Source organism: Coregonus lavaretus (genome assembly GCF_964263955.1).
Source record: "Coregonus lavaretus genome assembly, chromosome: 7".
NCBI classification, from domain to species: Eukaryota; Metazoa; Chordata; class Actinopteri; order Salmoniformes; family Salmonidae; genus Coregonus; species Coregonus lavaretus.
In genome coordinates, this window is record NC_139994.1 from 12,350,574 (window position 1) to 12,418,270 (window position 67,697).

The window sequence follows — 67,697 nt, forward strand, 5'->3', positions numbered from 1 at the left end:
GGGATCAATAGGTAGGCAGACTGTACAAATCAAAGACCCCATGAAGGATGAAGGGATCAATAGGTAGGCAGCCTGTCCTAATCAAAGCCATTGGCGTGTATGTGAGTTCAAAGACAATGATTCAAATACAAACGCCCAATTTTGAGTAGGGCGTAATTCAGAGTCCATTGGCGGCTCATTGTGACATGAGACCACCGTCCGGGGGGACGCACAGCCCAACTGCGCACCTCCCCAAGATTCCCAACCAGCACAGATCCGCGTTCGCATCTTCTATTCATTTGAATGGGGTGGCGGTTGGAGAAATTGCTGGAGCCGCGCTAAAAATTCCAGTAGTATGAAAGCCAACGGTCGATCGGTCCATCTCCAAGGCTTTCCTTGTTCTTGTTTCACGCTGTTTGCGGTAGATGCACTTGATACAGCTGCACTGTGCGCCGTGTAGTCGAAGTGTTCCCATTTTGAACCATTCCTTGCGTCTGAAAGTACAAACTATGCTTACCCGGCAGGCCCGGCGAGAAAATCAAGTGCCTATAGGCCAATCCGATAGCTCAGTTCACTGTGTCTGCGGCTTCCACAAGCCCACAGTGAAGTTGTTAGTCGACTCTACTGTGTGAGATTTCAAAACTTTAAAAACCATGACTAGAGAGACTGTCAATGAATACAGTAAATAGCTGCTGTTTTTATGAGTTCATGTCTAAGATTTTATTCAGCACTGTCAACACTTTATTCAACAGTTTTATAAGCCTTAAAACGCCCTCTCCCTATCCACTCGTGCTACAAAGTGTATCGATAGGCTTGCATTGTTATTACGGCTTGTGTCTTTCTAATATCAAGGAGTATTTCACGTTCTCTGGTTATACGAGTAACAACATCAATTGGTGCATGAGTCAGAAATAATGAAGTGCGACTCGAGTTTCGCCATCAGCTGGAAGACGGTGTCCCCTTTTTGGTCAGTCAGCGGAGGGAGGAAGAGCTGAGGGACGGTGAGAGGCAACCTCTCCGCTGCTCAAACTCTCGCTCTCGCTCCCCCTTCATCCGCTGAGACTGACCATCAGTCCAGTAAAAAAAAAAAGCAAATAATTTCAATTTGTGCCTCAGAAGTAATACTACAAATGATGTATTACCAGTGTGAACATATACCTCACGTTTTGAAATATCATGTTAAAATGGTCTGAGAAGAACAACATTGGTGGGGCATTCAAGAATAGCCATTATGCAGTGATAATGTATTGAGATTAATGTGGTTTATGTTTTTTAAAAGTAATTTCTTTAGAAAAATCTGAGCGGTCGATCTCGACCTGCATTTTGACTCGGAAGTAATCTCGGCTCAGAAAAGGTTGGTGACCACTGGCTTAATGCGTAAGCCTAGGGAGCCCAGCCCAGCTCTCCCAGGGTGTGTTGTGGGTGGCGGTTATTTGTGCGCCTGCCTGCCTGGTTGGTACAAATTTAAACCTGATAGCCTGTCGCCCTCACTCAGTCAGCTGGCCTCCCAACACCACAGCCCAATGTAATCCATATCTGGACCTCTATATTGGTCAGCCAAGCAGTACACAGTGTACACACAAACACACACACACACACACACACACACACACACACACACACACACACACACACACACACACACACACACACACACAAAGACACAAAGACACGCACACATTCACATATACACACACTCACATATAGCCTTCATACTCACAATCAGAAACAACATCCAGAGGGTGGAGTTGAGGTTAGGTCAGGTAGGCCTAAATAGTGGGGGAGGGGGAGGGGGAGGGGGGGTCTGTTCTATAGACTTTATCATCACACTGATCGTAATTCCCCTCCTGAGAGAACATGACTTTACAACTTCTGTTTTGTAGCTAAATGAGAACAACAGTTTATCCTTGATTGCTGATGTTGGGTGGCCTGACAGTGAAGGCTATCTCTCCCAGTGTCCTAGAACTGAAGGTCCCTTCTCCGGACCCATTCTGTCGCTCAAGACTGAGCTTGACAAAATATCATGTTTGGGCACAATTAGGGCTCTGGCGGTCATGAAATGTTGTCAGCTGGTGATTGTCAAGCAAATAACTGCCGGTCTCACGGTATTTGACTGTAATTAACATAAACACATTTGACATCTCCTTGCTTCCACGCATAGCAACAAGCCACTGATGCAGACATTTGGAACATCTACATTTAAAAAAAGTATAATAAATCCATGTAATATAGCCTACACCATCACAATAAATCCATTATTTATTTTAGACAGGTCTAAAGAAACAATATGAAGAAAATGTAGTCTATTTCAGAAGAACAGAATAGCATACTCGGAGTTGTCCTTATGTTAGGCCCTGATCTGGCTATACCATATGGCTGTGGGCTACAGTAGTTAATTTAGCAGACAAGATTTGCTTAGAATTCGGTGGTGTTATTTTATAGTATAAGGAATACGATTGAACATTGCTGAATAAAATAGAAAGGATATTTTCTCCAAACGATTTTGAGCGGTTAACAGAGAAACAGGTCCTCGTATTATGCTTAATTTGGAGTTATATCTGCAACTTTAGTTGTGATACAAACGTTGGGCTATATGTTTTGATTTTTAATACATTCTAAGCCTGCATGATGCGACTAATGCTGATTTGAAAAATGTTGCATGAAAGGCATGAGCTCTGCTTTGTGTTTCGCACACACTTATCAGTCTCTCATTCACAATTTGACAAGCACTATTTATTTATTTATTTATTTTTAACTTTTTACCCCTTTTTCTCCCGAATTTCGTGATATCCAATTGGTAGTTACAGTCTTGTCCCATCGCTGCAACTCCCGTACAGACTCGAGAGAGGCGAAGGTCGAGAGCCATGCGTATTCCGAAACACCACCCTGCCAAGCTGCACTGCTTCTTGACACACTGCTCGCTTAACCCGGAAGCCAGCCGCACCAATGTGTTGGAGGAAACACCGTCCAACTGACGACCGTGTCAGCGTGCATGCACCCGGCCCGACCACAAGGAGTCGCTAGAGCGCGATGGGACAAGGACATCCAGGCCGGCCAAACCCTTCCCTAACCCGGACGACGCTGGGCCAATGTAGTTTTGTCTTGGCCCTTTGATCTCACTAGACCTAGGCTACATAACCTTGTCATATTTCAGTCGACAGAGACAACAGATTTCTCATTAGCTTTTGTATAACACAACCAAACGTTTCAGTTTTGTTCTTGGACTCTGTGACCTTTCACAAGACTTAAGCCTTGTACTGTAAACATTGATTTGATTGGAAGCATTGTCACTTTGAGTCATAATTAATAGATATATTGAGTATCATAATTGATAGTGATGTACAGACAGTGAATCTCTTTTCAGAACGGTACGGATTATACAGTACTGATTATCTCCTCTGGGAAAATAATGTATCTTCTATCCATGTTTGGGATGACCGGAGTGGCACAGGCAATCCAATTTCGGCCATGTAAATAAACAACCACCAAAATAGTCCCCTTAGCTGCCCTGTATGTGGAGCATGTGTGGAGGCTAAAGCCAGTCACAGGAGATGACAAATGGACGGCAACTTCTTAATTTGTTCCCGACCTTGAACTTTACATTTACGTCATTTAGCAGACGCTCTTATCCAGAGCGACTTACAGTTAGTGCATACATTATTCTTTTTTATATTCATACTGGCCCCCCGTGGGAAACGAACCCACAACCCTGGCGTTGCAAACGCAATGCTCTACCAACTGAGCTACCTCCCTGCCGGCCATTCCCCTCCCCTACCCTGGACGACGCTGGGCCAATTGTGCGCCGCCCCATTGGTCTCCCGGTTGCGGCCGGCTACAGCAGAGCCTGGATTCGAACCAGGATCTCTAGTGGCACAGCTAGCACGGCAGTGCCTTAGACCACTGCGCCACTCGGGAGATTACTTTACAGGCGTCTACATATCTTTATTTTCTTCCTTCCCTTTTTAACACCTCACCTCTTCTGCTACCCTCACTCCATCGCTCTCTCAGTCCCCTTTTGACCAACTCTCACGTGAGTCTACAAAAGGAATGGTCTATTTTCTTTGTGAGTGACACCTGGGTAGTAATTCGGTGAGGGGCAGACGCATTCAGAGTGGTCAGGTTACCACAGAACAACGGGGCAGTTGTGGGCTAATGCTAAATGTTTCTATAGACGCTCATCTGATACACTCTTAGCAAAAAAGGCTCCGAAAGGGTTCTTCGGCTGTCCCCATAGGAGAACCCTTTTTGGTTCCAGGGAGAACCCTTTTTGGTTCCATGTAGAACCCTCTGTGGAAAAGGTTCTACATGGACTGTTTGTTCAGTTGACTCTTTCTCTATTCTGACTCTCTGTTTTCTCTCCTTTCCAAAACGTGATCTGAGCGTGACCAATAGCACCCTTTTAGCTTAGGGATGAGATGGTGAGTTGTTTCTGCATTGTTGTGTTCTTACTTAATGTAACTGATCCAACTCCTCTGTGCTACAGAATGAAAGCTTGTTCTTATCAGAAAGAGAGAGCGATAGAGAGAGTGAAGGGGAAAAAAGAGAGGAAGAGATTAAGATCCTTTCAGCTCATTCCTACCCTGAATGATTAATCGTAGAGCGGTGGCCTGCCTGTGTGGTTCACTGAAACCAGCCCTCCCCTGACCACACAGGGGTCAAATTCACAACACACTTCTGCTCAATGCCGATTGGATAGGACACAAGAGGGGGTGAGTAACAACCCTGATCCTGATTAGCTTAGTGCAGCAAAGAAACAAAAGTGTTAAACTGAACTGCCCCCTCTTCTCTCAGCCACCTCCCCCAACCACCACACACACACACACACACACACCCAGCAGTCCCCTCAGGCTCTCAGCCCCCAGCTCCCCTCCTGGTGTGATTGAGCTGAGTGGTGGGTGGGTGGTTTGGTGGCTCCAGGCAGGGTGTAGTACCATGTGACAGTGTTATGTAACCTTCCTGCGTCAGGCAGCAGGCAGACAGCAGGCAGGCTGGGAGGGCAGGTAGTAACAGGGTCTTTTTACCCACACCGATAACACACTGAGACTGAGCTTTGTTCTGCTCTGTCCTTCAGAATGTTTCTGCTGAGGCCTTTTGTTTGCTTTTCTCTCTCACACATACTGTTAAGCCGAGAAGAGACTAGACAGTGGAGGTCATTATTCTGCCTGGCAACAGCTTTATTGAAAAGGACTAATGGCCTATTCCTCACATCTGCTGTTCTTCTTTGCCACTGCAGCATAAGCACTAGTGGAAATTCTACAGTGGTTGAATGTTAGTTTATTTATTTTTAATTTAACCTTTATTTAACTAGGCAAGTCCGTTAAGAACAAATTCTTATTTACAATGACGGCCTACACCGGCCGAACCCAGACAACGCTGGGCCAATTGTGCGCCGCCCTATGGGACTACCAATCACGGCCGGTTGTGATACAGCCTGGAATTGAACCAGGGTGTCTGTAGTGACGCTTCAAGCACTGAGATGCAGTGCCTTAGACCTCTGCGCCACTCGGGAGCCCCAAGTGGATAGCCTTACCTTTTCATGTGAATAGGTGAGCTAAATGGATATGGTATATGTCCCTTTTTTATAAGGGTTATAAATCTGAGATCATTTAAGTACTTTTAGTAGATAACCCACTCACATAGCAGACATCATTCAGAGAATAAAGGCAACACCAATTGCCCAAAGCTAAAGAAATACCCTTCTAAGAAACTGTCTTCCTCCCAGCTTGTGTTTTCTTATTGCATCAAATGAGGAAACTCCTCCAAAGATTAATTTAAGATGAAAGCCTATAATGCACTCCCATCTCTCTCTGGTCTCCTTCTCAGTATATAAATGATAAATGAAAAGCGCGAGGGAGAGACTGTTTAATGTTAATGTGGACATTGGATAGTGGAATCTCAGATGGCGCATGCGTTAAACGAGCAGTTCCAAGACTCAATCATTCATATGTAGCCTATAGACGTGTCCTTCTGAAACCATGACCCTCATGTAGTCACGCCTCTCAGCCTCTCGTCAGCATGTCCTCGCTCTCGCTCTCGCTCTCGCTCTCGCTCTCTCTCTCCCCTCAACTACTGACTGACAGGCAGTGTGAGAGCTAAGCCTAACCCACAGAGCCTCTCTGGCACATTCAGATCCCCAGTCAGCTCACAGTGCAATGAACCCCCATGGCCCTCCAAGTGCTAACAGGTCTTGATTGACTGGTTCCGGAGCACCTGTTCTGCCCCCTTGTAAATGTCACTTACGGTATAAAAAAAGGTTTATGCATCTTAAGGATGCTTAGCTAGTATAGTGTTCAAATTGTAATTATTGATTTAAAGCTTACAAAGGGATAAATGGTGTAATGGTTCAGTAACCGGTCGTCACAGAAGACCCAGTGTTTTGCCTGCATTACTTAGGCCTAAACCTAGGCCTACATCACTATGTTGTATCAGAGACCTTTGCTCAATCACTGCAAGCCACTGATTCACTCACACAGACCAGTCCATCTCCTAGCCTGTGTCCCAAATGGAACACTTGACCTGGGCTGATTGGTACTATATAGATAATAGGGTGCCATTTGGGATGCACAGCTGGTCTCTTGTGCATCTTTCATCAGGTAGAGAGAACCACTGATCACTAATGAGGAAATGGGGTGGCTATCCATAGAGTGAGGATGGATAGCCTAGCCTACAGTAGACCAGTGTTTCTCAACTCCAGTCCTCCAGTACCCCCAACCGCACACGTTTTTGTTGTAGCTCTGGACAAACTCACCTGATTCAACTTGTCAAGGGCTTGATGATTACTTGACAAGTAGAATCAGGTGAGTTTGTCTGGGGCCACAACTAAAATATGTATTGTTCGGGTTACTGGAGGACCGGAGTTTGGAAAACAATGCAGTAGAGGATGAGGTTGCCGGAGGGGGTATAAGGAGATGAGGAAAGCAGCCAGGGTAGCATGAGGAGGCCAAGGGAATCACTGTATGTGGTACTGTAACCCCCAAGGCAGGTGTAACTCTATAACTGTAAAACTGTCCTGAAGTGTCTAATCAATGTTCTGAATGGTTCTGGGGAATGGATGACAAGGCTGATTGATTTGTCCTCTGGGGGAAGCTTGTTTGAGGAGCATGGGCCTGTTGGTGTCAGAGTCAGTGCCTTACTGGATCGATTAGGCCTTGCTCCTGGCTAGTTCAGTGAGCTGAGTGAGACAGACTAATGTTGATCATTGCGTTTGGAAGGGATTCCTTCTCATCATTCAGCAAGAATAAAAAGAAGACTAAAGACTAACACAGAAAAAAGACTAACACATCTCTCTTTCACATACAGCATTGCGTTAATTGAAAGTTAATCAGAGTTCATTCTTTCTCTTTTGCCTCAGGAATCTCATTATTGGCTCTCATCAGCCCCCTCCCACCCAAACCGATGTGGTCCGTTTTCTGTCTTTGAATTACTTCTAAGAGGCTTACAGAAAGAGCTTTACCCGTAATAGTAGGCCTATTGTTTGTGTGGTAATATAAAGTTTCACGTGTCAAGTCTTTACAGGGTGTTGTAGTCCATCCTCTGTAGTTTGCAGTTTCCCCGTCCTAATCTCTCGAGGGGTCCCAGCCCCAATCCTCTGAGTCATGCTAATGCCTAGCTGTTTGTTCATAGCAGAACAGCACACGCACACAAACACACACACACACACGAGGGGTTGTTCTTTCAAGTTACGTTTTATTTGTCACATGCACAAGTACAGTGAAATGCTTAACTTGCAAGCCCTACCCAACTGTGCAGTAATGGCCCCTCAGGTGCTTTATTCATGCCTTGACTTACAGGATAAAGGAGCGGAATGGAATGCCCCCGGGAGGTGTGTGAGCGACACGTGGGGCCTCCCTCTCTCCCTACCCCTCTCCCTTTACATAGGCCTAATTTACCCTGTATGCACAAGTCTCTGCCCTGGGGTTAAAGCATTCCTAAGAGCCAGATTGCGATGAAGCATAAACTATTAATATAATAATTAATATGCCATTTAGCAGACGCTTTTATCCAAAGCGACTTACAGTCATGTGTGCATAAATTTGTACGTATGGGTGGTCCCTGGGATCGAACCCCCTACCCTGGCGTTACAAGCGCCATGCTCTACCAATTGAGCTACAGAGGACCAGAACTATGCCTATACATGGTTAAATCTTCAAATAATCTTTGATTCACCTCAAAGAGTTTGGAAAAATATTGTGAATCTGTTTGCACCTTTTCCACAATCAACCCAAGCTGACCCATATCCTTCTGTATTAGGCTAGTGTGGTTTAGTAGAGGTTGGCGTGTTTCAGTTTTCCACTGCCTTACTGGAAGTTTAAAAACGTTACTGTCAACACAGTCTTCTGGCCGCCATTTTAATAACTGTGAGTCTCTCTGTCCCCATCTCTCTCTGTATCTTTCGCTCTCTTTCTCTCTCTCTTTCTCTCTATCTCTCTCTCTCTCTCTCTTGCTGGCTGGCCCTGGCTTCCCTCGGTGCACCCTGGGTACTGCAGAATGATCGGCCGCTCGATGGGGATTCACCGAGGAGCTCTCACCTGTGTCGCCTCCTCCCCTCTGCCCCGCCGCCTGCCCTCCCTCTTCTGCACCTCCTCCACACACATCATGAAACTGGTATTAACTGAATGGCAATTGATATGGATTTTTACTGATTCCAGTAGACAGTAAAGCAACAAAAACACAAAAAGGGAGGAAAAGCCATATCTCATTTTCACACGTCCTTCTTTACACCAAATAAACCTGCCTGTGGGGTACTGTTCTAGGCTGCCTGAGCAGGCCCACCCTGAAAACAACACCTCTCTGGAAAACACAAGGAATGTATCGTACGCTTTGAGAGATTCTTATTTTTCTTCCTTCCTGATTACCTCGTTTGAGGACATCGTCGGCAGAGGGAGCTATACTTTGAGGGCCAGCTCACACCAGGCGCCACCGGTGTATGGATACAGATCTATTTTTAATTACATTTTTGAATATATTGTTTTTCTCTGGAGCCTGAAGTGTTGTGCGTTTGGCCGTGTGCATGCCTAAGAGGAAGAAGATGGCTCCCCAGAACTCTGAGGCCGACGCTGTGCAAGTGCAGGGGGTGATGGTGGTCCCTGCTGCTAAGAAAACCACCACAGGCTCTGCCTCCACAGGGGATAGAGGAGGAGGTGTGGTGCTGGAATCATGCCAGGAGGAGTCGGTGAGCGAGGGGTCTATAGACCGGATCCCCCTGCAGCAGTGGGTGATGCACGGAGCCGTCATGTTCGGACGAGAGTTCTGCTACGCCATGGAAACGGCCTTGGTTACGCCTGTACTGCTGCAAATAGGTGAGAGAGATATGAGACGGCATGTACACAAGCATGAACATTGTAAACACATGCATGCAAACACACGCACACACACACACACACAGAATCCAGAATTAAACAGACGACCCACAAGCCAGGTAGGTGAATTCCCATACTGTACACATACTGTTGAAGTTGTAAAGGCAGCACATCCCAACAGAATATGAGTTGGCCTACTGTATGTTATCTGGCTATGCTCCATGCCATAGGCTGTAGGCTTGTTCATTTAGCAGACAAGATATGCTTATAAGTCCCATGACATTATTTTATAGTAAGAAGAATATAATTGAACTTAGCTGAATAAAATAGAAAGGATATTTTTACCATTGCAGAGCAAGTATGCATATGAAGTGGCTATGTTGAGCATAAAAGTGATCATTTGAAACATGTCCTATGTGCTAGATTTAGAGTTATTTGGCAACTTTAGTTGTGAATGATACAAACCTTAGAATGTCTTAGAAATCAAAACATATATGGGCTGCGTGATGCGACTACAGGCTACTGATGATTTGAAACAGTCGCAAAAAAAGCTTGCGCTCTGTTCCTTGCCTCAGGCTGCACAGCTGTTCTCTCATCAAGTGATCATGTTTTCACCCATCTGACTATTCTCAATTTAATCTTTACTAATATGTAAAATTAGTTTAGATTTAGAATGGCCCATTATCAAATGAGCAGGGGCAGGGGAAAAAATATATGTAATCTGTATTCACTCGAATAGCGAATGGAGGCTGCGCGCTTTCCTGCCGGTCCGATTTTCAATGATGCCTGGTAGGCTACTTCGGTTTTATAGTGGAGCTGTGCTTAATATGAGCAGCTGAGAAATAAATATAACAACACTTATTATTATTTCAGGCTATGTATTGTATAACGGCACAATCATATTTTTAATTCAGGGTATTTTTCGGGCTTGGGCTCATAAGCCTATACGTATGCATTAGCTGTAATATGTGTATGAGTGTTTTTAATTAATCATCACCTTAGAAAGCGCTGTCTGTTTCGTTGTGTTAGGCTTTGAAACAACATCCGCAATGACCATGTTTTACACGCCGAGTTTTAAAAGCAATATACTGTTTTGATGATAAGTGTTTGATGTGATATTCGATTGCATTTGCATTGATGTCTGAGTGGTTAGAGGGACAATAGAGCCCTGAGTACCAGGCCATCAGGACTTGATGGTCGTTGGCAAATTGGGTACTACAAAAGCATGTCCAAAGTGCATGAAGGATATTACAGTGACTCACCGGTCACATGGAATTTTACTGCGGCCATGACTCATGACTGGCGGTAATACGGTCACCGCAACATCCCTTGCTGAGGTCCTTTTACAGTCCAGCTGATTAGAATTTCAGATTAGATGCTATCACTGCTGTAAACAGTAAATCATACTGTTTGACTGGCCAATGGGCATTGGTTTGGGCAGCAGTGTATCGACACTGAATATTTACATTTTAGTCATTTAGCAGACGCTCTTATCCGGAGCGACTTACAGTTAGTGAGTGCATACATTTTCATACTGGCCCCCCGTGGGAATCGAACCCACAACCCTGGCGTTGCAAGCGCCATGCTCTACCAACTGAGCTACACGGGACTGAGCTACACGGGGCTTAGAAGTGGATTAGAATAACCATGTGAGGGTGGGGGGGTGCTGGAGGATGCAGTGATACACCAGTGATCAGTGAACTACAGCTGTAGATAAAAGAAAGAAATCACCAAACAATAAATACTTTTTCAGATCTAGTGAGGGGGAGGGGGCTGTGTTCCCATTAGGCTAGCTGCTATATTATTTATGCCATTTAGTCTATACGGATAAAATAAACCATCTGTGATTGACACCACTCACTTGATGGGAAATAGGCCTACTACGTGTGTGTTGTGGTGTTTTTAAGTATCGTGCATTCTGCTTAATTCAGTATTTTCAACTGCAAGCATGAAGGAAATGAAAGGAAATCAAACCATGTTATTATCAAGTGTATGAACATCAGGCTAGTGGGGAGAAGGCAGAGCCCCCCTCTGAGCCCACTCTTACAGTAGGCCTAGCTGTATTCCATCATGGCTGACATCAGTGTTGATGCCAGTGTTTTGAAGGTGTAGCTAGCTAGCTGTCTCTGGCTGTCCTGTCCTCTCCTCTAAGCTCGCTGTTACGTCTGCTTGGGAATTATAGCTCTCTGCAACACCACAATCCTTCCTGTCCTCAGCCTCAGAAAGACGCCCTACCTACCTCACCGGGGGTGTGTGAAGGGAGAGATGGAGGGAGAGAGATGAAGAGAGAGATATAGAGGGCGAGGTGGAAAACGGGAAAGGGAGAGAGAGAGAGGGCTCAGCATTCTCTGGCCAGAGCTCTGACTGGGCGCTAACCTTGTTTACAACTCTAACAAAGTCACATCTCCAGCGATCCTGGAGCCGAATGTGTTCCCTGGCAGCCACTCTCACGCTACGCCTCAAATGGCACCCTCTTTCCTATATAGTGCACTATTTTTACCAGGGCCCATAGACCTCCTCACTCAGACAGACTGAGTTTCAATGATGGTGTGGAGAAGTGACATATTATTCTGGGTTACGTAAAGCCGGCCATGGTACTGGAGCTGAGTCCAGTCCAGGGAAACACCCCTGTCTAAGGGAATTAGTGTTGGACTTGAGTAATGTCTGATAGTGTTCATCATAGGGTGAGACGATGCCTTGCCTTGTCGTCCGGTATTACGATCTTTTGATATGTCTCTTCATTCTCTCTTGTAGAGTATGCCATCAGCCAATATCACTCTGATTGATGTGTTTTTTTGTTTTTGGCCACATGACAACCCAATATCCTACCCTTGTTTAAATTCAATAAATACCACTGTACATTATCAGGGTGCGTCCCAAATGGCACCCTATTACCTATATAGTGCCCAATATAGTACACTACTTTTGACCAGACCCCTATGGGTGCCATTTAAGATGCAGACTCAGTTACTCTTCTCCATAGCAAAATGCAGCCATAGGCCACTAGTCCGACTAGATGGGCCTCCCCAAGGAATAACCTAGGTACCCGACTACCCTGTCCCCTGCATTCTGATGATCAGTTTCCTCACATCGTTTTGAGAAACACAGAGAGGAGTTTTATTGTGTTTCATGTGGAGGTCAGGATGGCCTCCTGATGTAACTCATGTGTAACTGCACCTAGCCTGTTGAGACCACAACAGGCAGGTCTCATAGGTGATGTTGACACAACCCACTGTAGTGAAGAGAAATGGGATGTTCCACTACAACTGTTCAAAACAGTTATTCATATGTAAACAAACATCACTGTAGGATGGTGAGTGTCAGATTCAAATAAACTGATAGTTTGAGACGCCTCAATTCCTTAGTCCCTCTGGTAGTTTTCATTGCTGTTCAGCATTCTAATTATGTCACCATTTGATTGAGGTCTCGCCTTAGCAACTTTTTTTCTAAGAGTGTACTATCTAGAACATAAAAGGGTTATTTCCACTGATGGTTCTACATGGAACCCGAAAGGTTTCTACATGGAACCAAAAGGGTTATTCAATGGGGACAGCCGAAGAACCCTTTTGGGACCCTTTTTTCTAAGAGTGTAGTAATAACCGTGTCATGGGTCTTTTAAGTGTAATTTCTGCTAAGTCAGGCTGTGTATGTTATGTTGGTCTGGTCTGTCTGTTCTGGACCAGAGGACCTTTCCCACAGTCCCCCACCCTCTGTAGTCCCCAAACACAGGGAACTACCTCAGCAGAGATGTCTGGGGGTGTTGGAATAATACTCAATTTAACATGGTTGGGAATTACTTTTTATAGCTGTCTTCTAAAAGGTTCAGAATAAAAAGGAAAATGGCAGTTCCGCTGCTCCGTAATGTTGGTAAAACCATTGATAAGTGTTTGTGGTCTGAGTCTCCTGTGACTGTTTGGCTGGCACCTCAACAGAGCTGCGGCTTTTCCCAACAGGAACCTACTCATGGCTCCTAAACGTGGGAACAGGACAATCACAGGAGAATAATCGGCCTGTTTCAGGGCTTTTCACTTGTTTTTTTTTTAACCACATTCATTGTTTATTATTTTCTTCACACAAGGTTAATGACCACAATGTGACATTTGTTTAGATGAATAGGCCTAGCTCACAACATCTGAACCAGACAATATATGAGAACTACACAGTACATGAGAGTATAGCTAGTGTTACTGTCTACCTGAATAAGCCCTTGAGCTAATAACGTTGTACCAGCACCAGCCAATGTATGGAAATAAAGTATTAACATTAGTCTATAAATCGAATCTACTTTATAATCTACCTTATATATGCAGTACCAGTCAAAAGTTTGGACACACCTACTCATTCCAGGGTTTTTCTTTTCTTTTTACTATTTTCTACATTGTAGAATAATAGTGAAGAAATCAAAACTATGAAATAACACATATGGAATCATGTAACCAAAAAGGTGTTAAACAAATCAAAATATATTTTATATTTGAGATTCTTCAAAGTAGCCACCCTTTGCCTTGATGACAGCTTTGCACACTCTTGGCATTCTCTCAACCAGCTTCATGAGGAATGCTTTTCCAACAGTCTTGAAGGAGTTCCCACATATGCTGAGCATTTGTTGGCTGCTTTTCCTTCACTCTGCGGTCCAACTCATCCCAAACCATCTCAATTGGGTTGAGGTCGGGTGATAGTGGAGGCCTGGTCATCTGATGCAGCACTCCATCACTCCCCTTCTTGGTCAAATAGCCCTTACACAGCCTAGAGGCGTGTTTTGGGTCATTGTCCTGTAGATGAAGGGGAGGAGACAGGTTAAAGAATATTTAAGTGCCTTTGAACGGGGTATGTTAGCAGGTGCCAGGCACACTGGTTTGTGTCAAACTGCAACGCCGATGGGTTTTTCACGCTCAACAGTTTCCCGTGTGTATCAAGAATGGTCCACCACCCAAAAGACATCCAGCCAACTTGACACAACTGTGAGAAGCATTGGCGTCAACATGGGCCAGCATCCCTGTGGAACGCTTTCGACTCCTTGTAGAGTCCATGCCCTGACGGATTGAGGCTGTTCTGAGGTTTATAGGGGGTGCAACTCAATATTAGAAAGGTGTTCCTAATGTTTTGTACACTCAATGTATATTAATAATACCAGGATACATGACATCCGTCCTCAGTTTAATCTTGTCCTGTTATATAAAAGAATGGTTTAAGATTGTGGATTTGCTCTCTAATCCGCAAGAAGCCAGGCTTGCTAGACAGTATGTTGGGATGTTGGAGGCTGAGTGTTGGTTCAGATGAATCATGGTTTTGTGACTTAAAGATGCACTATGCCGAAATTGCTCTGCCATGTCCTGGTTGCTAAAGTGCTGATAGCCTAATTTCAGTTTGGCAAAACAAGCAAGTATAGTGTAGAGAATCATTGTACCATCTAACCCACTGAAATATGTTTTCCATAACCCAAAATATTGGGTTTTCATCTGTTTGAAGCTGGTGTACAAAACTGAAAGTAAAAGACGCAAAAACTAAACTTAAGAACGGGAAGCATAGAAATAGTGCACATAACATATCTACCACCACTTCTTAGGTGTGCGTTCAATGGGAATGACAGATCTACAGTATAACACACATTTCTATGTGAATTTGGTCGGGTTGTCCAAAAAGTTACATATTGCAGCTTTAAATGTTAACACAAGCGACCCTTAGTCCAAAACAGGTGACGAGGACTGTGTCCTAAATGTCACTCTTAGTTCCTTTTATAGTGCAACACGTTTGACCAGAGCAAAACAAATATAAAATAGTGCACTATTGTCAATATGGTGCCATTTGGGACGCATCCTAGGTTGTTCAGACTGAATCCAATACAACTTTCTTCCTTTTCCAATTCCAGTTTTTCTTGCAGGTAAAGCTGGGTAGAGATGATGTCATTACAACCAGTTTTGCCTTGTGCCTCGGTTAGGATTGTTGTATTTGTTTATTTGTATTTATTAGTTTCAATCATTCAAACGTACATTCTCAGCACGTGGAGTGTTTCAAACTTTTTGTGTAGACCTAATATGAAGTATACAGTCCATATCAATGGATCAGTCAGCCTCTCTGTTATCTGATAGATGGATGTTTTAATTCATCTGTGTTCTCTGTCTCAGTTTGTACTATGTCATAACGAGCGGTGGGCAATCTGTCGTGTTGTTATGTTGTTGGACAAGTGTTTGTTGCCTAAGAGGCATCCAGACTAGCTATTTATAATGCGTGCTGCGATATCTGCTATCTGCCCATGCACCTCTCTATGGAACCCAGCACTAGGGAATTGCTCTGTTTATGTCTGACCTCTCCCTCTGCAGTGCAGTGCCATGGAAGGGTGCCTGTGGGAGTATTCCATAAAACAGCATATATTTTAGATTGCCAGCATGACGTCTGTGGACAGTCAAACATGCCTATTTATAGGTTTTTATTATTGCGTAATAGCTGCAGCAGAACTTGTGATTTATGAATACCATCATCATGCTGCAGAGTATGCAAAAAAAAAAGCTAACCAGTGTATGCTTCATTTGAGGCAGAATATTTGATATACCCCAACAAAGAAAAACAGCACATTTGTCAGACAGCCTGTCATGTAGGCTGTGTCTGTGATATTTTCCACACCCGGTGTGAAATGCGTACTTCCCAGGTTTTTCGTCTACCCCTTGAACTAACAGTAGGCATATCGTATGATCGGTTATAACACCACGCCATTGGCTAATCCCTGGTATCCCTGCCCTATGGCATGTTGTCCAGAAATGCCAACTATTTGCAATGGCAGCACGGAGGCTTCCATGTTTCCATCCGTGTTTACCTCCCTATGCTGAATAAGAAGAATCACCACAAAGAGATGGAGACTGTGAGGTTTGCTAGGTATGGTGGGAATGTGTGAGCTGGCACATTTTCTTTTCACCCCCTCTCCCCTGTTTTTCTCTGTGGAAGAATTGTTTTGGGGTGAGGTCACCGACAAACCCCAAACTCTCAGCTGATGATTGGAGTGGGGGTGGGGGGACAGGTGCCGTTTCTAATGAGGCTGGAATTTGTGGAATTTCAAGGCTATGTTGTTGTGGTTCTATGTCTATATAGTGTATTCCACCAGTTTTCTTTCCACAATCCCCATCCAACATTCCTGCATACCATGCAGATCGAATTCTGGGAAAGAATTAGGTTAGTTGGACATTGTTAGTTGGACATTGAATTCTGGGAAAAATAATTTGTTGGACATTGTCAGTTGGACACAGTGTTGGGGAGTAGTGAACTACGTGTAGTTCAAGTAGTAATTAAACTACATTTTGCAGTAGCTTGGTGATGTTTAAATAAATTCAAATCTTGTTAGTGTTTTCAGTACTTAATTACTTGTTTGCCATGTAGTGGTGTATCTAACTATTGGAACTGCACACTACAATAATTTCCTTTCTTTTTGGTGATCAGATGTGCGTTGTCTTTATTAATAGGCTAAATTACACATTTTAACGCCTGACCCCAGAGTGATTTTGTTCTTGCAATTTGTAGTCTATGACATTTCAAATGTAGATATGACAACTTTTCCCGAAGTAGCTTGGATGTAGTAGTGAACTACTTTTTCAATGTAGCTTTAGTTAAGTAAACTATATTTTTAGTGTACCTTAACTTCGTCTAGTGTGAAGTAATTGGTAGTTTGGTGAACTGTGATTTCAGAGTGGCTTCCCCAACACTGGTTGGACATTGTACAAGTGGGTGTAGTACAGCCTAGATGACCTATACGTTTTTAGATGATCTAACTGAACAATGTACAATCTCAGCAAAGTCATGGTAGCCACAGACCAAAGAACAGCTAGTAACTGTTGCATACTGTGAAACTGTATGCAATGGCAATAGACCTCAGAAATCTATACTGCTATGGTATACATACACACACACACACACACACATACACACACACACACACACACACACACACACACACACACACACACACATACACACAGCCCCCTCAGGGCATCCATTACTGCCAGCACTCTGCCCCCCTCTGTCAATGCATGCAGTGTCTAAAAGGTTAAGATCCTTTTCCATTAGGGTACTCTGTGGATAAATGAAATGAGGTAATGGTATCTAATGCATCTATCTATGGGTAGACTAGATAGTGGACCTTTTTGTTTGCTTGCCTTTCCCTCTCCCAGTTAGTTAGACAGGAGAGATTGTGTCATTTCTCTAACTGCTCTTCTCTCTCTGTGCTGTTGAGCTCAGGAAAAGCGAGGGAGGACTTGCGCTCGACTCATCTCATCACTTTCAGATCAGTTCTAACTGTCACTTGCTTTAGTTCATATTAAGCTGGGGGGTTCACCTTTTATTAACGTGAGATGAGAGAGGGCTAGATAATGTAGGCTATAGCGCAGTATTATGTGTGTGTGTGTGTGTGTGTGTCATGTGCTTGTGTCATTTGTACAGTAGCCTATGTGTGTCTGTCAATGAGGCTTCACCCCGTGTCGTCTTATGGGATTGTATTGATTGATGGGTGTCACACAGGAATCAGTGTGTGTGTTTAGGCAGTGGGCACGAACCTCCCGTATCTCTGGAGCTTCCTGATAGAGAGAGGCCGAGAGAGACCGCTCTCACACACACACAGCTCACACACACAGCTCACAGCTCACAGCCTGCTGCCAGCCCTCAGCCATCAATCACTGTGTCGTGGGTACGCCACATCTCACACATCAGATGGAGCTGAGACACACACACACACACACACACAAGTTCACACACACACTACAGAACACACACACTGTCTTTTATAATAGCTTTAATGATTGGCCATGTGAGTAGCAACAGTCATCAAAATTGTTAAAAGGTTTTAAAACAATTCTAATAAATGCAACAGTCGGACAATGGATAAAGATACTCCAAACTTGTAGAATTGTTTTCATCCGTCAGATATTGACTGAATTATAGCGCATCAAACATTTTACTGGCACGGACAAATAATGAATGGAGTTCAGGGACTTTGGTGGGAATTTAGGTATTAAATGTATCGTCAAATGTAAATACAATAAAAATCTTCGAATGCACTCATACACTTTATAATGGTAACAGGTATTTTTTTTAATAGTTTGTGTTAAAATAAAGAATTCTAAGTGTCAAAGTTGCATAAATACACTGGGTTCATTCGCATATATGAATAAATTAACATGACTGGGTGGAACAGGACTGCAACCACGAAAAACATGCTCTGTCTAGAAGGCCTACCTGTACTCACCTGCGCTGTCTAGACTGCCTCATTAATTACTGTTGTTGTCATGTTCTGTTGCAACAAGTGTGTCAATAGCAGGATATCCTCAGATTAAAAATCAACACGCTTGGCTCTAGATTACACCCATCTATTCATATATTTTATGTTGTTTGCGAGATCAGACATATCACTATAATCAGAGTGTTTTATATTCGGAAGTTGATTTAATTTCAGTGCATCTAATTTGTAAACATTTCAACTGTATAAAATTCCACAAAAAATAAACACCCATCAAAATAAAGTTATCTGTGATGTAGGTGTCGAGACGATGCGTTAAATCCCAGACGGAGCTTGAGTGTTCTTATAGATGCAACGGGAACACAATGTATTCCATTGAGCCCATTTCAGCCATTACCGGGTGTGTTTGACAGGTCATTACAAACATTTCCACGGTCGTAACGTTAATGTGAAAACACGACAGGCACAGGCAAGAGTATGAAAGTCGCAGGAGTAAAATTAAAGCAATCAATCCAGCGAGATGTAAGTGACAAGCGGATTTTGCACCCCTCAAACACAGGAAATAGATGGCTAAAAAAGACAGATCCTCAGGTGGGCGGGGCATGTGCGTTGTTCATTTGAGTTTAGCTAATTTCTTACAAGGAAATGCATTATGGAAAGTGTTTGACAAGACACTACAGTTACGTCTTGTTCCTAGAAGTCAAAATGACCATGAATGTGGTGGGTTGAAAATAGATTGACTATAACAGACCAAGTAGAAACAAAACAAGGGATGGGAACCGTTATGTGGTACATGGTTCCATGTTGGCCTCTCTTGTTTTTAATATCATAAACATTACCATGCTCTTTACAATCAACCTTCTTTCTCTCTCTGCTTATCCCACAGTGCGTTTAGCATTGTTTCGTGGTCTGTGAGGCTTTTCTTCAGTTTCCCCAAAACAATCGGTGCCGGGTGAACCCATACCCTTTGGCTAGAGAGAGACCTATTCATTTGGGGTTTGTATTATTTCAGTATAGCCATCGTCATCACTCTCCAGACCTTGAACCATCTGTGCCTACAAAAGCAGGAAACCCCAACACTGTGACCCATTTGGTTCCAGGAGCCCGTTGGGATCCTAAATTGTCTGAATGGGTTCTAATAGAGAATGGGTAATCAGGTGTAGTGTCTCAGCGATCATGGCAGTGTTGTTGTGTTGGCGCAGAACGTTGCAGATGCTACTGCTGCAGTTATGTTTTGCATCTGTGTTGGTGCTGTGGTTTACTGCCAGTTGTGAAAAAAACATGTAGACTACACTGTACTATATGAAATGTATAATTTTTATTTAAATCTTCTGATTTTATTTTGGGGGGCTATGTTAATATGTTATGTTATATTATGTTAATAATCTGACTTTGTGTTGTGAAAGTCACCCATGTCTTTGTGCTGTGTGGTTGGAGGTATAATCCCCTCTCTCTCTACCTCTGATCCTGAACTGTCCCAGGACTAGGTGGCTGGCTACTGGCTACTGCAGTGTTATGGAACACTGTTGACTAGCGGCAGCTGTCTGCGTGTGTGAGAGAGATTCATGCAGTTTTAATTGTCCCCTTCAGGAGGTGGAAGATTAGCCGGGTGGATGCCGCATAAAGAAAATCTCCTGTTACATTAGAAGTCAGCTCAGAATCCAACAATCAGAGCTGAGGATGGCTCGCTCTCTCCTACGCGCACACACACACACACACACACACACTGCTAACACACGATACTGCATCTTAGCTGGCACTGCGCAAATGACCTTGACAGCACTACTGTTCTACGTGTGTCCTGAGAAAGGAACAGACAGCTGTGCGTGTGTTTTCTGCACGTACTGCAGAGCTAGCTCTTGTCCTGGCTGTATTCTATTCTGGCAGTACTCACCTGTCCTGAATCCTGAGCATCTCCTTTCTCTTCATAATGATTGCACCAATACAAATGATCATCATAATATTTCTCTACCACGTGAATCATAAACAACCCCCCCCCCCCCCTTAAATCTCTCTCTCTCTCTCTCTCTCTCATAGACAGACAGACACGTACATACACTCAGCTCAGCATGGAAAGCAAACAAACAGTGTGGGTGCTCTATCCGTCTGTTCTTCAGTCTGTCCGTCTGTCTCTGGTCCTCTTCAGTCAGATCCTCTGCTCGGTCGGCAGAGCCTGACAAAGCTCTACATCACGGGGTGCACTTTAAACCGCGCTAAGTAATGAAATCAAGTAATGCCGAGTGCAAGCAGGCAGATGTGCCACTGATGGCTTTATTGGCAGGAGCAGGCTCCTCTGCCTGTCATCATATTTCACAGTTTCAGTCCTTAAGTGCTTATGAAAATGTATGCACTCACTAACTGTAAGTCGCTCTGGATAAGAGCGTCTGCTAAATGACTAAAATGTTAACCAAATCAAATTTAGTTGATACAGTTTATTTAGATTCTTTCATTTATTTTCTGTTTAGTTTTTTGGAGGACAGGATATATAGTTGTCTATTGCTGATAGTGACAGAATACGTTTTTTTCTCTCCTCGGGGTAGCTGAAGTTGTTTATGTTATAGTTAGAAGCTGCAGTACTGTGCGCCCTGGTTGCTCTAACCACTGCTCCATACCGCACCGCCGTCATAACTGGGAAACAAGTGCTCTGTTGCCACCATCCATCAAATGTTTTGTGTGAGTAGGAACCCATCTCTTTTTGGATGAGGAGGTGTTTTCATAAAATAGTTTCCTCACTCAAACTCCCCCTCACACTGCTGGGAAGCAGCAAACACTATGACTCACATCCCACGACCCTGTAGACCACTCTCCTCTCCTCCTCCTCCGCCACTCCTCTCTTCCACCACTCTCACCTCTCAGGGACTCTGCTAGAGAACTGTCATCTCTCTCTTTTTAGTCCTTCAATCTCTCTCTCTCATTTGAATTCAATTCAAGGTGCTTCCCCCCCTCTACTTTACCGCCCCCCTCCCCCCTCTCAGCTTCTATATCTTCACTCTGTATTTTGTTGAGCATCACTGAATTATTCATTGGTTGAGACCACTGCTTTCAGAGCAGCTGCCTATATTATTGGAGACACACAGTGAGGGTTGAGAACTGCATGTGAAATGATCATGTACATCTTTCATACAGAACATTCATCTGCTAGCCTAGATCAACCCTTCTCTCTGTCCCTGTTGCCAAGGATTTTAAACTGCCATCTCAGCTAGGTTATACATTGCTCGTTGTCAAGGTGTTTTTCTTGAAGAGGGCTTTGTTAGCAGTTGTTAATATATGCGTCCCAAATGACAACCTATTCCCTATATAGTGCCCTATGGTCCTTGGTCAAAAGTAGTGCACTACATAGGAAATAGGGTGCCATTTGGGACGTGACCAATGATTTGTACTGTAAACCCAGTCTGTTGAGGCCAGTTTCTCCTTGTTGAGGCCAGGCAGGCTGTTATGCACCTGACCAAGTCTGTCTGGCAGTAGCACAGCCCCAGGAAGCACCTGTTTTCTGTGGTTCCTCTATCATCCAGCCTGCAGCCTGTGGCTACTTCACTTAACCCCCAAACCCCTCCTTCCTTCCCCCACCTCTCTCCCTCTTTCCTACACTCCCTGACCTGCTTTCACTTTTCACACCAAACATCAGGACCGGAACACAATTTCTTGGCACAGTTTACTTTTCTCATGAAAGCCCTGAAGTTAAATTGGTTGGATGGGAGCGGTGAGGAGCGGATGACATTGTTTTATGTGAAATGGAAGGAGGGAGGGAGGGAGGGAGGGATGAGTCAGGCAGAAAGCTGAGTCATGGGAGCGTAAAGTTGTGTATAGGTAGTTTGATTGGCCTGCGTGAGTCATTGTGTGTGTGTGTGTTTATTTTTTTTGTGTGTGCATAACGTGCGTGTGTGCATGCTTACGCGTTGACACTTGTTTTGGTTGCCGGGTGCATTCAATGTGCCTTTCAGTACATACCTGAGCAGCTAACGCAGCCCATGGCATTTCTATATAAGGTGTTATGACACACGAGACGTGCCAGCCTCTAGACACTTAAGCGCTCCATTCCGCAGAACAGAACATCTTCGAAGAAGTTATAAAAACCTTTGTCCTTCTACATGTCCCATCCACTTCCAGACATGAGCCATAGTTAAATCACCTCTGGGTCTCAGCCAAGTCAATGTAAAAGTCATTATTATTGACTGTAGCCTAGGTCACTGGGTTGAGGAGGGTAAACTGACCAGACAAATTGCTTATCCAAGGAGTTCCACAAGATGCAATGATAGCATTTGTGTCTAATTACTCCATTGTGGAACTGCAATGCCTTCAGAAATTATTCACACCCCTTGACTTTTTCCACATTTTATTGTGTTACAAGGTGAGATTACAATTTATTGAATTGTAATTTTCGGTCAACGATCTACACAAAATAATAAAATGTCAAAGTGTAAGAAATAAATGCAACATTTCTATTTTTTAAAAATCTGAAGAAGAAAGAAAATATTGATTACGTAAGTATTCAATCCCCTGAGTCAATACATGTTAGAATCACCCTTGACAGCGATTTACAGTTATTAGTCTTTCTCTAAGAGCTTTGCACACCTGGATTGTACAATATTTGCACATTATTCTTTTACAAATTCTTCAGGCTCTGTCAAGTTGGTTGTTGATCATTGCTAGACAGACATTTTCAAGTCTTGCCAAAGATGTTCAAGCTGATTTAAGTCAAATCTGTAACTAGGCCACTCAGGAACATTTAATGTGATCTTGGTAAGCAACTCCAGTGTATATTTGGCCTTGTGTTTTAGGTTATTGTCTGGCTGAAAGGTGAATTTGTCTCCCAGTGTCTGTTGGAAAGCAGACAACCAGGTTTTCCTCTAGGATTTTGCCTGTGCTTAGCTCTATTCCGTTTTTGTTTATTTTTTAAAAAACGACCTAGTCCTTGCCGACGACGAGCATACCCATAACATGATTGACGGAATCAGGAGGGATTAAGCAGGAAATCGTCCAACCGGGATTTCAGGAATGTTGCAACCCTAACCTAGACTGACTAAACACACAGTAAGGCCTGAACTAGTCAGTGCTATCCAGGATCCGCTATGTATGGTTTGTGCTATTCTGAATCCTTGGGACGTCCATCATTTTAAGTGTCAACTTCAATGGGTGGGGGGGTGGGGGCTATGGACGTCTCAAGGATCACGGATAGCAAGGGCTGACCCCATTTTAGGAGACTGGTCGATTGTTTGGTCGATAGGCTGTTGGTCGACCAAGATTTTTTTAGTCGAGGAGTGGGAGATATATAAAGATTTATGGCACACGAGACAGCTGTCTGATTCACGCCTGTCTCAGTGGACTAATCCATTGCGGAGGCCGTGGGGAAGGCATACCAGTATCACCACTAGTACATTTACTGTTAATTCCCATCATTTCTAATCTACAATGTTTGTTTGATTACGGTAATTTCTGTTAATGCATTCAATATATTATTATAACAGTCTTATCGTTGTCATTGTAGGAGTGGACACGTTATTTGCAGAGCGCACAACATAGGCTACACTTGTGAGAGAAGTTTTGGTTTATTTCATTCTGTTTACGCGTTGTCAATTTATTCATTGACAGGAGCGCTCCAAACAAAAGACAATCTTGAGTAAGGACACGCACCTGATTATGCATAGAAGTAGGCCTAGTCTACCTGGCCTGCGCACAAATGTAGGCTTATAAATGTGCCCATTTGGGGATCTGATAGAATTGCTGATTGTCTTAACTCACCATCACTGTGTAGCTTCTCAAAGTCATTTTTTCTTCGCCTCAAACAGCAAGTAAACAAAGTCTGTTTTTACATCCATTGAGAATGACAATAGTTCCTCAACGTAGCCTATTTGAAAAATCTTTCCAGCGCTCTCCCTTTCGATAACCACTCAGCATGAAAAGGGAATAAAATGTCATTCTCTGATCCGGTGGAAATGTCATAAAATAGACCTACCTGATTTACTTCTTATCCCTTGCGCAAATAGTCTACAGCTGTGTCTGTCTGTCCGGAGCTCACTGGTGTGGGAAACTCTGAGGGCCCAGAATATTTTATACAATGTTGCAAGTTTGCTAGCATGATTGGGCTGGGTCAAGTTTAATAGTTGATACAATGTTACAAGTTTCTTGTAGACAAGCCATGCGTAGCCAATGTGAATGATAGGATATTAATTTTTATCAGGCTATTTTCTACATGCAGGCTGCAATGTTTTTATTTGTTGGTTTATGTAGGCTATGTTTACATATTGGCAATGGCAATAGAAGTTACTTTTAGATTTGTATCATTGTCATTTTGATAGAATTTTGATTAACCACATTACATTGATTTTGAGATATGAAGACTTTATATAAATGAAATGAAACTGTTCCACGAAAATGTGCATATGAAAATCATAACTGGCACGCAGATCAGTAGAAATGGTACGATAACTTGGCACTCCAAATGGAAAAGGTTGCCGACCGCTGGTGTAGCCTATTACCGGCAACTTTAGGAGCATAATGGCAGAATCTGTGAAGACCAGCAGCAGCGGGCAGCAGGAGGGGGGTCGGGAACAGGTTTTTGTCTTCTGATTAGGCTATATTGATCTCTGGCTCCCTATTTAGTAATTTGTGTGTCTTAAAGCATCAGACAAGCTCAGTAGCCTACATATGGTTGATTTTATTAAACATAGGGTGTGTCTATATATGGAAAAATACACGTTTTAAAATGTCTACCAATCGGTTGGTCGAAAGAACAGACGACTCTCGGTCGACTAAGATTATTTTTTTTGTCGGGGACAGCCCTAGCAAGGACCATATACAGTGGGGAGAACAAGTATTTGATACACTGCCGATTTTGCAGGTTTTCCTACTTACAAAGCATGTAGAGGTCTGTAATTTTTATCATAGGTACACTTCAACTGTGAGAGACGGAATCTAAAACAAAAATCCAGAAAATCACATTGTATGATTTTTAAGTAATTAATTAGCATTTTATTGCATGACATAAGTATTTGATACATCAGAAAAGTAGAACTTTAATATTTGGTACAGAAACCTTTCTTTGCAATTACAGAGATCATACGTTTCCTGTAGGTCTTGACCAGGTTTGCACACACTGCAGCAGGGATTTTGGCCCACTCCTCCATACAGACCTTCTCCAGATCCTTCAGGTTTCGGGGCTGTTGCTGGGCAATACGGACTTCCAGCTCCCTCCAAAGATTTTCTATTGGGTTCAGGTCTGGAGACTGGCTAGGCCACTCCAGGACCTTGAGATGCTTCTTACGGAGCCACTCCTTAGTTGCCCTGGCTGTGTGTTTCGGGTCGTTGTCATGCTGGAAGACCCAGCCACGACCCATCTTCAATGCTCTTACTGAGGGAAGGAGGTTGTTGGCCAAGATCTCGCGATACATGGCCCCATCCATCCTCCCTCAATACGGTGCAGTCGTCCTGTCCCCTTTGCAGAAAAGCATCCCCAAAGAATGATGTTTCCACCTCCATGCTTCACGGTTGGGATGGTGTTCTTGGGGTTGTACTCATCCTTCTTCTTCCTCCAAACACGGCGAGTGGAGTTTAGACCAAAAAGCTCTATTTTTGTCTCATCAGACCACATGACGTTCTCCCATTCCTCCTCTGGATCATCCAGATGGTCATTGGCAAACTTCAAACGGGCCTGGGCATGCGCTGGCTTGAGCAGGGGGACCTTGCGTGCGCTGCAGGATTTTAATCCATGACGGCGTAGTGTGTTACTAATGGTTTTCTTTGAGACTGTGGTCCCAGCTCTCTTCAGGTCATTGACCAGGTCCTGCCGTGTAGTTCTGGGCTGATCCCTCACCTTCCTCATGATCATTGATGCCCCACGAGGTGAGATCTTGCATGGAGACCCAGACCGAGGGTGATTGACCGTCATCTTGAACTTCTTCAATTTTCTAAAAATTGCGCCAACAGTTGTTGCCTTCTCACCAAGCTGCTTGCCTATTGTCCTGTAGCCCATCCCAGCCTTGTGCAGGTCTACAATTTTATCCCTGATATCCTTACACAGCTCTCTGGTCTTGGCCATTGTGGAGAGGTTGGAGTCTGTTTGATTGAGTGTGTGGACAGGTGTCTTTTATACAGGTAATGAGTTCAAACAGGTGCAGTTAATACAGGTAATGAGTGGAGAACAGGAGGGCTTCTTAAAGAAAAACTAACAGGTCTGTGAGAGCCGGAATTCTTACTGGTTGGTAGGTGATCAAATACTTATGTCATGCAATAAAATGCAAATTAATTACTTAAAAATCATACAATGTGATTTTCTGGATTTTTTTTTAGATTCCGTCTCTCACAGTTGAAGTGTACCTATGATAAAAATTACAGACCTCTACATGCTTTGTAAGTAGGAAAACCTGCAAAATCGGCAGTGTATCAAATACTTGTTCTCCCCACTGTATGTATACAGAGTAGACTAATGAGACATCTGTACTCTTACACTTTTCACACATGGGAAGCCATTGTGTGTCAAATGGTAATGGTGTGTATAAATGGACCTCGTTGATGGAGCAGATAGTGAGTTGCCCCCTTGTCACATCGTTATTACCCACTATGGGTTGTCTTCAGTCTCTCTTTCTCTCTCTCTCCATATTTATCTCTCTCCCTCTTGCTCTCTCTCTCCCTCTTTCTTTCTTGCTCTCTCTCTCTCTTTCTTTCTTGCTCTCTCTCTCTCTGTCTCGATCCCTCCACCCTCTCTGTTTTAGTTTTGCAACTCACTAGTTTTGTGAGTGCTCTTTCTGACCTGGTGTAAACCTCTCTCCTCTGTCTCGCTAGGCCATGGTAAATATTTCCTGAAGTGGCGCGAGTCACTCTGCTCTCAGTAGGCCTATTGTTTGCCATTTCTGAACCGGTGGGAAAAAAAATGGGTCTTTATTTACTATAATCTGACGTCCTGTTTGGATGTTTACCCCAGCCGTTTTCCCAAAGAAACAAACTGCTTAACGACAGATTTAAATCTGTTTGCGACATTTTATGTGTTTGTGTGTCCGACAGACGGCAGGTCGCGAACAAAACAACCAGTGATAAATGAACCAAAACCCTTTTTTGGGGCCCCATGAGTAACCTCAACAAAAACCTGGAGGAAGAAGTTGTCTCATTGAGTGGTCATGTGGACATGTCTACAGGAAGACCGTCTACAGGCAACAGGAATTAGTGATGTTTGAGTCACAGTGGAGCTCTGGGTTCCCAAGCCACCTGGGTCATGGCCATCAGCAAGCATCAGGTTCATGTGAACCAGAATGTGACCAGGGCTTCAGTCACTGTGAGATCCTGTCTAGTCTACACTCTAGGGCTGATAAGACCATGGAACCACTGTGTTCTTCTCTTCTCACACCTCCCACACACACCTCCCACACTGGTTGGACTGAGCAGTTATGTGTCCATACCTGAGAGATGTTTTTCTGAACAAGGTTATACCATTTATGTTCAAAGCTGGTATAAGAGTACTATTTTATTGATTAATCTGGTTCCAGAGTTTTTAGAATGGAATGTGAATCACTCGTTCTCACTGGCAAAGCAACGCTTTAAACAGTGCCTTTGCTTAAGTACTCAGAGGCCTTGGATTTCGTCACATTTTATTGTGTTACGAAGTGGGATTAAAATGGATTACATTTTTTGTCAACAATCTACACAAAATACTCTAATGTCAAAGTGGAAGAAAAATGACATTCTCTAAAGATGAATAGAAATGTAATAACTAAAATATAGTCGTTGCATAAGTATTCAGCCCCTTTGTTTAGGCAAACCTAATTAATTCAGGAGTCAAATTTGGCTTAACAAATCACAAGTTACATGGACTCACTCTGTGTGAAATAATGGGGTTTGACATGATTTTTGAAGGACTAACCCTTCCTTTGTCCCCCATACATACATCTGTAAGGTCCCTCAGTCAAGTATTGAATTTCCAGCACAGATTCAACTACAAAGACCAATGAGCTTTTCGAAAGCCTCATAAAGAAGGGCAGTGATTGGTAACACTAACAAATCAAACGTTGAATATCTCTTTAAGAATGGTCAAGTTAATAATTATGCTGTGGATGATGTAATAAACCACCCATACACATCAAAGATAGTCGTCCTTCTGAACTGAGCTGCAGGATAGGGATGAAACTGGTCAGGGATGTTACTATGAGGCCATTGGTGATTTTAAAACAGCTACAGAGTTCAATGGCTGTGATGGGAGAAAACTGAGGATGGATCAAAACATTGTAATTGTATCGATTCTATAATAATGACCTAAATGACAGAGTGAAAATAATACAAATATACAGAATACATGCATCTTGTATGCAACAAGGCATTAAAGTAATACTGCAAAAAAAATAAGCGAAAGGAATACACCTTTTGGCCTAAATGCAAAGCCTTATGTTTGGGGCAAATCCAACACACATCACTGAGTATCTGCCTCCTTATTTTCAAGCATGGTGGTGGCTGCATCATGGTATGGGTATGCTTGACATCTGCAAATATTGGATAGTTTTTCAGGATAAAATGAAACTGGATGAGTTAAGCACAGGCAAAATCCTAGAGGAGAACCTGCTTCAGTCTGCTTTACAACAGACACTGGGAGAGGAATTTACCTTTCAGCAGGACAATAACCTACAACACAAGGCCAAATCTACAGTGGAGTTTCTTACCAAGAAGACAGTAAATGTTCCTGAGTGGCCAAGTTACACTTTTGACTTAAATCTGCTTGAAAATCTATGGAAAGACTTGAAAATTGCTGTTTAGCCATGATCCCCAACATTTTGACAGAGCTTGAAGATTTTTGAAAAGACTAATGGGCAAATATTGCACAATCCAGGTTTGCAAACTAAGCTTTTAGAGACGTACCCAAGAAGACTCAGCTGTAATTGCTGCCTAAGTTATTTCGAACATGTATTCACTCTGGGAGCTGAATACTTATGCAACAACTATATTTTAGTTATTGAATTTGTATTAATCTTTTTTTTTAATGAATTTTTCTTCCACTTTAACATTGGAGTATTTTGTGTAGATTGTTGACGACAAATGACAATTAAATTCATTTTAATCCAACTTTGTAACACAATGTGAAGAAATCCAAGGGGTCTGAATACTTTTGAAAGGCACTGTATTACAAATGCTCACTTTGTTTCATGGAAAATTACCAATGAATTGACAATGTCAATGAGTTGTTTTTTTACACTTGAAACGTTTCACTCAGTTCACTCCATAGAGTGACTGTCGGTTTGTAAGTGCACCCTGCAGCCTGCCTCCCTAACCCACATAGCAAAGCAGGGCAGATGAATGGAAAAGTACTGCCTAGCCTTGAGCCTTGCGCAGACTTGGCTAGCTGGTTCTCCCTCTGTGGGCCTGTGGCGCAGGGCAGGCCTGCACCCTGCTGAGGTTAAAGCCTTTACGAGCCTGTCCCTGCGGTTTTGGGACAGGGGTGCCTACATCTTAGCCTCGCAACCTTGTTGTGAGAGAACATGAGCACTTTGCAGAACTGACGTTGTTGCAGGTCTGGTTCACATTCATACTGCACATTCAGAGCCAAGGTGCGAATCTGGAATCTCTCTTTTCTCTATCAATCTCTCTTTTTCTTTCGCTCTATCTTACTGCGTTCTTTCAGGAGGGCCGATCTCAGTCCTCTTTAAAGTGAACTCTGGGGTAAAAAAAAAAAGCTAAATACCTCAGTTCCTTTTTTATTCACACTGCCCTTGCCTTTGAATGAGGACTCAACTATTTTGCCAGTTCACTTCACCCATTTACATTGCTATGTTTAGAAAGGAACCAAGATCTTTTTCTAACATTCACTCAATGCACTCTGGGACAAGCCATTTCATCAGAACTTGTTGTTGGACAGCTAGATATACCTACTGACATTTTGGAAGCTAATAGATTGCATTTAGTTAAGATATTAGACATAATAATTGTAATCAGAAGATACTATTAACATGTAAATATTATTGGTAACAGAATAAATAGCAGAAGAATAACTGAAGATTAAATAATGCTCTAATTGAAAATTGTACACCCAATGTAGGCTACTGCCCCTTTAGGAGCTAGAATAGATTTTGTACCCTATGTTGTGATTCTCACCAAATATGTTGGTGTCTTCTCACACTATTCAAACCCTATATTCCAATAAACAGTTTATGGAGCCATATTAGCCTATAGATCACATGTTGCAAACAAATGATCTGAACTAAAAACGACACACATATTTGAGAATTTCTGTGCGTCCTTGACAATCACTAATCAATATCCAAAATTAGGTTTTTTTCCGCAAACCTGCACATCATCTTCTCTCTTGTGGCACCAATGTGAGGGGTTATGTCAGGAGAAACGGTGTTGCAGTAGAGTGTGGTGCGGGAATAATGACAAGCGAACCTGGGGAGCTTTGTGTTCACATTGCCCTAAAAAAGGGAACCGGATCTCGGAATTCAAGCAAACCTAACTCAGACCACCTCTCGAGATGGTCTCAGTTCAGTTCGGTTCGCTTCGGGGGCTCTTTTGAGGGGTCCGAGTTCCTTTGGAGTGTTCACATTGCACAAAAAAATTTGCGACACACTGAGTTCACAAAAATTGGCTGAAAGGGACCAAGTGTGAAAACACCCTAGTCTCACTGTCTCTCTCTGGTCAATCCACCTGTCATTAGAATTATCTGAACTTTTAACAAGCATATTGTCTAAATAATTAATCTGCTATTATAGCATTCCAGGGCCAAAAACATGGTCATTACACAATAATACAGACGTGCAAAACAACCTTTCTGTGGAGAGGGCATGATGAGTTGGTGTGGCCTCGTCTAACACGATGAGGGGGTGTGGCCTCGTCTAACACGATGAGGGGGCATGGCCTAACTTTGTGTACTTTAATGGAGCCTAAACTAAGAATGGACAGCTGGTATGAATCAGTGTGACAAAATGTTTCCAAATATCAATTTGTTAGATAAGATGATGGATGAAAGAAAATCACGACGTGTCCATCAACATATGTTATTATGTGCATATTACTAGCATACTACCATTTGTGTACACCAGGACTCCATTCTGTGCCTGGCCAGTGACTAATGATTTGGCCTCTTCACCAAAGATGTCTTGTCATTCAGCAATCACACTACGTAACAGGGATACTTTGGCCGATGTCAGTCAGTGAGATGACAGTTAGCCTTTAATAGCCCAGAGAAGATGAGAGAGAGAGTGTGTGTGTGCGTGCGTGCGTGCATGTATGTGCATGCGTTCGTGCCGTCACTGTCCTGTCCCGCGCCTCAATCCTGTTATGACCAGACCGATGGGAGGATTTAAAGAGCAACATTGTCGTCCAGCCTGTGGACTGATTCTCTGGCCAGGCCTCCTGTCACTGTCCTTCCTCTCAATAACCTCCACCCTGGTCCCTCCCTGAGCCTAATCAGCTTCTATAAATAGAGGGTGTTGATCTCATGTCTTACACCCTCAGCAGTCAGTGCACTACACACCTCTGGATGGTCCCTCTTAGTAATAAACACAATAAAAAAAAAAACATCACACCCTTGATTCAGTTCATTGGCTTCCTAAGGAAATATGGCCTGAGGCGAGGCTTTTTTCTGTCTTCTTGATTGATTTACCTGTTGTTTTATTGGATAGTTACAATGGTGTGACTAATGAAATGAGTATGTGAAGCAAATTGAGTATGAGTATGGCATGCATAGCCTAACTGTGTGTGTGTGTGTGAATTGTGCAAAAAGATGCCTACAAGACTGAAGGTGAAAGGTGACTGAAAGTTGTCTAAACATATGGCAAAGTGTCTAAATGGGTACAGGTCTAATGTGTATAAGTGGCTTTGCTGAGGTTTTAGTCCGTTCAGATTCAGTATTATTGACTGCGTGTTAAGTTTGAATGTGGCTCACAGGTCCTTGGGCTGTGTCCATCAGTCTGACTTCACCTCCCTTAAGACGCCCCCAATCTCTTCCTCCTTTTACATAACCTTAATCGCCAGCTACGTGCTGTTTAGGGGTTACGTGATATGTGTTTGTGTGTGTGGACTGAGATGACAGGACTTGAGGCACTTCCAAGTGTGGAATCATTTGTAGCTATAACCTGTAACCCCCTGTATTTTTATTTTATTTGTTTATTTGTCAGGGACCATGTACAAAATGCCATTGCACCAGCGTTTCATCTGTAGTCCATGGGTTAGTCGTGAGAAGAGAGGGTAATCTTGGGTATCTTAAAGGGATACATCAGGATTTTGTCAATGAAGCCCTTTATCTACTTCCCCAGAGTTGGATGAACTCATGGATACCATTTTTATGTCTCTGCGTGCAGTTTTAAGGAAGCTTTTAACTAGCGTTAGCACAATGACTAGAAGTCTATGGTAACTGCTAGCATGCTAGTAGATACTATAGGCTTCCAGTTATTTCGCTAACGCTAGTTAGCTTTGGCTTGCGGAACAACCTCTAACTTCCTTAATACTGGATGCAGAGACATAAAAATGGTATCCATGAGTTCATCTGACTCTGGGGAAGTAAATAAAGGGATGAATTTCCTAAATCCTGAAGTATCCCTTCAAGGTATCTTGAGGATAATGAACAGTAGGCCTATTAAAAAGCCTATTTCCTTACTTGATCATTTGCCTGTGGTTGTATTAATTTATTATTACGTTATTGTCTAATACAATTGTTATATTATCATAAGGCCTTTGCTGTGTGTGCATGCCTGTGTGTATGTGCATGTTACATGCATGTGTTATCGAGGGATGAGAGCTTCACAGCCCTGGTGATCCTTATTATCATATGACCTCTACCTAATTTCACCTAGAGACAGCCTCTCACCAGTATCTATGTTCGTGAGGACTTATTCTCATGACCTGAGATCAATATAGGGCTAATGACTGTGTTCATAAGCCTGGAGTATACACACTGCTGTGATCGAACACACACACGCACACACACACACAAAACTTATTTCACACACACACTTAAAACTGCTGATCTCATTCCTCCGTGTTTCTCACAGCCCTGCTCAGCTGATTCTATCAGTATACTGTATAGTACTGTACTGTATGTTGGCTGCTTCCCAGAGCCAGACGTGGGTACATGTTAGAGGCCTGCCCTCTCTCCTATATAGGCCACCTCTCTCAGAGCAGCAGGAAACAAACACACACTGTTCCCCCCACTAACAATGAAAGGTGTATAGTGGCTGGGCCGGTCAGAGCCGGCCGGAGGGAAGTCTGCCAGCACAGCCAGCCACACCGAGAGGATCAGGATTACTACAAGTACAACTGGGCTGCACTGGACTGTGTACCAAATAGCTTTATTTACTGTTGGCTTCTTATTAGAGCCTTTTGGAATTCAGAAAAAGGAATACAAATCCTTCTCTGGGTATAAAGGCCAAGCTTGCTCCAATCCTTCCTAGTTTGAGTCTTTTTTGGATCGGAGATAAGGCTATACCAGCCTGATGTTGTCCCCGCTCATGTGTGTCCACACAGTGCCAAATATTACACCTGTTTGGGTTTCTCCTTCTCTCTTCTGGCTAGACCATAGCCTAGATCCCCTAGTCTAGGTCAATATGCTACATGTTCACACTGTCATAAACAGTTCATCAAGGGCCTGTTTCCCCAACACAGACTAAGCCAAGTCCTGGACAAAAAAATACACTACATGACCAATAGTATGTGGACACCTTCTCGTCGGACATCTCATTCCAAAATCATAGGCATTAATATGGAGTTGGTCCCCCTTTGCTGCTATAACCGCCTCCACTCTTATGGGAAGGCTTTCCACTAGATGTTGGAACATTGCTGCAGGGACTTGCTTCCATTCAGCCACGACCATTAGTGAAGTCGGGCACTGATGTTGGGAGATTAGGCCTGTCTTGCAGTCAGCGTTCCAATTCATTCCAAAGGTGTTAGATGGGTTTTGGGTCAGGGCCCTGTGCAGGCCAGTCAAGTTCTTCCACAACGATCTTGACAAACCATTTTTGTATGGACCTCGCTTTGTGCACGGGGGTATTGTCATGCTGAAACAGGAAAGGGCCTTCCCCAAACTGTTGCCACAGAGTTGGAAGCACATAATCGTCTAGTATGCTGTAGCGTTAAGATTTCCCTTCACTGGAACTAAGGGGCCTAGCCTGAACCATGAAAAACAGCCCCAGACCATTATTCCTCCTCCACCGAACAGTTTGCACTATGCATTGGGGCAGGTAGCGTTCTCCTGGCATCCGCCAAACCCAGATTCATCCGTTCGGACTGCCAGATGGTGAAGCGTGATTCATCACGCCAGAGAACGCATTTCCACTGCTCCAGAGTCCAATGGCGGCAAGCTTTACACCACTCCAGCCGACGCTTGGCATTGTGCATGGTGATCTTAGGCTTGTGTGCGGCTGCTCGGCCATGGAAACCCATTTCATGAAGCTCCCGACTAACAGTTCTTGTGCTGACGTTGCTTCCAGAGGCAGTTTGGAATTCGGTAGGGAGTGTTGCAACCGAGGACAGACAATTTTTACGTGCTACGCGCTTCAGCACTCGCGGTCCCGTTCTGTGAGCTTGTGTGGCCTACCACTTCGCGGCTGAGCCGTTGTTGCTCCTAAACGTTTCCACTTCACAATAACAGCACTTACAGTTGACCGGGGCAGCTCTAGCAGGGCAGAAATTTGACGAACTGACTTGTTGGAAAGGTGGCATCCTATGACGGTGCCACGTTGAAAGTCACTGAGCTCTTCAGTAAGGCCATTCTACTGCCAATGTTTGTCTATGGAGATTGCATGGCTGTGTGCTCGATTTTATACACCTGTCAGCAACAGGTGTGGCTGAAATAGCCGAATCCACTCATTTGAAAGGGTGTCCACATACTTTTGTGTATATAGTGTACGTGCAGTCCAGTAGAGAATCTCCATTGGTTGTGCTTTTTAGTCTGGGAAACTAGCCCCTAAAGTACATGTTCTATTTTTTATCCTGTGTTCAAGTCCTCCAGAACAGTGATCCTATATGCATCTATGCTCCACACAGTTCCAAACGTTCTGCCTGTTTGGATGATGATGATGATGATGATAACCCTATACCCCTTGTTTCCTTCCTGTCTATCTCCAGGTCTTCCAGAACAGTATTACAGCCTGACGTGGTTCCTGAGCCCCATCCTGGGTCTGATCTTCACACCTCTGATTGGCTCAGCCAGCGACCGCTGCACCCTGAAATGGGGCCGGCGACGACCTTTCATCCTGGCCCTGTGTGTGGGCGTGTTGTTTGGAGTGGCACTCTTCCTCAACGGGTCACTCATCGGTGAGACTGGGGGTTAGGCAGGGGGGTGAGATGTGGAGGGTAGTGGGGCAGGAGAAAGGAGAGGCGAGGCCTGTAGAAAGAGCTGCTGTGTACTCCACCAGGAATTCAATAACCAACATTGTTACTACATTGTTACATTGTCACTATAGGTTAAGGTTAAAAGTTGAACCAATTGATCGTTAAAATAAATTATTGATCAAATCTGTTCAGTTGGGCAGCTTGCCAGTTTAGAGAAGTTAGGTTATTAGATGCAACCATCCACAGCTGCATTCACCATTTTTACCCACTGGCAGTAATGGTGTTGAAATGGTTATTTATTTGAGATGAAAGGCCTCACGTTACAGGAACACTGGCAGACACCTGCCATCCCCTGCTGGAGCAGAGAGCGCAGACACCACCTGACACTATGCTAGACAGGCACATCCTCTATTTGGGACAGGAATTCACACTAACCCTATAGACTTGTAGTCTGACAACCTCCGGGAGTTGAAAGACAGGACAGGCACACACCCACCCACACATACTTTGTATTTGTATTTATTATGGGTCCCCATAAGCTGCTGCCAAGGCAGCAGCTACTCTTCCTGGGGTCCAGCAAAATTAAGGCAGTTATACAATTTTAAAAACATTACAATACATTCACAGATTTCACAACACACTGTGTGCCCTCAGGCCCCTACTCCACCACTACCACATATCTACAATACAAAATCCATGTGTACGTGTGTGTATTGTATCTGAGATACAATACCTTCTAAAGCCATCTCTAATTAACCGTCAAGTCCTATCTGACGGTTTAACCCCTTATTGCCAGTGTGTGTGTGACAGGAAAGTGATTGAGTTCATAGAATAGGCTAATGACATCCTCTTGTTATCCATGATAGCAGCCGGTCAGTCAGCCAGTCAGTCAGCCAGTCAGTTAGTAAGTCAGTCTTTTAGCCTCACCTAATAAGTATTTTTCTTGAGTGTGAGTTGTGATATGAAGCATATTGAATTGAAAAGTATCTCTGGCTGTGTCTCACTAATGTGGTTCTCCTGAGTTTAGAAAGGAGAGCAAGGGCCTCCTGAGTGGCGCAGTGGTCTAAGGCACTGCATCGCAGTGCTAGCTGTGCCACTAGAGATCCTGGTTCGAGTCCATGCTCTGCCGCGACCGGGAGACCCATGGGGCAGCGCACAATTGGCCCAGCGTCGTCCAGTGTAGGGGAGGGTTTGGCCGGCAGGGATGTTCTTGTCCCATCACGCACTAGCGACTCCTGTAACATGCCGGGCGCAGTGCACGCTGACTCGGTCGCCAGGTGTACAGTGTTTCCTCCAACACATTGGTGCGGCTGGCTTCCGGGTTAAGCGGGCACTGTGTCAAGAAGCAGTGCGGCTCGGTTGGGTTGTTTCGGAGGACGCACGACTCTCGACCTTCGCCTCTCCCGTGTCCGTACGGGAGTTGCAGCGATGGAACAAGACTGTAACTACCAATTGGATACCACAAATTGGGGAGAAAAAGGGGGTAAAATACCCCCCCAAAAAAGAGCCTGGTTCTATAACTTCAACTCTGTTCTAATGCAACACACACATCAAGTTCCACTTCCATCAGGAGTTTCACATCCTACATTAGCCTACTGGCTACTCATTATCATTACCAGTGGAAGTGACCCTAAATGCTGCTATCTGTGCAGGCAGAAGAGGGAGAGAGAGAAGGGATCCATTTTGTTCTGTGCTTGAAAGGCACAGCAGAGGGGAAGATCAATAGATATCCCATATAATTGATGTGCTGCTGGCTTCAGGACAGTCAACCAATTAGGACTGAAGAGTCTGGTAGTAGTGGAAGGGATAGGGCACTTTGCTTTACTTTCTCTGCTTTTTGGAGATGTGACTGCATGGCCTGAGGTCACTGAACACCTGAAAAGCTTGAAAGGTCTTTGGATTGGATTGGATTTAGTTGGACTGTGTTATTTTGAAGTGTGTGTGTGTGTGTGTGCACGTTTCTGTGAATGTGTGTGTATGTCCGAGCAGTGCCCTCACCGTAGCCCTCCCAGAGCGGCTATTTGTGCGTTGTCACCCCCAGCTCAGGTCCCAGTGCTGTGGGTCACAGTAACTTGCTGAAAAAGAGAAGCAGCAAGGCTACAGACTCCAGTGTACGCTGACCTGCTGGGCCGAACGGTGTGTGTGAACCCTGTCAGTCTCTGTGACATGGGAAAGGACTAGGAACCAGTTCACAGGGAAACGTTTCCTGTTGTGCCCCCTTACTTACCTTTCATTGCCTATCTGGAGCTGCTTCCTGTCTCCAGCGCTAGCACACTGCTCGTCGGCCACTCCATTGTCAGGAAGAAAGGCTTTGCTTACTACGTACACACTGACTGACTACACACAGGCTCAGACAGTACAGACTTCAGTAATACAAATTTACACTTCTCTTCCTCTGTGGTTGTTGTTAATTAGCAAAATAAATTCTAAAGAGCTTTGTCCCTTTATGAGAACATTTGAATAATGACTTGTTTGTTGTTGTGTCCTGGGAATGGGGAGTTCCTCTGGGCTCAATGTTATGATGGAAGTAGTAAATGGAAGTTTACAACTAAGAGTTTAGATTCCCAGTGAAATAATTCACAGTAGGCCAGACTTGCAATGTCACTAATGACACTTACCGTACAGGGATGATGTTGTGTTTTACTGGCTAGTGTTTATTTTTAGAGGATATTTTGATAAATGATATTTACGTGTGATGCTTGTACTGATAACTCTGCGTTGGAGTGAACTAGGACAGGAGTCTCTTTTAAATAGTATACACTGATGAGGTATCATATCGTCGCTGTCAGATGAAAACCTCTTATCTAAAAAAAAAAACAGGAACTTTTCAGGAAATGGAGAATTTTTTTTTTTTTACCATTAACGAACATACAATTTGGAAACTTAAGAAGCTATTTTGAATACATTTTCTTGGTCCTTGTTAAGAAATGTTCAGAGTACGTTGAAGGGGTTACTGCTTTCAATACATGTAAAAAATATGAAAATTGGCTAAAATTGAGTTTGGTTTTCATCACACAGTGACAATCTAGATATTCCCTGTAGCCCTGAGGGTGATCATCCAATCAAGTTCTTCCTGTCCTCTGAGGTGGAATATACCATATATACGTCAGCATGTGCCATGAACCAATGTTTGTTGGGGTGACTGAACTTCAGACACTAGACCACTGGGTAAGACAAGGTCACAGCTCAGACCAGACCTCTGGGTAAGACAAGGTCACAGCTCAGACCAGACCTCTGGGTAAGACAAGGTCACAGGTTGGACCAGACACAAGGGCACAGATAGTAGTCACGCAGCACCTTGGCAAATGGCTATGAATGACCTAGGGTATATGGTTGTGTGTGTGTGTGTGTGTGTTAGAAGGCAGTTACGTGCCATAATTGTAACCCACTAATCGGGTATTGATTCACGTGCAATATCTCGATCCTGCTGTGTTCTCATAGTTGCAGAGCAGCAAAGTAACTAGGATGGATATAGCTTATCAATATGTATACTGGATTGGAATGATATGGTCTCTGTTGCGAACTTTCTGTCTGTGAATTATGCCTATGGTTTTCTGAAGGTGTTGTACCAGCTAGGATACCAACTCTGACTCTGTTTGTGTTCCAGGTCTTGCTGTCGGCGACGTGCCAAATAACCAGCCCATAGGGATCGTTCTGACGGTGCTCGGTGTAGTGGTGCTGGACTTCAGTGCAGACGCAACCGAGGGTCCCATAAGGGCTTACCTACTAGACGTGGCAGACACCGAAGAACAAGACATGGCCCTCAACATCCACGCCTTCTCCTCTGGTACGATACACGTCTTAGTAGCACTCACCTTGTATTTCAGGATGTTTCCATGCCAATACCTTTGTCTGTAATGTCTGTGAAAGTTTTTTAAGTAATGTAATATTTTCATACAGGAAATTCAGCTGAAACGGAGATCCATGCTGGCTTGCTATGTTATGTTATTAGAGATGCTAATTGTGTATTTTGTGTGTGTGTGCATGGGCCAGGTTGTGGGGGAGCGGTGGGCTACGCGCTAGGCGGTCTGGACTGGACCCACACATTCCTGGGCTCTATCTTCAAGTCCCAGGAGCAGATTCTCTTCTTCTTCGCCGCCATCTTGTTCACTATCTCTGTGGTGCTGCATCTGTTCAGCATCGAAGAGCAGCGGTACAGCCCCCAGCAGGACCGGCTGGACGAGGAGGCCGACGCTGGCTCCTCCACGGCCCACAAGGCCAACTGCTCCCTGGGGAAGTTCCATGGCCACAACACCCCCCACATGGAGCTCATAGGAGAGGACGACATCTACGACCCTTGCGATCGTTACGACCGTTACGAGTTCTACGGGGACGGCGAGGGGGACGAGGACGGGCGCTCATTGAGCGACATGGACTTCCTGGATGTGGAGATGGTGAGGTCCAAGTCGGACTCGGTTCTGCAAATGGCCGACGCCACACTGGATCACCTGGACCACGATGCTCTGTCCCTGCTTCACATCGAGCCCTCCATCTTCGCCGACCGCCTGTCGTCCTACCACGGCTCTCCACCACGCCGCAGCAGCAGCACAGGCAGCCAGGACCTCCTCAAAACCTCAAAAAAGATCTGCCGGCTGTCCCAGTTCCTGCAGGAGCAGGACCGCGACGGGGAGGTGGCGCTTCTCAACAACCAGCTCAACGAGCAGAAGACGCCCAACGGCCGGGCGCACGCCAACAGCTTGGGCCAGGGCGCCAACGGGCACGGCTGCATGGTCATGAAGAACTCGGCCAGCACCAACGCCTCCATGCGGCGCCGCCGACACATCTTCTACCGCCAGCCATCCTGCACCTTCTCCTATTACGGCCGCGTGGGCTCCCACCGCTACCGCTACCGGCGGGCCAACGCCGCGCTGCTCATCAAGCCGTCGCGCAGCTTGAACGACATCTACGAGGTGCAGCGGAGACAGAAGAGGAAACAGCAGAACCCCAGAGCGCGCCACCAGTCAGGCAACACCAACTCCAGCGGGGACACGGAGAGCGAGGAGGGGGAGACGGAGACCACGGTCAGGCTGCTCTGGCTTTCCATGCTGAAGATGCCTCCAGAGCTGATGAGGCTCTGTGTCTGTCATCTCCTCACCTGGTTCTCCATCATCGCTGAGGCCGTCTTCTACACTGACTTCATGGGCCAGGTCATCTACCACGGCGACCCCACGGTAAGGCTACTGGGACGCCAAGGACCAATATGCCACGTTATTAAATAGCCTATTGTATTTATAAAGGCAAAGTCTTTTTTTCATGTCTTCTGCAAATAAAAAAACTATTAATCACACAAACTCAATCTCCGATTGCCAGATCACTCGCCACCAGATTTTTGTTGCCGACCGGTTACCCTCTGGTTGCTGGCCCGCCTCTCTAACCTCTGGGATACTGGCCTCCCATTCTCTATCCCTAACTAAACTGAGCTGTTGTTTTCCCTCCTCTCTCCAGGCTCCTGCTAACTCCACGGAACTGCAGAACTACCACAAAGGAGTTCAGATGGGCTGCTGGGGGCTGGTCATCTATGCCTTGACCGCTGCCTCCTGCTCAGGTGAGTGACCAGTCATTGAGTAGAATAAATAAATGATTGGATGGATGAATGGAAGGATGGATGGATGAATGGAAGAATGGACGGTTGAACTAACTAATAAATCAATTTAGTGTGATATGTTACATTTCGTATGGTAAGCATAACGAAATTGCAAAACGTACAATATGTTACGAATTAGCTAAACGTACAATATGTTACAAATTCGAGCTAGGTGGCTAACGTTAGCTAGGGTTTAGGGTTAAGGTTAGGGTTAAGTTTAGGAGTTAGGTTGTTGGGTTAAGGTTAGGGTTAGGGGAAGGGTTAGCTAAAAGGGTTAGGGGAAGGTTTAGCTAACACGCTAAGTAGTTGCAAAGTAGCTAAAAAGTAGTAAGTAGTTCAAAAGTAGCTAATTAGCTAAAATGCTAATGTTGTCCGTGAATAGATTCGAACTCGCAACCTTTGGGTTGCTAGACGTTCGAGTTATACGCCCACCCACCCTACTTTGGTTTTTTCCTTAAGTAACCATCTGTCTTATGTAACCATACCAAACGTAACCTATCATACTAAGTTGAGTGTCCTGGATTTACATTTACTATGTTGTGTCTAGTCTATCAGACCAGGCTGAGCGCCCAGGGCCCAGGGTCCGTGTGCTCTGAGGCAGCCATAAAGTCCTTTCTAAACAATGTACGCAGTCTGCAGCCAATGTGCTATCTGTCGCTCTGTTCCCATGCTGGAGGGTTAGACCATGACAAGCCAGTAAGCTGAGATGATTTGTGCAAGTGATAGTCACTCAATCAGTCCAAAGAAATTGTAGTGCTTTTTATGATTGGACTATTCACAAAGAGCTGTACAGCAACCAGCACCTAAACACCCAGGGTAAGTCACAAGAGGAAATCTGTACTAATTGCTGGTCACTAAATCATGGTGAATGTCGTCTAGTTGACCCACGGTGTGGATAAGACTTACAGGGGTCACCTCTCTTGTAACTAAACCAACTCTTTATACGAGGCCATATGAAATCTAGGTGTCTTCGTAGGTTCAGGCTTCGGCCACTGTGCTTCTGCATCTGCATTGCTTGCTCTTTGGGGGTTTAGGCTGAGTATCTGTAAAGCACTTTGTGACAACTGCTGATGTAAAAAGGGCTTTATAAAATACATTTGATTTGGCCTCCCCTTGTTTATATAAACTACACTTACAATCGCTTATAAACAATGATATTGTATTGTTTCAGCCTTACTGCAGAAGTACCTGGACAACTTTGACCTGAGCATCAAGGTTATCTACGTCCTGGGTACGCTGGGCTTCTCCATCGGTACGGCCGTCATGGCAATCTTCCCCAATGTCTACGTCTCCATGGTGATGATCAGCAGCATGGGCATTATCTCCATGAGCATCTCCTACTGCCCCTACGCCCTCCTGGGACAATACCATGAGATGAAAGAAGTAATGATCTATACTAGTTAGAACACACTGATAACAGGTTAGTTACTTAGTTACACACTGATATAACAGGTTAGTTACTTAGTTGCACACTGATATAACAGGTTAGTTAGTTACACACTGATATAACAGGTTAGTTGCACACTGATATAACAGGTTAGTTAATTACACACTGATATAACAGGTTAGTTAGTACACTGATAACAGGTTAGTTAGTTACACACTGATAACAGGTTAGTCAGTTACACACTGATAACAGGTTAGTCAGTTACACACTGATAACAGGTTAGTTAGTTACTCACTGATATCAGGTTAGTTAGTTACACACTGATATAACAGGTTAGTTAGTACACTGATAACAGGTTAGTTAGTTACACACTGATAACAGGTTAGTCAGTTACACACTGATAACATGTTAGTCAGTTACACACTGATAACATGTTAGTCAGTTACACACTGATAACAGGTTAGTTAGTTAAACACTGATATAACAGGTTAGTTAGTACACACTGATATTTAACAGGTTAGTTAGTACACACTGATAACATGTTAGTCAGTTACTCACTGATAACATGTTAGTCAGTTACTCACTGTTATAACAGGTTAGTTAGTTACTCACTGATATATCAGGTTAGTTAGTTACACACTGATATAACAGGTTAGTTAGTACACACTGATATAACAGGATAGTTACATACTGATTTAACAGGTTAGTTAGTTACTCACTGATATATCAGGTGAGTTAGTTACACACTGATCTAACAGGTTAGTTAGTTAGTTACACACTGATATAACAGGTTAGTTAGTACACACTGATATAACAGGTTAGTTAGTTACACACTGATATAACAGGATAGTTAGTAGACACTGATATAACAGGTTAGTTAGTTACACACTGATATAACAGGTTAGTTCGTTACACACTGATATAACAGGTTAGTTAGTTACACACTAACAGGTTAGTTAGTTACACACTGATAACAGGTTAGTTAGAACCCACTCATAATAGATTAGTTAGTTACACACTGATATAACAGGTTAGTTAGTTACACACTGATATAACAGGTTAGTTAGTACACACTGATATAACAGGTTAGTTAGTACACACTGATATAACAGGTTAGTTAGTTACACACTGGTATAACAGGTTAGTTAGTTACACACTGATATAACAGGTTAGTTAGTACACACTGATATAACAGGTTAGTTAGTTACTCACTGATATATCAGGTTAGTTAGTTACACACTGATATAACAGGTTAGTTAGTTACACACTGATATAACAGGTTAGTTAGTACACACTGATATATCAGGTTAGTTAGTACGCACTGATAAAACAGGTTAGTTAGTACGCACTGATATAACAGATTAGTTAGTACACACTGATATATCTGGTTAATTAGTTACACACTGATATATCAGGTTAGTTAGTTAGTTAGTTAGTTACACACTGATATAACAGGTTAGTTAGTTACACACTGATATAACATGTTAGTTAGTTACACACTGATATAACAGGTTAGTTAGTACACACTGATATAACAGGTTAGTTAGTACACACTGATAACAGGTTAGTTAGTTACTCACTGATATATCAGGTTAGTTAGTTACACACTGATCTAACAGGTTAGTTAGTTAGTTACACACTGATCTAACAGGTTAGTTAGTTAGTTACACACTGATATAACAGGTTAGTTAGTTACACACTGATATAACAGGTTAGTTAGTTAAACACTGATAACAGGTTAGTTAGTTACACGCTGATAACAGGCTAGTCAGTTACACACTGATAACAGGTTAGTTAGTTAAACACTGATATAACAGGTTAGTTAGTTACACACTGATATAACAGGTTAGTTGCACACTGATATAACAGGTTAGTTAGTACGCACTGATATAACAGGTTAGTTAGTACACACTGATATAACAGGTTAGTTAGTTACACACTGATATAACAGGTTAGTTAGTTACACACTGATATAACATGTTAGTTAGTTACACACTGATATAACAGGTTAGTTAGTACACACTGATATAACAGGTTAGTTAGTACACACTGATAACAGGTTAGTTAGTTACTCACTGATATATCAGGTTAGTTAGTTACACACTGATCTAACAGGTTAGTTAGTTAGTTACACACTGATCTAACAGGTTAGTTAGTTAGTTACACACTGATATAACAGGTTAGTTAGTTACACACTGATATAACAGGTTAGTTAGTTAAACACTGATAACAGGTTAGTTAGTTACACGCTGATAACAGGCTAGTCAGTTACACACTGATAACAGGTTAGTTAGTTAAACACTGATATAACAGGTTAGTTAGTTACACACTGATATAACAGGTTAGTTGCACACTGATATAACAGGTTAGTTAGTACGCACTGATATAACAGGTTAGTTAGTACACACTGATATAACAGGTTAGTTAGTTACACACTGATATAACAGGTTAGTTGCACACTGATATAACAGGTTAGTTAGTACGCACTGATATAACAGGTTAGTTAGTACACACTGATATATCCAGTTAATTAGTTACACAATGATATATCAGGTTAGTTAGTTAGTTAGTTAGTTACACACTGATATAACAGGTTAGTTAGTTACACACTGATATAACAGGTTAGTTAGTTACAAACTGATATAACATGTTAGTTAGTTACACACTGATATAACAGGTTAGTTAGTTACACACTGGTATAACAGGTTAGTTAGTTACACACTGGTATAACAGGTTAGTTAGTTACACACTGATATAACAGGTTAGTTAGTTAGTTACACACTGATATAACAGGTTAGTTAGTTACACACTGATATAACAGGTTAGTTACACACTGATATAACAGGTTAGTTAGTTAGTTACACACTGATATAACAGGTTAGTTAGTACACTGATAACAGGTTAGTTAGTTACACGCTGATAACAGGCTAGTCAGTTACACACTGATAACAGGTTAGTTAGAACCCACTCATAATAGATTAGTTAGTTACACACGGTGATATAACAGGTTAGTTAGTACACACTGATATAACAGGTTAGTTAGTACACACTGATATAACAGGTTAGTTAGTTACACACTGGTATAACAGGTTAGTTAGTTACACACTGATATAACAGGTTAGTTAGTACACACTGATATAACAAGTTAGTTAGTTACTCACTGATATATCAGGTTAGTTAGTTACACACTGATATAACAGGTTAGTTAGTTACACACTGATATAACAGGTTAGTTAGTACACACTGATATATCAGGTTAGTTAGTACGCACTGATAAAACAGGTTAGTTAGTTAGTACACACTGATATATCAGGTTAGTTAGTACGCACTGATATAACAGATTAGTTAGTACACACTGATATATCTGGTTAGTTACACACTGATATATCAGGTTAGTTAGTTACACACTGATATAACAGGTTAGTTAGTTACACACTGATATAACATGTTAGTTAGTTACACACTGATATAACATGTTAGTTAGTACACACTGATATAACAGGTTAGTTAGTACACACTGATAACAGGTTAGTTAGTTACTCACTGATATATCAGGTTAGTTAGTTACACACTGATCTAACAGGTTAGTTAGTTAGTTACACACTGATCTAACAGGTTAGTTAGTTAGTTACACACTGATATAACAGGTTAGTTAGTTACACACTGATATAACAGGTTAGTTAGTTAAACACTGGTATAACAGGTTAGTTAGTTATACACTGATATAACAGGTTAGTTAGTTACACACTGGTATAACAGGTTAGTTAGTTACACACTGATATAACAGGTTAGTTAGTACACACTGTTATAACAGGTTAGTTAGTACACACTGATAACAGGTTAGTTAGTTACTCACTGATATATCAGGTTAGTTAGTTACACACTGATAACAGGTTAGTTAGTTACTCACTGATATATCAGGTTAGTTAGTTACACACTGATCTAACAGGTTAGTTAGTTACTCACTGATATATCAGGTTAGTTAGTTACACACTGATCTAACAGGTTAGTTAGTTAGTTACACACTGATCTAACAGGTTAGTTAGTTAGTTACACACTGATATAACATGTTAGTTAGTTACACACTGATATAACAGGTTAGTTAGTTACACACTGGTATAACATGTTAGTTAGTTATACACTGATATAACAGGTTAGTTAGTTACACACTGGTATAACAGGTTAGTTAGTTACACACTGATATAACAGGTTAGTTAGTTAGTTACACACTGATATAACAGGTTAGTTAGTTACACACTGATATAACAGGTTAGTTAGTTAGTTACACACTGATATAACAGGTTAGTTAGTTAGTTACACACTGATATAACAGGTTAGTTAGTACACTGATAACAGGTTAGTTAGTTACACGCTGATAACAGGCTAGTCAGTTACACACTGATAACAGGTTAGTTAGAACCCACTCATAATAGATTAGTCAGTTACTCACTGATAACATGTTAGTCAGTTACTCACTGGTATATCAGGTTAGTTAGTTACACACTGATATAACAAGTTAGTTAGTACACACTGATATAACAGGATAGTTACATACTGATTTAACAGGTTAGTTAGTTAGTACACACTGATATATCAGGTTAGTTAGTACGCACTGATATAACAGATTAGTTAGTACACACTGATATATCCGGTTAATTAGTTACACACTGATATATCAGGTTAGTTAGTTACACACTGATATAACAGGTTAGTTAGTTACACACTGATTTAACAGGTTAGTTAGTACACACTGATATAACAGGTTAGTTAGTACACACTGATATAACAGGTTAGTTAGTTACACACTGATATAACAGGTTAGTTAGTTACAAACTGATATAACATGTTAGTTAGTTACACACTGATATAACAGGTTAGTTAGTTACACACTGGTATAACAGGTTAGTTAGTTATACACTGGTATAACAGGTTAGTTAGTTACACACTGGTATAACAGGTTAGTTAGTTACACATTGGTATAACAGGTAAGTTAGTTACACACTGATATAACAGGTTAGTTAGTTAGTTACACACTGATATAACAGGTTAGTTAGTACACTGATAACAAGTTAGTCAGTTACACACTGATAACAGGTTAGTCAGTTACACACTGATAACAGGTTAGTCAGTTACACACTGATAACAGGTTAGTTAGTTAAACACTGATATAACAGGTTAGTTAGTTAAACACTGATATAACAGGTTAGTTAGTTAAACACTGATATATCAGGTTAGTTAGTTACACACTGATATAACAGGTTAGTTAGTTACACACTGATTTAACAGGTTAGTTAGTACACACTGATATAACAGGTTAGTTAGTACACACTGATATAACAGGTTAGTTAGTTACACACTGATATAACAGGTTAGTTAGTTACAAACTGATATAACATGTTAGTTAGTTACACACTGATATAACAGGTTAGTTAGTTACACACTGGTATAACAGGTTAGTTAGTTATACACTGGTATAACAGGTTAGTTAGTTACACACTGGTATAACAGGTTAGTTAGTTACACATTGGTATAACAGGTAAGTTAGTTACACACTGATATAACAGGTTAGTTAGTTAGTTACACACTGATATAACAGGTTAGTTAGTACACTGATAACAAGTTAGTCAGTTACACACTGATAACAGGTTAGTCAGTTACACACTGATAACAGGTTAGTTAGTTAAACACTGATATAACAGGTTAGTTAGTTAAACACTGATATAACAGGTTAGTTAGTTAAACACTGATATAACAGGTTAGTTAGTTAAACACTGATATAACAGGATAGTTACATACTGATTTAACAGGTTAGTTAGTTACTCACTGATATATCAGGTGAGTTAGTTACACACTGATCTAACAGGTTAGTTAGTTAGTTACACACTGATATAACATGATAGTTAGTTACACGCTGATAACAGGCTAGTCAGTTACACACTGATAACAGGTTAGTTATAACCTACTCATAATAGATTAGTTAGTTACACACTGATATAACAGGTTAGTTAGTACACACTGATATAACAGGATAGTTACATACTGATTTAACAGGTTAGTTAGTTACTCACTGATATATCAGGTTAGTTAGTTACACACTGATATAACAGGTTAGTTAGTTACACACTGATATAACAGGTTAGTTAGTACACACTGATATAACAGGTTAGTTAGTACACACTGATATAACAGGTTAGTTAGTTAGTTACACACTGATATAACAGGATAGTTAGTTACACGCTGATAACAGGCTAGTCAGTTACACACTGATAACAGGTTAGTTAGAACCCACTCATAATAGATTAGTTAGTTACACACTGATATAACAGGTTAGTTAGTACACACTGATATAACAGGATAGTTACATACTGATTTAACAGGTTAGTTAGTTAAACACTGATATAACAGGTTAGTTAGTTAAACACTGATATAACAGGTTAGTTAGTACACACTGATAACATGTTAGTCAGTTACTCACTGATAACAGGTTAGTCAGTTACTCACTGGTATATCAGGTTAGTTAGTTACACACTGATATAACAGGTTAGTTAGTACACACTGATATAACAGGATAGTTACATACTGATTTAACAGGTTAGTTAGTTACTCACTGATATATCAGGTGAGTTAGTTACACACTGATCTAACAGGTTAGTTAGTTAGTTACACACTGATATAACAGGTTAGTTAGTTACACACTGATATAACAGGATAGTTAGTTACACACTAACAGGTTAGTTAGTTACACGCTGATAACAGGCTAATCAGTTACACACTGATAACAGGTTAGTTAGAACCCACTCATAATAGATTAGTCAGTTACTCACTGATAACATGTTAGTCAGTTACTCACTGGTATATCAGGTTAGTTAGTTACACACTGATATAACAGGTTAGTTAGTACACACTGATATAACAGGATAGTTACATACTGATTTAACAGGTTAGTTAGTTACTCACTGATATATCAGGTTAGTTAGTTACACACTGATATAACAGGTTAGTTAGTTACACACTGATATAACAGGTTAGTTAGTACACACTGATATATCAGGTTAGTTAGTACGCACTGATAAAACAGGTTAGTTAGTTAGTACACACTGATATATCAGGTTAGTTAGTACGCACTGATATAACAGATTAGTTAGTACACACTGATATATCCGGTTAATTAGTTACACACTGATATATCAGGTTAGTTAGTTACACACTGATATAACAGGTTAGTTAGTTACACACTGATATAACATGTTAGTTAGTTACACACTGACATAACAGGTTAGTTAGTTCACACTGATATAACAGGTTAGTTAGTACACACTGATATAACAGGTTAGTTAGTTACACACTGATATAACAGGTTAGTTAGTTACAAAACTGATATAACATGTTAGTTAGTTACACACTGATATAACAGGTTAGTTAATTACACACTGGTATAACAGGTTAGTTAGTTATACACTGGTATAACAGGTTAGTTAGTTACACACTGGTATAACAGGTTAGTTAGTTACACATTGGTATAACAGGTTAGTTAGAACCTACTCATAATAGATTAGTTAGTTACACACTGATATAACAGGTTAGTTAGTAAACACTGATATAACAGGATAGTTACATACTGATTTAACAGGTTAGTTAGTTACTCACTGATATATCAGGTTAGTTAGTTACACACTGATATAACAGGTTAGTTAGTTACACACTGATATAACAGGTTAGTTAGTACACACTGATATAACAGGTTAGTTAGTTACACACTGATATAACAGGATAGTTAGTTACACGCTGATAACAGGCTAGTCAGTTACACACTGATAACAGGTTAGTTAGAACCCACTCATAATAGATTAGTTAGTTACACACTGATATAACAGGTTAGTTAGTACACACTGATATAACAGGATAGTTACATACTGATTTAACAGGTTAGTTAGTTACTCACTGATATATCAGGTTAGTTAGTTACACACTGATATAACAGGTTAGTTAGTACACTGATAACAGGTTAGTTAGTTACACACTGATAACAGGTTAGTTAGTTACACACTGATAACAGGTTAGTCAGTTACACACTGATAACAGGTTAGTCAGTTACACACTGATAACAGGTTAGATAGTTAAACACTGATATAACAGGTTAGTTAGTTAAACACTGATATAACAGGTTAGTTAGTTAAACACTGATATAACTAGTTAGTTAAACACTGATATAACAGGTTAGTTAGTACACACTGATAACATGTTAGTCAGTTACTCACTGGTATATCAGGTTAGTTAGTTACACACTGATATAACAGGTTAGTTAGTACACACTGATATAACAGGACAGTTACATACTGATTTAACAGGTTAGTTAGTTAGTTACTCACTGATATATCAGGTGAGTTAGTTACACACTGATCTAACAGGTTAGTTAGTTAGTTACACACTGATATAACAGGTAAGTTAGTTACACACTGATATAACAGGATAGTTAGTTACACACTAACAGGTTAGTTAGTTACACGCTGATAACAGGCTAGTCAGTTACACACTGATAACAGGTTAGTTAGAACCCACTCATAATAGATTAGTCAGTTACTCACTGATAACATGTTAGTCAGTTACTCACTGGTATATCAGGTTAGTTAGTTACACACTGATATAACAGGTTAGTTAGTACACACTGATATAACAGGATAGTTACATACTGATTTAACAGGTTAGTTAGTTACTCACTGATATATCAGGTTAGTTAGTTACACACTGATATAACAGGTTAGTTAGTACACACTGATATATCAGGTTAGTTAGTACGCACTGATAAAACAGGTTAGTTAGTTAGTACACACTGATATATCAGGTTAGTTAGTACGCACTGATATAACAGATTAGTTAGTACACACTGATATATCCGGTTAATTAGTTACACACTGATATATCAGGTTAGTTAGTTACACACTGATATAACAGGTTAGTTAGTTACACACTGATATAACATGTTAGTTAGTTACACACTGATATAACAGGTTAGTTAGTACACACTGATAACATGTTAGTCAGTTACTCACTGGTATATCAGGTTAGTTAGTTACACACTGATATAACAGGTTAGTTAGTACACACTGATATAACAGGATAGTTACATACTGATTTAACAGGTTAGTTAGTTAGTTACTCACTGATATATCAGGTGAGTTAGTTACACACTGATCTAACAGGTTAGTTAGTTAGTTACACACTGATATAACAGGTAAGTTAGTTACACACTGATATAACAGGATAGTTAGTTACACACTAACAGGTTAGTTAGTTACACGCTGATAACAGGCTAGTCAGTTACACACTGATAACAGGTTAGTTAGAACCCACTCATAATAGATTAGTCAGTTACTCACTGATAACATGTTAGTCAGTTACTCACTGGTATATCAGGTTAGTTAGTTACACACTGATATAACAGGTTAGTTAGTACACACTGATATAACAGGATAGTTACATACTGATTTAACAGGTTAGTTAGTTACTCACTGATATATCAGGTTAGTTAGTTACACACTGATATAACAGGTTAGTTAGTACACACTGATATATCAGGTTAGTTAGTACGCACTGATAAAACAGGTTAGTTAGTTAGTACACACTGATATATCAGGTTAGTTAGTACGCACTGATATAACAGATTAGTTAGTACACACTGATATATCCGGTTAATTAGTTACACACTGATATATCAGGTTAGTTAGTTACACACTGATATAACAGGTTAGTTAGTTACACACTGATATAACATGTTAGTTAGTTACACACTGATATAACAGGTTAGTTAGTACACACTGATATAACAGGTTAGTTATTACAAACTGATATAACAGGTTAGTTAGTTAGTTACACACTGATATAACAGCTTAGTCAGTTACACACTGATAACAGCTTAGTCAGTTACACACTGATAACAGGTTAGTTAGTTAAACACTGATATAACAGGTTAGTTAGTACACACTGATATAACAGGTTAGTTAGTACACACTGATATAACAGGTTAATTAGTTACACACTGATATATCAGGTTAGTTAGTTTGTTACACACTGATATATCAGGTTAGTTAGTTACACACTGGTATATCAGGTTAGTTATTACAAACTGATATAACAGGTTAGTTAGTTACACACTGATATATCAGGTTAGTTAGTTACACACTGATTTAACAAGTTAGTTACTACACACTGATATAACAGGTTAGTTAGTACATACTGATAACAGGTTAGTTAGTTACACACAGATATAACAGGTTAGTTACACATTGATTTAATAGGTTTGTTAGTTACACACTGATATCAGGTTAGTTAGTTAGTTAGTTACACACTGATATAACAGGTTAGTTCATTACACACTGATATAACAGGTTAGTTAGTACACACTGATATAACAGGTTAGTTAGTTACACACTGATATAACAGGTTAGTTAGTACACACTGATATATCAGGTTAGTTAGTACGGACTGATAAAACAGGTTAGTTAGTTAGTACACACTGATATATCAGGTTAGTTAGTACGCACTGATATAACAGATTAGTTAGCACACACTGATATATCCGGTTAATTAGTTACACACTGATATATCAGGTTAGTTAGTTAGTTAGTTAGTTAGTTACACACTGATATAACAGGTTAGTTAGTTACACACTGATATAACAGGTTAGTTAGTTACACACTGATATAACAGGTTAGTTAGTACACACTGATATAACAGGTTAGTTAGTACACACTGATATAACAGGTTAGTTAGTTACACACTGATATAACAGGTTAGTTAGTTACAAACTGATATAACATGTTAGTTAGTTACACACTGATATAACAGGTTAGTTAGTTACACACTGGTATAACAGGTTAGTTAGTTATACACTGATATAACAGGTTAGTTAGTTACACACTGGTATAACAGGTTAGTTAGTTACACATTGGTATAACAGGTTAGTTAGTTACACACTGATATAACAGGTTAGTTAGTTAGTTACACACTGATATAACACGTTAGTTAGTACACTGATAACAGGTTACTCAGTTACACACTGATAACAGGTTAGTCAGTTACACACTGATAACAGGTTAGTTAGTTAAACACTGATATAACAGGTTAGTTAGTTAAACACTGATATAACAGGTTAGTTAGTTAAACACTGATATAACAGGTTAGTTAGTTAAACACTGATATAACAGGTTAGTTAGTTAAACACTGATATAACAGGTTAGTTAGTTAAACACTGATAACATGTTAGTCAGTTACTCACTGATAACATGTTAGTCAGTTACTCACTGGTATAACAGGTTAGTTAGTTACTCACTGATATATCAGGTTAGTTAGTTACACACTGATATAACAGGTTAGTTAGTACACACTGATATAACAGGATAGTTACATACTGATTTAACAGGTTAGTTAGTTGGTTACACACTGATATATCATGTTAGTTAGTTACACACTGGTATATCAGGTTAGTTATTACAAACTGATATAACAGGTTAGTTAGTTAGTTACACACTGATATATCAGGTTAGTTAGTTACACACTGATTTAACAGGTTAGTTAGTACACACTGATATAACAGGTTAGTTAGTTACACACTGATATAACAGGTTAGTTAGTACACACTGATATATCAGGTTAGTTAGTACGGACTGATAAAACAGGTTAGTTAGTTAGTACACACTGATATATCAGGTTAGTTAGTACGCACTGATATAACAGATTAGTTAGTACACACTGATATATCCGGTTAGTTACTACACACTGATATAACAGGTTAGTTAGTACATACTGATAACAGGTTAGTTAGTTACACACAGATATAACAGGTTAGTTACACATTGATTTAATAGGTTTGTTAGTTACACACTGATATCAGGTTAGTTAGTTAGTTAGTTACACACTGATATAACAGGTTAGTTCATTACACACTGATATAACAGGTTAGTTAGTACACACTGATATAACAGGTTAGTTAGTTACACACTGATATAACAGGTTAGTTAGTACACACTGATATATCAGGTTAGTTAGTACGGACTGATAAAACAGGTTAGTTAGTTAGTACACACTGATATATCAGGTTAGTTAGTACGCACTGATATAACAGATTAGTTAGTACACACTGATATATCCGGTTAATTAGTTACACACTGATATATCAGGTTGGTTAGTTAGTTAGTTAGTTAGTTAGTTACACACTGATATAACAGGTTAGTTAGTTACACACTGATATAACAGGTTAGTTAGTTACACACTGATATAACAGGTTAGTTAGTACACACTGATATAACAGGTTAGTTAGTACACACTGATATAACAGGTTAGTTAGTTACACACTGATATAACAGGTTAGTTAGTTACAAACTGATATAACATGTTAGTTAGTTACACACTGATATAACAGGTTAGTTAGTTACACACTGGTATAACAGGTTAGTTAGTAATACACTGATATAACAGGCTAGTTAGTTACACACTGGTATAACAGGTTAGTTAGTTACACATTGGTATAACAGGTTAGTTAGTTACACACTGATATAACAGGTTAGTTAGTTAGTTACACACTGATATAACAGGTTAGTTAGTACACTGATAACAGGTTACTCAGTTACACACTGATAACAGGTTAGTCAGTTACACACTGATAACAGGTTAGTTAGTTAAACACTGATAACATGTTAGTCAGTTACTCACTGAAAACATGTTAGTCAGTTACTCACTGGTATAACAGGTTAGTTAGTTACTCACTGATATATCAGGTTAGTTAGTTACACACTGATATAACAGGTTAGTTAGTACACACTGATATAACAGGATAGTTACATACTGATTTAACAGGTTAGTTAGTTACTCACTGATATATCAGGTTAGTTAGTTACACACTGATATAACAGGTTAGTTAGTACACACTGATATATCAGGTTAGTTAGTACTCACTGATAAAAACAGGTTAGTTAGTTAGTACACACTGATATATCAGGTTAGTTAGTACGCACTGATATAACAGATTAGTTAGTACACACTGATATATCCGGTTAATTAGTTACACACTGATATATCAGGTTAGTTAGTTAGTTAGTTAGTTACACACTGATATAACAGGTTAGTTAGTACACACTGATATATCAGGTTAGTTAGTACGGACTGATAAAACAGGTTAGTTAGTTAGTACACACTGATATATCAGGTTAGTTACACACTGATTTAACAGGGTAGTTAGTTACACAATGATATAAAAGGTTAGTTGCAAACTGATATAACAGGTTAGTTAGTACACACTGATATAACAGGTTAGTTACACACTGATTTAACAGGTTAGTTAGTTACTCACTGATATATCAGGTTAGTTAGTTACACACTGATCTAACAGGTTAGTTATTTAGTTACACACTGATCTAACAGGTTAGTTAGTTACACACTGATATAACAGGTTAGTTAGTTAAACACTGATAACAGGTTAGTTAGTTACACACTGATAACAGGCTAGTCAGTTACACACTGATAACAGGTTAGTTAGTTAAACACTGATATAACAGGTTAGTTAGTACACACTGATTTAACAGGTTAGTTAGTTACACACTGATATAACAGCTTAGTCAGTTACACACTGATAACAGCTTAGTCAGTTACACACTGATAACAGGTTAGTTAGTTAAACACTGATATAACAGGTTAGTTAGTACACACAGATATAACAGGTTAGTTACACATTGATTTAACAGGTTTGTTAGTTACACACTGATATCAGGTTAGTTAGTTAGTTACAAACTGATAGAACAGGTTAGTTAGTACACACTGATATATCAGGTTAATTAGTTACACACTGATATAACAGGTTAGTTAGTTACACACTGATATAACAGGTTAGTTAGTACACACTGATATAACAGGGTAGTTACATACTGATTTAACAGGTTAGTTAGTTACTCACTGATATATCAGGTTAGTTAGTTACACACTGATATAACAGGTTAGTTAGTACACACTGATAACAGGTTAGTTAGTTACACGCTGATAACAGGCTAGTCAGTTACACACTGATAACAGGTTAGTTAGAACCCACTCATAATAGATTAGTTAGTTACACACTGATATAACAGGTTAGTTAGTACACACTGATATAACAGGTTAGTTAGTTACACACTGGTATAACAGGTTAGTTAGTTCACACTGATATAACAGGATAGTTACATACTGATTTAACAGGTTAGTTAGTTACTCACTGATATATCAGGTTAGTTAGTTACACACTGATATAACAGGTTAGTTAGTTACACACTGATATAACAGGTTAGTTAGTACACACTGATATATCAGGTTAGTTAGTACGCACTGATAAAACAGGTTAGTTAGTTAGTACACACTGATATATCAGGTTAGTTAGTACGCACTGATATAACAGATTAGTTAGTACACACTGATATATCCGGTTAATTAGTTACACACTGATATATCAGGTTAGTTAGTTAGTTAGTTAGTTACACACTGATATAACAGGTTAGTTAGTTACACACTGATATAACATGTTAGTTAGTTACACACTGATATAACAGGTTAGTTAGTACACACTGATATAACAGGTTAGTTAGTACACACTGATAACAGGTTAGTTAGTTACACACTGATATAACAGGTTAGTTAGTTACACACTGATATAACAGGTTAGTTAGTACACACTGATATAACAGGTTAGTTAGTTACACACTGATATAACAGGTTAGTTGCACACTGATATAACAGGTTAGTTAGTTACACACTGATATAACAGGTTAGTTAGTACACACTGATGTAACAGGTTAGTTAGTACACACTGATATAACAGGTTAGTTAGTACACACTGATATAACAGGTTAGTTACACACTGATATATCAGGTTAGTTAGTTACACACTGATCTAACAGGTTAGTTAGTTAGTTACACACTGATCTAACAGGTTAGTTAGTTAAACACTGATAACAGGTTAGTTAGTTACACGCTGATAACAGGCTAGTCAGTTACACACTGATAACAGGTTAGTTAGTTAAACACTGATATAACAGGTTAGTTAGTACACACTGATATAACAGGTTAGTTAGTACACACTGATATAACAGGTTAGTTAGTTACACACTGATATATCAGGTTAGTTAGTTTGTTACACACTGATATATCAGGTTAGTTAGTTACACACTGGTATATCAGGTTAGTTATTACAAACTGATATAACAGGTTAGTTAGTTAGTTACACACTGATATAACAGCTTAGTCAGTTACACACTGATAACAGCTTAGTCAGTTACACACTGATAACAGGTTAGTTAGTTAAACACTGATATAACAGGTTAGTTAGTACACACTGATATAACAGGTTAGTTAGTACACACTGATATAACAGGTTAGTTAGTTACACACTGATATATCAGGTTAGTTAGTTTGTTACACACTGATATATCAGGTTAGTTAGTTACACACTGATTTAACAAGTTAGTTACTACACACTGATATAACAGGTTAGTTAGTACATACTGATAACAGGTTAGTTAGTTACACACAGATATAACAGGTTAGTTACACATTGATTTAATAGGTTTGTTAGTTACACACTGATATCAGGTTAGTTAGTTAGTTAGTTACACACTGATATAACAGGTTAGTTCATTACACACTGATATAACAGGTTAGTTAGTACACACTGATATAACAGGTTAGTTAGTTACACACTGATATAACAGGATAGTTAGTAGACACTGATATAACAGGTTAGTTAGTTACACACTGATATAACAAGTTAGTTCGTTACACACTGATATAACAGGTTAGTTAGTTAGTTAGTTACACACTGATATAACAGGTTAGTTAGTTAGTTAGTTACACACTGATATAACAGGATAGTTAGTATACAGTGCACTAGCATCACCTACTGGATCGATTATATAACAGATGATCAGATTCACTTTTCACACAGTGTGAATTAAAATCAGGTTCATCAAATCATTGGCAGCAATCCATACAACATTTGGCGTCAAGCTTTTCTTTAACCACATGTTCCCACAATGTAGTTGTTGTCTCATTAGATACACTAGACATTAGTATGATCTTCTGCCGAAGGACGTTATTGCAGGCCCATATCCAAGAGGGCAGATTGAAGATGCCAACAGACAGTGGTAATGTTTAATCTGCTGACTGTTATGATCATCTCCAGGCTGTATGCTGCGGTGTCCATCCATAAAAAGATCCAGAAACGTAAACCTTTGTCAATATGCCAAGACTAATAGAGCATTTCAAAGCCAGATTCCATCAGAACATGCCAGAACAGGTTATACAGGTTCATATAATAGCTCCATTATATGCAAATGTATCTAAAGAATGTTTTATAATTTATTTAACCAGGTACAAGTCAGTCAGTTAAGAACACCTTGTATTTTACAATGACAACTTGGCAACTATTTGATACCATGTCTCCTCTCTCCCTCTCTCGTCCCTCCTTTCCCCCTCTCCCAGTACATCCACCACAGCCCGGGGAACTCCAAGCGGGGCTTCGGCATCGACTGTGCCATTCTGTCATGCCAGGTGTACATCTCCCAGATCCTGGTGGCATCGGCGCTGGGCGCGGCGGTGGACGCCACGGGTAGCGTGCGCGTCATCCCCATGGTGGCATCCGGCGGCTCCTTTCTGGGTTTCCTCACCGCCTGGTTCCTGGTCATCTACCCGAGCCACGGCGATGCGGAGGCCAAGGGTGAGCAGAAAGCTTTAACAGGGCCCGCCTCTGACAACAGCGGCACGGAGAAACCCAGTGTCCTGAAACTGACCAAGAAAGGCGCCGCCACCACTACGTGTAACGTGGAGTGCGAGTCCACTCTGTGATGGGGGTGAGGATGCAAATGACATCAACGAATGATGAAAAGAAAAACTGACATTCCCTTTTCCGCCACCCAAGACTGCTGCATGGCATGGGCTTGACCGACCTGCTCTTTCTCTGAGACACATGGGCCAGGATGTTTTAAGGTTTCGTTTTTCCTTGTTTCATTTCATTTGGGGCCTCTCTCTCGTGTCGCGGTCTCAGAACTTTGGTGTGGCGAGGAGAGGACAATCATCTCTCTCTCTCAGGGCCACCAGGAGCCGCCATCAAGGCGGTCCGACTGGACAGGACAGATCAGGGGACAATGGATACACATGCACGCTGAACTGGGATCTCTCGAAAAAGACATGCACTTCACTCTCGCACTTCCATTCATGGATCAAGACAAAAATAGTTTAAGAGATATTTTATTCTTCAAATAAGTGAATCATTTGAAAATACTGAAGATTCCTCTTCCTTTTGATTGAACATTTTATTTAGTTTATTTTACTCTATATATTTTTGACATGATATTGCAGAAGGACATTGTAATCACCAAATGTGGCCAGGCCCGGTATAATTTACAGGGTTGATGTTTTACTTTTTGGACTTTAAAGGTTTTTAGTGGCTTTAAGAGGAAACGGCACAGGTATAAGGAGGTGATTTCTTGGTTAGGAGAGCAACTCCAAAGGCATTGTTTGGTAAATACTTATCTTATTTATTTTATTGTAACACATACTAAGTTGTCATAAGACCAGTTACACTATATCTACACGTATATATCTCTATCCTCTTTAGTCATTTATACTAAGGATCCTATTTTCCACATTTCAGTATAAATCCTTCTGAGATCACGTCCTCAAGGGCATTACCATTGACGGAGAACAGAAACACTTTAAGGAAATGTTTAAGAGAAAGAATCTCAGTGCTGCATTGGAGTTACGGAGGAGTGCATACCAAACGAAGGAGAGAAGCTGAGGAGCGCTGTAAGGAGCTTAGAAAGTTTTCTGTCTCAGTGAGAAGAAACAGATTTCAGGCTTTATTTCCCTTACTAATTATTCTTGTTTCAATTGCAATGTTAATGGATTGTGTCACTCGCTGCACAATTTTCAGCTGTTGTCCTTTGTTTGAGGATGTTACTAAAACTAGCTAGATGTTTGTCAAATGTGGGAGTGCGGTAAGGTGGCGGGTCGGGGGAGGAGCCCTTAGGCAGAACTTAAACTGTGCAGGAATTCAAGTTGGTTCTTTTCCTACCACATAGGTCAACTATTTTCAGTTTCTAACTGAATGATAATGAAGTAATGGGTCTTAAAAGAAGAGTAATATCCTCTCACTTGTAGTCTGTTTACATTTTAGAAACCTGGTTGCTGCATGGTTTGGGCCGTGTGGCAAGTTGTGCTGTGCTCTGAAGCAGCCCTAGCTAAATGCTAACCCGCCATGTTGGCTCTGCATGGCCTCCATACAGTGCATTGGGAAAGTATTCAGACCCCTTCCCTTTTTCCACATTTTGTTACGTTACAGCCTTATTCTAAAATTGATTAAATTAAAACAATTCCTCATCAATCTACACACAATACCCCATAATGACAAAGCGAAAACAGGTAGATTTTTTTAAGCTAATTTTGTACAAATAAAAAACAGAAATGCCTTATTTACATAGGTATTCAGACCTTTGCTATGAGACTCAAAATTGAGCTCAGGTGCATCCTGTTTCCATTGATCATCCTTGAGATGTTTCTACAACTTGATTGGAGTCCACCTGTGGTAAATACAATTGATTGGACATGATTTGGAAAGGCACACACCTGTCTATATAAGGTCCCATAGTTGACAGTGCATGTCAGCACAAAAACCAAGCCATGAAGTTGAAGGAAATGTCCATATTGCAGGATTGTGTCGAGGCACAGATCTGGGGAAGGGTACCAAGAAATGTCTGCAGCATTGAAGGTCCCCAAGAACACAGTGGCCTCCATCATTCTTAAATGGAAGAAGTTTGGAACCACCAATACTCCTCCTAGAGCTGGCCGCCCAGCCAAACTGAGCAATCGGGGGAGAAAGGCGTTGACCAAGAACCCGATGGTAATTCTGACAGAGCTCCAGAGTTCCTCTGTGGAGATGGAGAGAACCTTCCAGAAGGACAACCATCTCTTTGGCACTCCACCAATCAGGCCTTTATGGTAGAGTGGCCAGACGGAAGCCACTCCTCAGTAAAAGGCACATGAAGGCCCGCTTGGAGTTTGCCAAAAGGTACCTAAAGGACTCTCAGACCATGAGAAACAAGATTATCTGGTCTGATGAAACCAAGATTGACTTCTTTGGCCTGAATGCCAAACGTCACGTCTGGCGGAAGCCTGGCACCATCCCTACGGTGAAGCATGGTGATGGCAGCATCATGCTGTGGGGATGTTTTTCAGCGGCAGGGACTGGGAGACTATTCAGGATCGAGGGAAAGATGAACGGAGCAAAGTACAGTGAGATCCTTGATGAAAACCTGCTCCAGAGTGCTCAGGACCTCAGACTGGGGCGACGGTTCACCTTCCAACAGGACAACGACCCTAAGCACACAGCCAAGACAACGCGGGGAGTGGCTTCAGGACAAGTCTCTGAATGTTCTTGAGTGGCCCAGCCAGAGCCCGGACTTGAACCCGATCGAACATCTCCGGAGAGACCTGAAAATAGCTGTGCAGCGACGCTCCCCATCCAACCTGACAGAGCTTGAGAGCATCTGCAGAGAAGAACGGGAGAAACTCCCCAAATACAGGTGTGCCAAGCTTGTAGCGTCATACCCAAGAAGACTCGAGGCTGTAATCGCTGCCAAAGGTGCTTAAACAAAGTACTGAGTAAAAGTTCTGAATAGTTATGTAAATGTGATATTTTTTTATTTTGGGGCAGAAATGTCTAAATCTTTTTTTGCTTTGTCATTGTAGGGTATTGTGTGTAGCTTGATGAGGGGGAAAAAACAATTTCATCAATTTTAGAATAAGGCTGTAACATAACAAAATGTAGAAAGAGTAAAAGGGTCTGAATATTTTCCGAATGCACTGTATACTGAGCTGGAATGGGGGCTCAGTTGCATTCTTGTATAGAAGACATGGTGGGCTGAGGATGGAAGCTAGTGGAGGAAGTAGAGCTCCACTGTAAAACTCGTTGGGGCTAAATGTCCAGCTGGTCTGTCTGCTGGTTATGGCTTTACAGGCCAATGTGTCTCTGCTGTGACAGGCCCCAGGAGGTCTAACCAGAGCCTTCTTAGGGCTATCTAGAGCTGGGAATACCCCAAAACTATCCAGGTTGACTGTGTTTCTACAGGAATACTTACCGTATACGAGATATGGCTTCCTTCTACTACGTGTTTATTATATTGAACAGTTAGAGTACATCGCTCTGTCATCTCTAGTTTAGGATACATGTTAATCCATAGAGGTAGAAGTGTAATTTAACCTTTATTAATAAGTGTAAAACTGAAAAACAATAAGCTGAAATCTTTTCAGTGTCGAGGAGATTTATACCAAACTTGAAGTGAAAACAAACAGAGAGCATAAAGTTTTTGACAAATCTGTCGATCGTTGCAATAATGTTTTCTGCCTGAGTAAGCAAGGGTGGAAGTGTTAAGACTCTGGGGTCAGGTGAACTTTTATAATGCCTGGGTGGATGTAGCCTATGTGTATCATAGTTATATGAAAAAGAAAAACAACAATCATGTACTCGTAGCTAAAGGAGCATAGTATTGGTTTGGTATTTAAGAGAAGAACCTTGTTGAATACTTGAAGTGCAACTTGAGTGTTTCTAAGATGCAAGGAAGTGTATGAAAGTTTTCCTGAACCTCTTGCCGTTGACTCTGGAATGTTGAGATTGTGGCCTACGTTGAAAGGCCTGCTGGGAGTTGGAGTTTCCTTGATTCCATCAGGTGACAATGGAAAAGTCATGAATGTAAAATCTTTGTTGTTTTGTGATGGGCAGAGAGTCTGACATTGCACAGAACTTGCACATACAAAGTTTGAAGAAAAAAAAAAGAATAATCTTGCAAAAGAAAAAAATCTAAACTGTGGATATTTATTTTTTGAGCTCTTTTCTCGTTAAATGGACGCTTTCACTTTATTTAAATATACACAAATACAGAGAGAGATATTTACAGTTGTAACAAATGCAAGAGAGGTATGTTACAGTAATCGGAGGACTGGAATGTGTTTGAAACACGTGTGTGTGTGCGAATGAGGGGGTGTGTGTGTGTGTGTGTGTGTGTGTGTGTGTGTGTGTGTGTGTGTGTGTGTGTGTGTGTGTGTGTGTGTGTGTGTTAGATTTCAATCTCACCTCAGTTTTTCCTGTTCCTACGTCTCCACAATCATCTGGTTTACAATTCACTTTATTTTCAAAGCTTGAGGTCACGCTGCAATACCAACATTTAATTTGAAATTTTTACACCGAAATATCTTTGAATAAGTATAGGCCTAGTTCTTAAGATCAATTTCCCTATTGTTGCTTTTGATAGGAAAATGATATCATTCATCTCTCATTATGTTAGATTCCGTTTATAAGATCATCTGATTTTAGGACAATGGGAGTTGCGTATATTTTTTTCTGTTACTAAAATGAATCACGGATGTTTCGTAAAGATTTAATAATGGGAAAAACAGAGTATTTGCAGTGTACTATATGCCTTGTCATGAAAGTTGTAAATATTATTTTAGTTTATTTTGCTGCTATAAAAAAGCTGATTATTTGTATTAGTTTTTTTTCTAAGTACTGTATATACATTGTGTAAATATGCTTGAGCCTTCATATGTAGAAGTATGGAAGAACACTGTGTTGAATGCACCTTTAAAAAACTTAGAAGCTCTTTGGTTATTGTTTCTTTATTATTGTACTACACTCACATACATTACATTTTGAAGACTAAGTATTAGATATGTATCTACACATATAACCATAAACTGCATCATCAGCATCTCTGAAATACTGTACAAGCGTAATATAAAGTCATGTTAACGTTAGAGGGTGGTTTGTTTTTAGGTCAACATGAGTAAATCCAACGTACTGTAAGGCCGTGGGTTGTCCGAAGGTCTTGTAGATGAAGAAGCGGACACAACGGCTATCAGTGCATTAGACGGCAAACTTTAATGAAGAGACTCTGCATAATTTGTCAGGGGATATCAAATGAATACAAAATGGGAGAGGGAATAGCTACACCCCCACATCATATTCCAGTCCCACAATACCTGTCAGTTTGTGCCCATCACTGAGGTCAAACCACAGGTCATCCACACTGATAGATAGACAAAGTGAGCTAACCACAGCTTCCTCTTTCAATTAAAGCCACACTGTAAGATCATGTTTGTTTATGATAAGGTGAAACAGTTGTTGGCATTGGCTACATTAATTGTATATAATGTCTGATATGCCACGGCTGTCTGCCAATCAGCATTCAGGTCTCAAACCACCCGGTTTATAATACTTCTTAAACCTATGGGTATATTTGATCAATTTTATTTACTGGAAATCTACCAGACTGCAATACTATGGCTTGGTCAGAAAGTCATATCTACTATACATAATGTCCACTCGTCTGTGAATGTTGACAACAGTCCCTTATATAAGGCTGCCACCTTGTGGTGATGTTGTACTGTTACATTTCTCACCACTGGATACTATTCTGTGTTTCATTTATGTTTTTCTCGCCGCTGGATGGCAGCATTTAACTGCATAGCAACCAGCAGTCCTATACATTCTTATTATAGTAATCTTAATTGTAACATGATTGTAGTTGTAGCCTACAATATAACTCTCAATTGAATCGCAATACATTTTTAACACGTTTGATTTCAATATGTTATCTGTGTCAGCATACATAGGCTATTACTCCTGAATCAAATTTGAATCTGTGTAGGCCATCAGCCACCTTTTTACTAGGAAGTTGTATGGAGCCAGCAACAGATAGTGGTCATACAGGAGCAGGCGTTTGCGTTCCTCAATTTGATATGGAGATATGTCGAAGACTAACAGATGAACTCTCAGTATACTCTGTTGAACTGTTGCCAATAGTAGCTGCCCACCAGTGGGTGGAGGATGTTCAACCTGTCAGAATTGTAGTATGCTCAGATTCCCTGTCTGTATTGAATAGTATATAATAATATGCCATTTAGCAGACGCTTTTATCCAAAGCGACTTACAGTCATGCGTGCATACATTTTTGTGTATGGGTGGTCATTTGGCAAATCTAATAGGAGTGACCTACTATTGGAGGCATTAATGTTATTATGGAGAGTCAAGAGACAGGGTGTAGTAGTGTGATTCTGTTGGGTCCCAGCCCATTTGGGAGTGAACGGGAATGAAATAGTAGACCAGGTAGCCAAAAGGGCTTTAAAATGAGATATATTTGATATTCGTGCTCCATTGGGTAGAGGTGAGGCCAAATGTAAGATTAGAGCCATTTTGATAGATGTGTGGCAGAAGAGATGGGACTCTGAGCCCAAGGGCTGGCATTTATATGCCCTCCAAATAAAAGTTGATTAACCAAGATTCAAGGGTCAGATTAGGAAGGTGGTGTTTGCGTCTAGGACATTGTACATTGAACTCGATGTATAGGGTTATTGGGGATGGGGGAGGGTTTAATAAAGGTTAGTAGGGCTCTTTTTTAATTTCTTAGTAGTACACGATTAAATAGGAGGGATTAGTTTCTCTTAATGTTTGGTTCTTTATTCATTTAGTCTGTGAACTGCGATTGGCTACACACTCCAGTACAGTAGGTGGCGGCATGCACCTATAACGTTTTTGTTTTGTTGTTTTTTAAAACTTTTTTGGGGGTAGATCAGCTTTAATATTGCAGATAGATTGTAACTTCCATCATCGTAATTATCTGCATCACTTCCAATCCCCCATATGTTTTTTTCCCCTCGCAAATACATATATATAAATGCATATACAAACATATATATACCTATCCTTTTTTAAAATATATTTCCCTTTATTACTTTCCAACCCCAACACCCCTTCCCTAATTGGAGTAAACTAGTGAACAACAACGCTTAGGCCTCTATTTCCAGTTTATACATACTATATACATTTTATGGACACAGTCAATTTTACAATAATTCTATTTTGTTTGTTTTTACTCCTGAACTTCCTCTACCCTCAACCTCTCCGATCATTTTCATGATGTTCATCCGGTTTGTTTCTATATGCCATATCTTTCTAACTGTGCTCTTTCACAAAAGCTCTCAACCTATAACCTATATACTTATTATGGACACAGTATGCTTTACATTAGTTATCTTGTTGTTATTAGTTGTTGTTAGTTGTTATTAGTCCCATCCTTCAGCTCCATTCAACACATCCCATTTATCTCTTAACACCATCCACATTGGATTTCTATTTGCCATATATTTTTCAACTGTACTGTGATGTTTCACAAAAGTTCTGAACCCTTCTATTCTCATTGTTTCTACAGATTGTAAATTGAAAATAAACAGTTTTGCTAAAAGTATTATTATATTATTGATTGATTGACTATGACTTTTCAGATCACCCAGTAGTGCTATCTGCAGGGTTAGTTCCAGGTAAATATTGCAATCCTTCAGCCATTCCTGGACCTGTGACCAAAAACAAGCTACAAAGGGACAGTACCAAAACCACAACCATTAAACGGTGGTACATTTGAGCCAGCATCAGTTGGAATTTTACATTTGCTCCACTTGAACTAGTGATGGAAATTTCGGCTCTTTGTACTGACTCGGATCTTTTCGACTTGTTCAGTAAAAAAAACGAATCTTTCGACTCATTTCGTTCATTTGTCAGTAATGCCTAGAGCACGCAGGACCCCCTACCGGCGAACAAGGAACTGAAAACTCGAAAGAGTCAAGAACTTATTGGAGCTGTTATTTGTGACTAAGACTTGTAAACGCGTGCTTTAAACAATGTACATTTGTTGATGGCTAGGCATACGAATAAGATTTTGGCTTGCTACATTTGAAACGAGGTCTAGTTGAGGCGGCAACCGGACTAGATTGTGAACGACTTGGCTGAATGCATGTCTTGGCGGAATGCATTGCTTGACAGCGGTGAGGGTGATTAGTAACCTGACGACACCCTAAATTCTTCCGCTGCTCAGTCGTTCGATACACTTCCAGAGATGAAGAGGAAAAGAGATGCCCAACTCAGCGGAAAATCAT

The 67,697-nt window shown here is 41.1% G+C and overlaps 1 protein-coding gene across 1 annotated transcript; it reads left to right on the plus strand.

The window, feature by feature from the left end:
• Positions 1-8,989: 8,989 nt before the first annotated feature.
• On the plus strand, positions 8,990-59,561 carry LOC311132313 (solute carrier family 45 member 4-like; the record flags this gene model as incomplete). The annotated part of the gene is made up of 7 exons (XM_084165562.1): positions 8,990-9,278; positions 35,527-35,715; positions 39,341-39,520; positions 39,727-40,904; positions 41,179-41,278; positions 42,489-42,700; positions 59,199-59,561. 7 exons carry the CDS (start codon positions 8,990-8,992, stop codon positions 59,559-59,561), a joined length of 2,511 nt encoding a protein of 836 aa, XP_084021688.1.
• Between the last annotated feature and the right edge of the window lie 8,136 nt (positions 59,562-67,697).